The 60,948-nt window shown below is 44.8% G+C and overlaps 2 protein-coding genes and 1 pseudogene across 3 annotated transcripts; 2 read left to right on the forward strand and 1 right to left on the reverse strand.

Moving 5' to 3' along the window:
• Positions 1 to 18,181: 18,181 nt before the first annotated feature.
• On the forward strand, positions 18,182 to 51,865 carry PKD2L1 (polycystin 2 like 1, transient receptor potential cation channel; the record flags this gene model as incomplete). Its single annotated transcript, XM_080911565.1, has 15 exons — positions 18,182 to 18,416; positions 18,882 to 18,995; positions 43,065 to 43,192; positions 43,630 to 43,883; positions 44,864 to 45,088; positions 45,253 to 45,481; positions 46,336 to 46,506; positions 46,668 to 46,849; positions 47,161 to 47,281; positions 48,448 to 48,546; positions 48,749 to 48,870; positions 50,029 to 50,155; positions 50,723 to 50,841; positions 51,089 to 51,212; positions 51,824 to 51,865. The coding sequence occupies 15 exons, from the start codon at positions 18,182 to 18,184 to the stop codon at positions 51,863 to 51,865; spliced, it is 2,292 nt and encodes a 763-aa protein (XP_080767691.1).
• On the reverse strand, positions 24,341 to 24,870 carry LOC308416925 (coiled-coil domain-containing protein 25-like; annotated as a pseudogene). The gene has a single exon. The product of its transcript is annotated as a coiled-coil domain-containing protein 25-like (transcript).
• Positions 51,866 to 53,898: 2,033 nt separating the features above from the next.
• On the forward strand, positions 53,899 to 60,507 carry BLOC1S2 (biogenesis of lysosomal organelles complex 1 subunit 2). Its single transcript, XM_080911090.1, has 5 exons — positions 53,899 to 53,981; positions 54,279 to 54,395; positions 56,880 to 56,999; positions 57,834 to 57,938; positions 60,081 to 60,507. Exons 1-5 carry the CDS (start codon positions 53,927 to 53,929, stop codon positions 60,110 to 60,112), a joined length of 429 nt encoding a protein of 142 aa, XP_080767216.1. The 5' UTR covers positions 53,899 to 53,926; the 3' UTR covers positions 60,113 to 60,507.
• Positions 60,508 to 60,948: the final 441 nt, after the last annotated feature.

Genomic DNA, 60,948 nt, shown 5'->3' on the forward strand with positions numbered 1-60,948 from the left:
TTAACAATCCAATCTTTTATCTCAGCAGTAGAAACTCCAAGACAGAGTGCTTGCTGCTCTTCAGGGGGGTCACAGCTGCCTGATATCAACCTCCAGGGCATCTGACACCCTCTTCTGGCCTTCACCAGCATTTTAATACACATTAATATAACCCACATACAGACACATACATAATATATAAGATTCCCTAAAATATTTTTGAAGATTAATGTGACTAGCCATCTCAGTGGTTCACAACCTTACTTAGGGACCATGAGGATAAAGAAGATAAAAAGATAGCTAATGTTTTGACCTCTGTTCCAGGTCATCTAGTTCCTGTAGGGTGATAAGACACCTCTTTAAGTAAGTCACCCATTCTCTTGATGAGAGACACTATAGAGACTCCAGAGGTTGAAGTCAAGTTGGTGTACATTCCACAGAGGAGGGTCATTGCAGAGAGAAATGTCCTCAGAACTTCTAAGGCAAGCCATACCTGATATAGGACCAGCAAGTCACTAATTCTTCCCAACAGAAGACCCAACTGACAGAAAAAAAAATCTAAAGGAGATATGAAGTTCCTTCCAAGTCCCTAGGGAGCCTCAATTAGCCTTAATAATGTAAAGAAAAGGGGATGTGTGTGTGGGAGGAGGTGTGTGTTTACAGGAGTTATCAATGGTTGCTGTGGGTGGGGAGCTCGTAAAGCCATGCCCCTCCCTGAGGAGCTATTAGCAGTCAATGATTATTGGGCACCATTTTCTTCACTGGTGTAAGCCAATGGTAATTACCCATGTTCTTGTAAATAATCCCTCACCCATGTTCATATAAGCAGCCCTAATTAAACTAATCACACATTCGTGTGTGTGTGCGCGCACACACACACACACACAGACAGAGAGAGACAGGAAGACACAGAGACAGAGAGACAAAAAGATACAGAGACAGAGACAGAAATATACAGTGAGAGACAGAGAGAGATGAAATTAGAATCAGAAGGAGGACTGGTTAGGAAGAATAAGGTAATAGAGCTGTGGATAATAAGAGAGGATAATGGGGATGTCATCAACATATTATTATACACATATATGAAAATGTCAGTAAAGTACTATAGAGAGATAATCTTTTGCATTGTATGGATGCCTAATCTGTCGATTAAAAACGCTGTAGCCTATGGCTTAGGCAGGAAGTAGAGGTATGACATTGGGAGGAGAAAAAATTCTGGGAGAGAAGGAAATGGGGAGAGGAGTCCAAAAAAAAGAGAGGAGACAGACGCATGAACACATGATAGCTGAGTGCAGATTCCCAGTCATGTGAGAAATGTAGGTAAAGTAAATGGGTATCTTTAGTTATGATCTAGTCAGAATAGAGTCTAGCTATGTGGCCAAGGTATATATAAATATAATCTGAGTCTTATTTCTGGGAGCCAGGGGAGACAGAACCAGGACTTAACCTCAACAAAGCACATTATCTACAATTTAATATATGCCAATAAAAAGAAAACAAATGGCTAATATGTTGGGGGATTTGTTCTAATGCTTTGTCTTAATTTGGCTCCCCAAATCATATGGGAATTTATATGTCCAGATGCAGAGGGTTCCTGTCTCCAATTGGTTTTTGATTGATCAATAAAGAGCCAGTGGCCAGGTTTGGCAGGGTGACAGAGGCAGGTCTTTTAGAGTTCCTGGGCAAGAAAAACAGAGAAGGAAGAGTGATTCTGTCATGAGAGGAGCATAGGATGGACCAAGGATAAACCACACCACAAAGAGCAGGAGAGTGAAATGGAGGAAATATAGGTGCAAAGAGAAAACTGCCTCATGGAAGGTGCGGCCCAGAAGGAAACAGGGCAGCAGAGAGAAAATGTAGATTTAGAACGTAGTAACTCAGGAATACTGGTGGGGAGTAGGTGCTAGCTGTGGGAAGGTTTGGAAATGCCCAGCCATTGAGCTAGTAGGGCATATTAAAATTTACTACATGCATATGTGTCTTTCATTCATGAATCCAGAGCTCTTGGGTGGGTGTAGAGCAGTATGCGCACCCACCAGGAGCACAGACCGAATCCTTCTCCAAGGCCCACGGTAGGAGGGAGAATGGATTCCTGCAGGATGTCCACTCTCATTCATGAATGCGTGCACACACACACACACATGCTCACATGGACAAAAAAGCATATTAAAAGAGGAAGAGTAAAGACTAAATTTTGCTACCTACATGGTCTTAGGGTTTGTCTCTGGAGAAATTAATTGATAAAAAACACCAAGCAAAAAAGAACGAAGAATCTGTTTTGTTACTGTTTTCTGAGACATGATCTCTCTGCATTGCTCTGGCTGTTCTGGAACTCACTCTGTAGACTAGGCTGGCCTTGAACTCACAGACATCTGCCTGCCTCTTCTTCTCAAATGCTGGGATTAAAGACATATGCCACTAGGCCTAATCTAGGATAGATTATTAAGAAGGGACAAACACTGGATTCATTATCTACTCGATCCCCTATTAGGGCCAAGGTATTCTAGATAGGAGACCACACTTACCCCAGCCATATGCGTCTGAAGGACTATCATGATTTTCCTAACCACAAACATACACCCAGCATCAATATTCTCATTTTTAAGTAGGGATATTTCAAATAAGAGTAATAAAATATCAGTGACCCCTGCTTAAGCAAAAGCGTATGTGATCTTAACTTATTCTCAGCCACTCATAAATCCATAACTTTCTGAGAATCTTACAAACAAGACTATGAACTTTGTTTACAATAAAACATATTCTAATTCCCATGTGACTTAATACAGCAATGCCACATTTCTTTAACCTTTGACTTGGCTTTGCTTTTTAAAGTTCATCTATACATAACTGTCCAGTGCTCCTCAGAGAGTTCTCTATGATCCCATTTAGTAAAAAAAAAAAAAAAAAAAAAAAAAAAAAAGAGTGCTGTAAAAATTCTATTAGCTGGCATTAAGACACTTAAAAGCAAACTCTCTTGAGAAGCCCCCACTTTTGTCAGATGTACACCGTCCTCTTCTTAAGCATTTCTCCCCACCCCCACCTCTTCCCCCTCCCTTTTTCCATATTGGAACAATTTTTTGTTGTCTTTTGAGACAGATTCTGCCACAAGTCTCACTATAGAACTCACTATGTAGACTAGGCTGGCCTCGTGGTGCTCATCTGACAGTCTCCCAGGTGCTGGGATTACAGATGTGCACCGTGTCTAGCATTAAACCTTTTCTTCACGAGCTCTGACTCACCTGGGCATGGTGGCCCCGCCTTTAGTCCCAGCCCTTGAGAGGCATGTGGGACTTTATGAGATAGAAGCTCACAGAGAGATTCTTTCTCAAAATAAATAAAAATTGAAGTAAAATAAAAATCATCTCCAGCCCTGCTCCATGCAGACTCATTTTGAAATCCTTTTCTGCACAAAGTTGGAAATTCTCGCTTCCCCTGAGTAGGGGGTCTCTCAAAAAACAAACAAACAAACAAAACAAAACAAAACAAAAACCCTCTCAGGCTGCTATAAATTGACAATGTGGAGGTGCTCAGGGCTACTGATGAAAATCATGTACAGTTTCAGTTGATGGGCCAGTCATGGTAGCAAGTGTGCTTACTCACAGCCCTCAGGAGGCTGATGCAGGAGGATCATGGGTTCAGGCCAACCTTAGTGTTGTACCAAGGGCCTATCTCAAAACACACAGATGAGCAACTTTCAAATTGTTTACTTCTAGATGTTTCTATTTAGTATTTTCAGATCGCAGTTGCCATCAGGGAGTTGAACTGAGTAGCCTTGGCTACTATACAGCATGAATGTGCATTTCAGCTTTTAAGTTTTCCCCAGGTGCTGGGTCCTAGGCAAGTTCTCCAGGTTGCATTTGTGTAGTTATCTCTTAGATATATCCTTTACTTAGGTGGGGAGGAGTTGTTGGCTAAGCATGTTAAGGAGATCTCAGAACTAAATCACAGGTCGAACTTGCTTTGAACATTTAAGAGCGTTTAAGACACATGTCAATTAATATTAACTCTGCTTCAGGCAGAAGATACATGGAACATAAACGCCCTTGCAATGAAGGAATCCTCCAAGGTGTTTTTTTCCTTAGAGTCTTATCTCTGAGAGATCTAAGGTTCACTGTAAAAAAGGAATCTTTTAATTTCTAAGAAATGCATTTTCCAGCTTTCAGCTACTTCTATATATTCTATGAATCTCCATATCAGACATTGGAACCTGTAAATACCAGCAAAAGTGGCTTATTGTAGGCCAGGACAGGGGCTCATTTGCAGCCCCTGAGAAGGAAGACTCAAATTAGGTCAGCCAGGGTACCTGTCAATGTTCAGAAGTTTCTGGAACAATGTTAAACAAAAGTTCTTTTGCCTCTTCTTAAGGATCCTTTACAGAACTGCAAAGAAGGCTCAGTGGGGAAATGTGAGAACCTGAGTTCGAATCTGTAGAAATCACTTTAAAAAGCCAGCAATAGTAGCAGAAGTATCTGCAATCCCTGCACTTGTACAGGAAGAGACAGGGGATTCCCAGAAGCTTGCTGGTCAGCTAGCCTGGCATACAAAGTGGAAAAATAGGCTCTATCTCAAAACAACAACAATAACAAACCCACAAAAGGCAGAAGGTAAGGACCAACACCTGAGGGTTTTCTCTTATCTATATGTTCTGTGATATGACACACACACACACACACACACACACACACACACACAGGGAGAGAGACAGACAGACAGACAGAGACAGACAGAGAGAGAGAGAAGCTACATTGGAAAACCAGTTCTTTAAGATAAGTCTTTTTGGCATCTAATTGGTTAGGTGAAGTAGACTTCTGAATTACCTGTAAGTTCAACTGTTTGCTCCTTCATAGAAATTCATTATATTTTATGACCTCTTCTTTCCTTTCCTTCTTTCCTTCCTTCATTCCCCCCCCCCTCTCTCTCCCCCTTTCTTTCTTTTTTCAGGACAAGATTTCTGTCTGTGGCTCTGGTTGTCCTGGAGCTTACCATGTAGACAAGGTTAGCCTCAAACTCACAGAGATCTGCCTGCCTCTGCCTCCAGATAGCTGGGATTAAAGGCATGCATCACCACCTGACTCTTCCTTTTCCTTTTTTAAAATTCTGCATCTATTTGGGTTTCTCATGACCTACCTCAGGAACACTTATAAACTTGAACCTCCTCCTAGTGAGGACTCTCTTAGAGTGTCCATCTTGATGGGCTAACCATAAAGGGCTAGCATGCATAACTTGTCTCTAGAGACAAAGCTCAAAACCAGGCTCCAGCAGATGTGTCAAGTGCATTTTTAAGATTTTCTTCTACATTTTATCTGCTTCATTCTTGCCAAATCCAGGCTTTTTCAGATGCTCAATAGGAACTTTTACCATATTTTGAAGAATGAGATGCTCCCCAATTAGATCTGTAAATTTGTTGCAGTTTTTCTTTTTGACAAACTTAGGACACACAGGTTGGGGGTTGGAGACAGGACTCTGGTTAAAATGCTTGCCGCAGGAGCATGTGGAGTTCAGTTCTTCAGAACTCATGTAAGTTCTGTTGGCCATAGCCGCCAGCCTGCAGATCTGATAGATGGCAAAACTGGCCAGCGAGACTAGCTAGCCACATTAGAGGGCTCAGACTTGACTGAGAACATTTGTTTCAGTGAATCAGAGGAATCATTGGGATGGGGCAGTTAAAAGCATTTGATGTTTTTGCAGAGCAACCAGGTTCAGTTGCCAGCACCCATGCGGAGTTAACAACCGTCCGTATTTCTAGTTCCAGAGCACAGGATGCCCTGTTCTGACCTTTTTGGGTACCAAGCATGTATGCAGGGCTCATACACACAGAAAAACCATCCATATGTATAAAAATGAAAATAAATCTTAAGAATGATTAACAAAAAACATCAGCTGTGGGTCTCTACTCTCATATCCGCATACAAGCAGTTACACACCCCCACACGTATGCCTATAAACATGTAGATACTCTCACAGCACAAACACACATGAGAAAGGAAAAAATGTGGGAGGATAAACTTACAGCTTAGCGTCCCACATCCTCAAACAGTGGACAGCAGCACAGCTTCTAAAGGAATTCTTGAATCTTTCCCACCAGATAATTTACTAGAGACTCAGTTTGTGCTTGCACACACTGAAAGGCATCCACTGTGTGGCTCACCTTTTCTTGCAGCGAGTGCCCTGGCATGCTGGTACTTGGATGCTGAGAAGATCTCCCAAGGACTTAAGATTGTGGCGTCTGGAACTTCAGGGCAGTGGAGGCTTCTCCAGCAGATCCTGTTTCTGCAAAACAAGTTAGGTATTGCCACAAAACCCTCCTCTGGGCCTTCCACAGAGGGTGATTGTCCTAGTTCACACTTGGTGTGTGTGTGTCTTCTCCCCAAAGCAGCAGATTTATAGGCTCCGGCTGGCACTGAGTGACTGGCTTAGATTTCCTCATGTAGTCTTTATCTGCTGCCAATATGGGACAAGGTGTGCAAAGCTAGCTGGCCTAAGTCCAGCCCTGGGTTGAGGTAACTGTAGGGGAGGCTAGGAGGCAATATGGTCAGATGGAGACTAAGCCAGGGTGATGGGATGCCTCAGACACCTGAATCCCAGTGGCCCCGCCCCTGCTCTTTACCATGCCAAAATGCCAATGATGCTTTGTCAACTCTGGCCTTGTCATCAGTCAAAGGGAATTTGGTGCCACCTCAATCCACTGCTGCCATTGGTTGGATGTTATCGGCTGGTCCCTTTTGGGTCATATTCTTGTTCTTCCTTTCCGTCTTATTTTTAATAACCTCCTGGCCTCCACCCATCATCACCCCATGACTTCAGGGGCACATCAGGGACTCTTTTTGTCATCCAATTGTTAGGGTTGGGTTCAAGCCTAGGGTGATTCCACACGTACCACAAACACCGGGGTTCCCACAGTACAAGTGGGAATAGAAAACCGAGGTGCTGCCCATCCATCACCTGTGACTCCACCTTGCTTTCCCATTCCCCTCAGCCTTTGGAAAGGGGTTCCGACCTCAGGCCATGAACCAAAGATGTGTTTGGAAACTGCCTCTCCTTTTACCCTACGGCTGTCTAGAAGTCACATGTCAGTGGCCCAAACAGTCTTCACTGTCTACTAACTCCTGGGCTAGGAGCTGTGGCAACATTGTCAGACAAGCACAGATGTGTGTGTTTGTGTATGAGCCCTCCGTTTGGCCGGTAGGGATGTTCTGCAGGGGACCACCTCCAACAGGAACTATCAGGCAATCCCATTTTTGTGCCCACACTTCCATAATGTGCTAGTGAGCTTCCCCTGCTTGTTGAGTTGGAAGTTAGCTTTGTTTGTCGGTGTTGCTGCTTGAACACTGGGTATTGTACAGATCAAACAGTCTACCACTGAGCTCTACCCCCAGCCCCCAGTTGGAATTTGGGCAGGAAGCATAGACAGGTCTTTTAACCCAAAATAGTCTAAAGGACCAGCATGTGGGAATAGAAATAAGAAGAGAAAGCAGCTATAGAATGGCTCATTCAGACCAATTCACAAGAGACAGTTTGTTGAGCCATTCCGGGCTTCTGGCAGGTGGGTATTCCTGGGATCCGTTGCCTAGAGGAGGAAAGTGATACATGGATAGGTCAGAAAGCTTGCCCCTATTTGGACCAGATACTTGTGGTGAGGTTGAGTCAGCACAGAAATGTATTTCTCAAAGTTCTGGAAGCTGCAGTCTAGATCAAAGCTCCAGAACTCTTGTTCAATTCACACGTTGGATATAATGTTTACATTTTAAAAATTTGTCTATTTTATTTTATGTGTGTGAGTGTTTGCCTGCATATATGCATGTGCACCATATGTGAGCTTGGAACCTGAGGAGATCAGGAGAAGGCATCAAATCCCCTGGAAATGTATAAAGATGGATGTGAGTAACCTGCCACGAAGGTGCTGGGAACTGAACTCTGGTCTTCTGGGAGAGCAACCAATGCTTTAAACTGCTGGGCCATCTTTCTAGCCCAATAGTTTTATGTATTTATGTGATCTCAACAGTGTAACACAGTTTTATAGAAGGAAGATAAGAAATGAAGAGAAACACCAGGCTGAGCTCCTATTTCTGAAACTTGCTGAGATGAGATAGCAGCTTGTGCAATGCACTGTGTTACAATTGCACTGTGATGGGAGTGATACTTTGTTTTGTAAGGTCGTTCTGTTTAGCAGCTTGGTACAATCACACAGTTAATGGCAATTCTTATTACACTAACCTGCAGACTATTTAGGTCTTCAAATTACTCCATGATTCTACCTGGAATATCTTTCTCAGACTTAAATCCACTTTCTGTTTAGCAGAATCTAGGTCATCAAATTCTGCTCTTAGCAGTTCCTCTTCCTTTCTTTCTCCCTTTTCCCTCTTCTTCCCCCATTTCTGCCTTGCTCTGTCTGCTGCTTTGATTACTTTGTCCCTGGGAAAAGATCTTATCATCTAACCCAAGCTCAGGATGACCTTTGGTGCACAGTCGTCCCAATTTAGCCTCTCTAGTCCTAGGATTAGAGGTTGGCACCTCCACACCCAGCTTGCTCACCAATCTCTACCCTTAATCTTAGCCACAGGGGGAAACGTGGTAATAACTCTTGACTTCTAAACACACTCCTTATCTTCCCTCCTGCCTTAGTCAGTGTTTTATTGCTGTGAAGAGACACCACAACCAAGACAAACCTTATTAAAAAAAGCAGTTAACTGGGGCTGGCTTACAGCTCGGAGGTTTAGCTCATTGTCATCATGGTGGGGAGCATGGTGGCATGCAGTCAAACATGGTTGGAAAGTAGCTGAGAGTTCTATATCTGAATCTGCATACAGCAGTTAGGGAGGTTCTGGGGAGGATGGAGAAGAACCACTGGACAAGGCTTGAGTTTCTGAAACCCCAAAGCCCACCCCAAGTGGCACACTTCCTCCAACAAGGCCACACTTCCTCCAACAATATGCCCCAAATCCTGTCAAAGAGCTCCACTCCCTACAGCCATTTTCATTCAAACCACTCTACTCTCTTCTATAAAAATATTGTTCATATTCTTCAAGTTTTAGTCATAGGTATATAGTCTATAGAAATACAAACAGATGTACATGTGTGTGCATGTGTGTATGCACACACAAAGTCAATGAATTCCAGAACATCCAAAATGGAAGCAACACAACCCTTCATCCGCTGAGAAAAGGATAGTAAAAATGATCAGGTATTTATTTGGCCATAATATGGAATATAGGTTAAAACATGAGCCTTGAAAGCCAAATGATGAGTGAAGGAAGCCAGGCGTAGAGCAGCACTTGCTACGTGACTGTGTTCATAGGAAATGTTCAGAAAGGCAACTTTATAGAGACAAAAGTTTGAAGTGGAAACCTAAGGGTTCTTTGGAGAGTCAGTTGTATTGGATGGGGTTTTTCTGGGGGCAAACGCATGAAGAAATGTTTTCCTGATGTGGACACAGGTGAAAGGCTAAGGCAGGCTTGTGAAGGAATGTTTCACTGAAGCAGACACAGGAGAAAGCACAGAAAGGACTCGTGAGGAAGGATTCTCTGCTAGGACATTGGTCCGCCTTACGTTGCATGGTTGAGCTCCATTTGTCAGGACTCTGCAGACTCTCGTAGACTGGATGCACATGCTGAGGCAAGGCACATGGAGGACACGTGATGTCACGTGATGTCACGTGATGTCCGGAGGGTATAAATAGGACTTGACGGACAGTGACGGAGGCTGAGCTAGGCTTGCTTACGGAGCTAGCTGTGCAGAGCTCGTGGGTCTCCTGTCTTTGCTGATCTTTGCTTCCCTGAGAGAAGCACAGCTGAGAATTGCCCCTGGTCTCTCTTGCTGACTCGTGGCGAGGCTGAGGCCGCTGTTTCTAACCTGACTCTACTGGACTGCTTGTGTATCTGAGAGGTGTTTTCGAATGGATCGAGCTGCCATTGCCTGCTGACCTGTGAACTGAACTGCTGATTCCCAGACAACACAGATGGGAACTACTCCAAGGAACCTTTCTAAACAGGCCCACCCGTGCCCACCCCCCGCCCTGCCAACCCCCTCCCTACTTCTGGTGGTGGTGGGCTACAAGAGAGGTTAAAGCATTTAAGAACCATCATTAAAATGAGGTTTGAAAAAACTTAAAGTGACAGAAATTAGCTAAGAGGTTGCTGGGAACTTGGAAGGAAGATGGAGGCATTGTGGGCTATGGGGATGGCTAAGGGATGCAGGGTTTCTTGAGGGCGTGGGGCCTAATCTAAGAATAAGCTAAATGTCCTTACATTGTTGTATTTGAATAGGTGAACCCTATAATATAGAGATTATATCTCCAAAAATAAATAAATAAACACCAAAACCCTTCTGCTACCGGCACCGCCGCTGCAGATGCTGAGACTGTCAATTTGCTTAAATAAACAAGCACACTAGTCAGGCAGGCAACTCCACAGACTTCCATTCACAAGGAGCATGGTTCATGGCATTGGGACAATAGATCAGAGCTGCAGGAACAGCCCTCGTCACCTTGTGGCAGAGAACAGTGGGGAAGGAGGAATGAAAGCCAACGCTGCTCCTGTCCCAGGTCAGTCCCAGACAGTTCTCTGGATAAGAAGAGACAAGAGACATGGACCCTTGGGCCTGTGAGCTTTTTCCTATCCAGTGACCCAAGCTAAGTCCCAGGCAGCTGACGGCCAGGAGAGATGGTGCAAGTGGACTGTGCCCTCTCGGTCCAGGCAAGCGTCCAGGCTGGTCTCCCTTCTGCAGCCTGTCTGGGTACCACTGGCTTCTTCTGGAGAAGATGTAGTAGAAATGCTAACAGGTCCTTTAAATTAATTATACTTCATTCAGGTCTGTGTGCACGTGTGCACGTGTGCATGTGTGCATGTGTGCGTTCGTAAAGTGGATATATTGAGAATGAGGATTTGGAAGCCACAGAGTCCAATGGAGGTCAGAGGACAACATTCAGGAATTGGTTTTCTTTTTCTCCCACGTGGGTCCTAGGGATCAAACTTCAGTCATTTAGATTAGCACCAAGTGTCTTTCCCCTCTGAGCCATCCTGCCAGCCTTAGAAATATTGCTGAACACTCAAAAATATTTCTGCCAAAGAGCTCTAACTCCTCATATTGGTCCATAAGGTTAAAAAACAAAACCAGAAAACAGTATAAACACTTTCGCTTTTGAACCTGTCCAGCCGAGTTAGACACCTGCTTTACTCTATGTAAGCCTTCAAGGAGTCTCTATAACCCAGCCATATTTAGACCTTTCAAGGCCAAAGGCACAGGGGTAGGAGAAACAAAGGTATTCCAATAGTCAGCTTCCTTCCCCAGATCCCTGCAAAGGCTCTAGTTATTGCCCCAAACCTACAGCCACCTTGGATCTCAGGAACAGCAGAGACTACCCCCAAGTAGAAACAGTCACCTCTTGGAAACTAGGTTGCCCTCTCAGGGGGACAGGGATTTATCCATGACTGTCGTTCAGAACGAGAACTGATGTTTGGAACCACATCATCAGAACCAAGGCTGCCTTACGTATACTTGCCTCTCCCTCCTCAATCTTCCTCTATTTAAATGTCAACATCAGTACCCCAAAGATGGGCTGCAATGCTTCAATTCTGTCATTCCAAATTGGCCACTTGGACTAAAACAATTCCTCATCCACTATTACCTTTGTTTCCTTGGGGTGAATGGGCAAAGCTGATAGGTTACAACTCACAGAGCTGGGGTTCTGGCTTAAGCCTGCTGTTGCCACCCAGGAACTTGTCACAGGCCTTGTTTGGAGGAAACCTCCATATCTTCTGCTGAGGGAGCTGAGTCCGGATGTCCTCACCTCCAGGAGAAAGGAAGAAGTCAGGCCAGCAGGGGAAAAGCAAGAAGACAGCATGAATGAGCAGGTAGCATGAAATCATAAGAAGCCATTGGTCTGCACCATGCACAGAATGGTCCACAATCCCTCTCCTGTCCGTCTCTCCCTACTTCTTCCCAATTCATTCAGGAGTGTGGCAGATAAAGTGTGGGGCTGGGGAATGATCTCTGCTGGTCTGTGACTACTGGTCTCTGAGCCCTGGTACAGCTCTGCAGACCAGAGAGAGTGTGACTGAGAGATGTCCTAATGTTTCAGGAGAAGAATGTACCAGCTGAGATCAGGGACCAAGGTCTCAGGATAGGGTCATTGGTGGCCTGACCCCTCTTCCCAGGGGCCAGGCTACTTCCTCTCTCCTGTGTAGACAGACCTGCAGGAGATTTCCCCCAGCTTGCAGAATCAGCATATGTTGTGTGCAAACTTTCTGTTTATGAATGCATGCTAACACAGGGCCTGGGTCTCCAGTGACCTCCTCTTATTGGCTTCCTACACTGGTTCCAAGAGCCCAGAAGGAGGTATCAGATGTTCTTGGAATCCTGAAGTAGTATCCCTCTTTCTCTCTTGGATGCAAGAAACAGATTCTGGTTACTGCTTTCCCTTAGGGGTCCAATCTTGCCCCCTCCTCAATCTTTCCCCTTCCCTGCTTTCTCTCCATGTTCTCAGAATCCACAGGAGCAGGGGCAGACACTACCACTATCCTTACCTTCCTTCGCCCTCTAGTAACCTCATTATTCAGATGCCATTCTTGCTTTGTCCTGACCCAGGGAAGATCACAGAGAGTAGCTAGCCATGACCTGATCTGACCTGACCTGGCCTCTCCCCGCTTTGTGTACACGCTTGGGTGCATGTCCCAGCTGGGAGTTCCTACTTCTCCATTCCATACTTCTGCACCAAGATAACCACCCGCCTATGGATTGAATGCTGACTGAGACTCCCATGTGCCCAGCAAAAAGTCGTGTTGGGCAACTAAGCCAAGTTCACTGCCACTCCTGGGAGCTCACAGAATTCTATTGCTTCCTTTGCTTTGTGTTGTTGTTGTTGTTTGAGGCAGGCTGTCCTGCAACTCACTTTGTAGACCAGGCTGTCCTTGAACTCAGAGATCTGACAGTCTCTGCCTCCTACTGGGATTAAAGGTCTACTATGTCTGACTTTTTTTTTTTTTCTTTTTTTTTTTGGAGAGGGTCTCATGTATTCCAGGCTGGATTTGAAGTCTCTATGTAGCTGAGGCTGGTCTTGAACTCCCAGTTCTCCTGTTTCCACTTCCTAAGTACTGGTATTGCAAGCATGTGGCACCACACCCAGCCTGAGCACACAAACTACTAAGATAAAGTGGACAAAACCCCAAAGCAACTTGTACATGCCAGCATGTGATAGCACAGAACATGGCCGTGATGTATTAAATGGGGAAGTGGGAAAGGGACTGTATCAGTAGAGTAACTCAGAATCAGGCATGACATGGGAACAGGCTTGAGGTGAAGGAATGGGGCAGCATTTAAAAATTTCTTGTGTGCACCGGGCTGGGAGGTCTGAGAGTCTGTGTATGGTTAGCTACACATTAGCTGTTTGCAAATATAAGTTCCTGGCACTGGGAATGCCACAGAAGGTTCCAGAGCTGGACATGTAGATATTGCTAACCAGAACGTTTGAAGTGTATTCATCAAGCCTTCCTTCTCTTGGTCCCACCATCCACCCCTGTCCCATGGACCCACTCCAGGATGCAGACACCCTGGAAACTGTTGGCAAGAGACAGTTTGAAATTCCCCTTAAGCAGACTGCAGGCAGGGGTCTTCTGCCCTGCTCTCTGACCTTGTTAACCCTCTTATCTCTTCCTCCTCACGAGGAGAAGGGAAAATCCACCATGCCCTCAGCTTTGCCTTTGGCATCCAAAGTACACATGATTACAACCTGGTGAATTTCCAGGCCCAACAGCTTCCTTGCTTCGCTTCCATGTCTGGAGAATTTCCCTTCAAAGTTCAGGGTTAATTGACTCTAGATTTGCAATACTCTCTGGTCCAGATGTGAGCATGGGCGTCCCAGCTTCTCCATGTCCTCTGTTAAAGCAGCAGACAGTTGGCTGCATTTATCCCCTTTTAGCTGAGGACCAGCAGTTGGAGAGGAGCTAAGCCCACAACCCATGTTCAGAAGCAACCAGCAGAAGCCCAGCATGAGCTTGGGACCCTCACTGTGGCCTCCCTAGGACAAGCCAGGAAGCCAGCATCTCATCCCCCGGTTACTCTGCCGACAACTTTTTCCTCACCGTCAAATATTAGCACCTGCATATCTGTGGTGTCAGCCTCCAGACCCTCTGGGCCACCTGACAAAGCTGTGGCTGACTTGTCACCTACTTGTCTTTGCTCAGGTGTCCCAGGTATTTTATCATTGCTGTGATAAGATTGACTTGGGAGGAAACAGTTTGTACTTCCACATTGACGTCTATTACCGAAGAAAGCCAAGACAGGAGCAAAGCATGAACCTGAAGGTCCATGGAGGGGTGCTGCTTATTCCGCATGGCTTGTTCAGCCTGCTTCCTTATAGAACTCAGGACCACCAGTGGGGATTGCCCAACCAATAGACTGGGCCCTCCCACATCAATCCCTAATTAAGAAAGTGCCCTTCAGATTTGCCTGTGGCCCAATCTTATGAAGACATTTTCCCAATTGAGGATCTTATCTCTCAGAGGACTCTAGCTGTGACAGGTTAACTGGGGTAGAGTGACCTGAGAAACTGGGCATCCAGAAAGGTCATTGACCTGATGTTGTTCAATTGGAGTCTTGCCAGGACAGACTGTTGTCTGAGCCTGGGTGGGGGCTGCTGAGGCTAACAGGCATCCACAGTTAAGGACTATAAGCAAGAAGGTGTCTAAGGCAGATGTAGGAAGAGCTAGGGTGGACTTAGTAAGTGTGTCTGGGTGTCCAGAAAAAGGCAAGGGTGGAAGGAGCCTCTGCTTAGATTGCTGGGGGTGGTGGTGGAGAGGCTGACAATGGGGCGTGAATTGTCCTCTCAGAGGTGGGCAGGCATGGTATCTGGTAGACACTTCAAGAACCAAGTCTGCCTCCTATCTGAGAGCATGAAGGGTACAAGGAAGAGACAGACATCAACTACAAGTAAAGGGAGAGCCACTGACCAACACTGTTTACCTGAGGCGATGTTGTCCCTGAGAGCTTTTAGCTCAGAAGCAGAGTCGCCAGTCAGGGAGGGGAGCAAACCCAATCCTCAGGGATACAGGTTTCGTTTGGTGGTCTATTTCTTTTTAAAGAAATTTTGTTTGGAGAGGAGAACGAAGTGAGAGACCAGGACAGGATTTTTTTCAGGACAGCCTCAGCTGTACAGAGGGGGTAACTGCACCCCCATCATGCCGCCACCTGGTGGTCACAGCGGACAAAACACTTAATGTAGTACCATTCTGCTGAAGGACATAATTCATTGGGTCGCTTCCCCGAAGCCTAATTCTAGAAAGGTTCTCTTTAGGATCCTCAGGTATCTTTATCTCGCAACAAAAACTTACACCATGTGAGTTAGCTGAGATAACATGGCGGAATGAGGTATGGTCACCCTGCTCCTCTCAAGCACTGGGAGCTGCCATCCCTCTCAATGTGGCTCTTGTCCCACACAGCACACCCCAGCTTGTCAGAGTCTGGTGAACCCAGAAAGCTCTGAAGAAGTTTTTCCGAGGTGGTCATGGCAAGAAACTGGAACGTGCTAGTGGCAAACATGGGTGGCCATCCTGCCACTCCACACCGGGATGGCATCAGACCAAATTCTCATGCCAATGGAACAAGGAGACCAACTTACTGAGGGGATTCACTTCCTGAATAAGTGTGATTTTGGTACTGATGGGCCACATGGCCTGTCTGTAGTCCCCTCGGGAGCTCTCTCATTCAACAGCTTTCAGATCCCTCCAGTCCATAGGCATCCCCCCTATGGAGCTGTGTGCATACGGCCGTGTCACTCGGAGATGATGTCACACAGTCCTGGCTGAAAGTGTCCACCTTAGAATGAGCTGTGTGAGTGGGCTGCTCAGAGCTGGACGCTACCAGAAGACGTGAAGTTTGACCTGGGCTTTAAGAACATAGCTTCTATAAAGCCTTATAAAATTTGATAGTTTAGCCCTGAAATAGCTCTCCAAATCTAGGGGAGCTATTCAAAACTCTGCAGACAGAGTTTCCACAGCTTCTTGTTTCAAGATATACCACTGGCGAGGCAGCGTCAGACCCAGGGGTTTTGCTCAAATTCACTTTCAAGAGCCTGAGGTCACAGGCAGCCTGAGCCCGAGTTTCCCTCCCCATACTGATTGCCTTCCTTTAACAGAAACCCATGGGGCTTGAGAACTTGGAGAAATATCAAACAAAAACCATCATGAAATTTTGATTTGATTTGTGACTTCTTCTTCCGGCATTTCTCAACCCTCGCTGCACCCCTGCCCCCTAGGGCGGCACAGTCTGATCCACACAGGAGGGAAAGAACTCAGTACTGAGCAGGAAGTGACTGGATGGGTTCCAGGGGGTGACCATGAATAGAGCAATGGATTGTGGTCTGGAGCTCTGTCATATCAGGAGACTTGTCACACGAGGAATGTCCTCAAGTTCACTCAGACCTCTGCTGATCTCAGGCCTCCTCCGGAATTCAGGATTGCCCAAGGGAATGGGAAACCATCTCATGTTCCCTTTCTCTTGGGGACCACGCTGTTGTCATCCCATTCCTGACCCTTGTCAGGAGTCCTTGTGCAATTGCTTAAAAGGCTCTTGGCTCCCTCCTTGCTCAGCTGATCTAATGTAAGCTTCTCCCCTCTGGCCCAGCTTCTTACCCTTTTCTCCAAGGAAAACTGGCACCTCAGTGCATCTCACTGTCTGCAATAGCGGAGAGATGGACACTTGTCCTTCAAAAGAGGGTCAGACGGCCTTCAGATGCAGATTGTGGAGAGAGCCACTCCTTTCCAGTGTCTGAGTTTTGGCCAAGAAATTCATGTCACCGGTTCAGGGGCATGACAACTACTGTTTCTTCCCTGTCTTAGATCTTAGGAAACATGGCTTAATCAGGGGGTGGGGCCTAAACCTGGTCCAGCTCTCCTTCTGGGAATATGCAAGGCTTGAGATCACCTGCAGGCTGCTCTGCTTTGCTGACCTTGAAGGTAGGCTTCAAGCCAACATGGCTAAACAGTAACTGTAGGCAAAGAACCTTGGTTAGAAGACTCCCCTGCAGCACCTTGGATGAGGGCATGTAGAATAACTACCAACATTACATCAGAAGCACTGTTCTTGGCCAAGGCTCTTGCTTTGGACAAGTGATCAAAGGCCAGAGCTGGGTACAAACAGGGCTGTGGTTAGCGCTCCATGCTAAGTCTCCATTTGGGAAACTGAGCAAGAGGGGGATGCAGCCAGTCCCAACAGCTCTCATACTCAGCTCATGCTGAAGCTTACAGCTCTGATCCGAGTGCTAAGTCAAGTCCCAGGAAACGATGACAGAGAGATGTCACCTCAACCCTTGGCCTAGGCCTTCCCTACCAGACTGTTGCCCACATTCTCAAGAGGCCCACCTCTAAGGGTATGTGTCACCATTGAGTCATGAAGCCAAACGTCAGGAAAATAAACCTAACCTGGAACTCTGTATTCCTTTTCTTGTCACTGTCACTGGCAGAGACTTTGCCTCTTACAATCTAACACTGAGATTCCTTTCACCTATGTCTTTCACTGAACTATAAGGAAGTTCACCAGGGGACAGCTGAAGGAGTCACTCTGAGGAGCCTGGGAGACTACTGATTGAGCTGTCAAGAAGCACTCCCGCCCTGCCCATCTCTGGCCTTGGTCCTCACTCTAATCCATGGTAGTCCTTTCAAGCATTTTTAGAAAAAAGTGGTATCAACTTATGTCCACCACATAGCTCTAAAGTCCTTTTATCTCCTAGCTCCCCCTTCTCCCCACCCTCTTCCCCCGTGTCTGCCCTTTGACCAACTCAATAGCTGGAAGTTTGGACATCCCATTCTGGGTTCTATCTGTTCCTAGCACTCCCTCTGTCTCCCCCCCCCCCTCTTTCTAGTCTGTCTGCAGAACATTCTCAGGCCCCTTTCTCTTCTCACTTTAATTTCCAATTCCAGTTCCCCTATAGTTTCTTTCCTTTTGTGTCCTGGAGGGAGGCAGGGAGGGATTGAGGGAGAGCGGGAGGGAGGGAAAGATCGGAAAGGATTGATGACCATTAGTGTCCTTTCTGCGTCCTCTCCTGCATGAGCTCAGCTCCCCCACCCAGACGGGAGGCAGAGGCTAAAAGGGAGCAGCTGCTCTTAGACACCACTCCCTGGGCTCTCTGCTGCCAGCATCAGTCTGGGTCTTTGTCCCCGAATTTCCTGTGACAGTGGACACCTGTGGCTTCAGGTTTCCATCTCTTGTCCCCATGGATATTATGGAAAGTCCCAAGGAGCAGGAGCTGCAAACACTGGGGAGCAGAGCCTGGGATAACCCTGCCTACAGCAACCCCCCTTCCCCAAATGGGACCCTGAGAATCTGCACTGTCTCCAGCGTGGCTCTCCCTGAGCCTAAACCCCAAAAGCCAGAAGTCGGGCGTCAGGAGAAGACGCAGAGAAGCCTGGTGTCCAGTTGCTGTCTCCATATCTGTCATGGCATCAGAGGTACGGGACGCGAGGAGAGGTTTTCCTGGGCTGTTAGAGTCAGAAAAGGGACCACCTTAGCTTTGAGAGGGGGACAAAGGTGACCCAAAGAAGAAATCCTGGTGTCTGAGATTTTCTTGTGTTAGAGTTGCTTGCCCCAGGACAAAAGGCCTGGCTCCTGGGCTGTCAGGAAGCCCATTTCCCAGGCATAACTTGGGGACCCAGAGGATAGGGAGAATAGTGCATGGACCACTGAGGTGAGGAGGCTCTAGACCACCTGAAACAGATGCCCACCCCGTTCACAGCCTCACTCTGACCCAGTATCCTCACCCCACCTCCCACAGGGACTTTGTAGGAGGCAGGCAGGGGTTTAGTGCTACAGTCAGGTCCCCGGGGTTACTGGATGGGTGAGGTAGGAGACAGGTAGGAGTAGAGAAGTAAAAGGATGTGCTGTTGGGGACTCTGGGCTTCTCTCTATGCCCGTAGGACTGTGGGGGACAACGCTGACGGAGAACACAGCCGAGGACAGAGAGCTTTATGTCAAGACCACCCTGAGAGAGCTTGTGGTGTACGTCGTGTTTCTCGTGGACGTCTGTCTGTGTGAGTAGCCACTGTCCTGAGTATCTGCCTGGGAGAGGCACCAGTGTGTGATATGTCTGTGCGGGGCAAGTGGATCCTGGGGATTTTGTGTATACACCAATATGCAACTCTTGCAGCTTCTTACACTGAGTTCAGTGGAGGAGATCCAGTAGGTAGAAATATCATTAATAAAAGGAGATTCCTGTCAAATTACTAGGTAACCTGATTTTTCAAGTTCAAGTGTCTACTGCTGAGCCGGCAGCCACAGTGTTGTGTCGACAGGTAGAAATGCTTAACCCTTAGTAAAGGGTAGAAGGTCCTCCTTTCTATTTAATGGGTTTTGTGTGGTTGGTTATTGTGTGACCAATCACACAAATATGATCCATGTCTCTTGAGGCCAGGAAGAAAACGACTCAGGCTTTAGAGTTCCTGAGAAGACAGTTGGGGTTCAATAATATGGCCCACTCCACACAGGCAGGCAGTCTCTGTGGGACACTAGCTGGGTAACTTTGGTGTCCAGGTTCGGAGAAGTAGAAAGACCACAATGGATGCTATGAGAGAGCTGGAGCACACGGATGCTATTTGGTCTGCAGGTGGGGAACCCGCGCCGTGTTCAGTTAAGAGCTGTGGAGTAGCTGATGTTTGTAACCAAAGCGCAGCTTGCCACCCCAACTGCAGCATCTGTCTTTGCAGGCTCTCTGCTTTTCAGGATGTGTGCACACATCACGGGCTGGTGAATGTGAAGGTCTGATAAAAGAGGTGTGGCTGGAAGCTTCATCTGGGCCTGCCACCATTGTTGTTAGAAGATGACATCCTGGTTTTCGGCACCAATGTTAGGAAAAAGATGAAGAGATTGTAGGGCGGGCAGATATTGTCCATGGAGGTGTGGTGAGGCCTGGGGGCAAGGGAAATGCCTCTGGGAGGCCCATGTTGGGAATCCCTTCCCCCAAGGGACCAGCCACAGGATGGTATAGTACAGAATAGAGTTTATTCAGGTCATGGGGGAGTTAAGAGGGTAATAGAGGCAGAGAGAGAGGAGAGGAATAGAGAAGTAGAGGAGTAGAGGTCAGCCATGAGCACGTGGAAAGAGAGGGAAGAAGGGAAGGGGGAGAGGAGAGGAAAGAGGGGAGAGCAAGAGAGGAAGGCAAGAGAGAGAGGAGGAGGCAACCAGCCCCTTTTATAGTGTCAGGTCACTGGGACAGAGCATACCTGGCTATTGCCAGGTAACTGAGGGGTGGGGTATACCTGGCTGTTGCTAGGTAATTGAGGGGTGGGGTTTACAGAATCCCAACATTCCCCCATTTTTATTTAATTAAAAAAGAAAAATTAGAAGTGATAGTGAACCAGAAATAGGGTCGTGTGATCTCTGACTGCTTCACGCTTGTTTTGGGGCGATATTTCTAGAGAGTCTATTTCTAGTGGGAATGTCCAGTCTTAGAGTTGGCTGTTTCCTTGTTGTCCAAGGTCTATGGAACCATCTGAGGATAGGTCAGAAGGAACAGATCCAACAGAAGCATCTGTGTCTGCGAGAGAAGGCTGAAGCATCTGTAGGTTGCTTCTCTGGAGCTGCTCTAGATGTCATGAGTGCCTAGACTTGCTGGAACACACACATGTATACATTATAGGTAGAGATTAAGTAAGTATGTTTGGGGAAAAAATTGCAGGAGTGGTCCTAATGCTGCCATTCCTCCCCTTCTCTTATCATAAAAAAAGCAGAAAAGGGGAGGGGGAGGCCGATTTGAGTTATCTCAAACCTGCGTCCCAGTGGTTAAACTCAGTAGAGAAAATTCTGCCAATGCCCAGGGGTCCAGAGTTGTCTCTTGGACTCCTGGTGGCTGAGTCAGGTCACAGACCTGACAGAGAACACCCCACCAGGCCTGGACTTTGGCGAGAAAACCAGCTGCAAGAGCCCTGAGGGAGGAGGGTGAGCTGAGAGAGGTTCCCGAGGGGATCTTCCCAATGGTCAATGCCTGTCTTGGACCTTTAGCTACAGAGAACTAACCCTCCTTGCCCACAAAGGCTGGCCAAACCTTGTTTGGGAAATCAGGGGTTCTCTTTTCCAACTGGAGTGGTAATCCCTATTAAACTGCCAGTGTTTGTGTGGGAACCTTAGGCACAATCTGGTAACAGGAAAAAGTGGAGCTGTGTGGCATGTGACTGATCTATTTCAGTGGCCCACGCAGCAGGAGCTATTATTATAAAAAATTTTTAAAAAAGAAAGAAAATTTCTTAGATGTACATTTGAAACCCACATTTGAAATCTAGAGGAATCCCACCCTTTAGAATAAGTAGTGAGCTTTAGGCAGATGCAGTTATCTGGGTGGAGTCTTATTTGGTCCATGAGAGATAGATCTGGGTGGGTTTCCTGTAGCTTATAAGTTTATAAAAGAGATAACAACATGAGTTAACAACATACACATTTTTTAAGATAAGCTTTTGTGGAACAGAAGGAGTAAGAATTATATATTTGGATCATGCAGTGGAAAAGAAAGTTTAGCAAGAGGAAACATGAAGCATTAATGGAACCTGAGCTTAGGTAAGAAAGTAACCAGTCGTGTCTGTAAGAGCTTATATCTAAACTAGTTGTTAGAAAATGGAAGTCTGGTTTTTTTGTTGTTGTTTGTTTTTGTTTTTGTTTTTTTAGTTGTTAGACTGTAGTTACCTTAGCTGTCAATGTAGTCAGAAATCTGGCTTAGAATAAATAAAACTTTAATCTAGCAGGCATATCGATTAAAAAATGACAGAGTCTATCAGCCAACAGTTCCCCAGGTCTCTATTGTCTTCACAGCAGCTTGGGCACATTGGTCTGGTTTTCGAGCCCAGAAGACACAGGGCCTTTTTTTGTGGAGTGGATACATAACATGAGAAATGACCCACCTTGCTATAGATGAATGAATCATTTGACTCTGAAGTATCCAGGTTTGTCTACTCTGTTTCTCAGTGATTATCACACCATAAGCTAGGAAGCCTCTTGAGTCAGCATTCATATCTTCTGAGACCTTGTGGGGGGTCAACTGTCAATGGCTTTGGGAGATTCTGTCAGTCATAACTTAAATATTAATGATTGACAGATTTCTGACAAAATTGAGGGCTTTGTCTGTTACGGCACATTATAACTTAATGGTAGTACTAAAAATATTATAAAGACAGAATAAGATTGAAAATAGTAAAGATGAATAAAAATATCATGTTGTGTTGGAGACGGGAGCTAGTGCACACAACAACCATAGTTGTGCATTCCTCTGATGGTTGATCAGATGTACTTGCTGGGCCTACCCTGTGCTTCTTGGAGTCTTTCCCTCCTAAAGCAAGCAGTGCAGCTTGAATCAGAGATGATGAGAGAAGGGCTCTGGGCCTCATTCAAGCCCTTTGAGCACATGACTACCAGAGGGACTGGTTTGTGGATTGTCTGTGGTCACCATCTGTCAGGGCAGGATGATCCTCCCCTCTTTACACCCTGTCACAATAGCCAAAGCTCAGAAACAAAGCCCCTCTGAACAAGTAACTGCCATTCAGCTATGTAAGCTTTGGAACAGGGTTGGTAGTTTTCCAGTTCTCCAGAGTTGATCACTGTTGACCATCCCAGACTCCTGGCTATGGGGAGGGGAGCTGGGGGAGGTGAAAGCTTGAGCCTTGTCTGCCTGTTATTTCTAATTCTTGTGACCTCACTGCTCTGATCAGGGCCAGTGGTCTAGCTTGAGTTTGCATCCTAAGCCAAGATCACTTACTATTAGAGAATCTTAGAGGATGATTTAGATGGTGGTCCAGGTCAGGGATCTAGATGATGCAGAATCATTTCACCATGACACTTCCCATGGGGTTCTCTCTGCTATCTCACCAGCCCAGCCCTGGGGATACCCAAGAGGATTTTGTTGTTTTATAGGAAGCCAATTTCACTGTGGAAAACTCTACTTTTTCCCATGTATGGAGCCCCCATCTCTGTGCCAGACACTGGACAGGAGGCATGTTTGCGACTTTCTGCTCCAAACACTTATATCACTTCTAGACCCTTCTATTTTTTCTGATAAAAATACTTTATTATAATTTTTTTTTAAATCACAGAACTCCAGTCTCAATGCACACACGCATGCACACACACACACACACACGCATGCACACACCCGCACTGATCTCTGGTGCTGACCTTCATACCCTTCAAGTTGGCTAGCAAGTTATGTCTCAGGGAATTTTCCAGTTCAACTCATACTCAACTTGGAATACCAGGGGTCATCGGTCTGGTTTTGCCCATATGTCAGTGATGACAGGTGGCATATTTGCTGAAGAAATTATTTCTGCTGGCTCAGCACCCCAGTGCTGGGGGCACTGTGAGGTGCTCTAGAATATGGATCTGCAGGTGGCTCAGACCAGTACCTATGCCACATGTGAAGTCACTAAGTCTACAACTGAATAAAAGTCGAGACTGACACAGACATAGCACAAAAGAAGAAAGGTCTGCCTGGAGACCGGGTTACAGTTCCACATCAATACTATTCCAAAGAAAAGGAACAAATGCCTTGGCCTAGGGAAAATACTCGATTATTTCTACAGCTTGCAATCCACAGAGGACTTTTGTTTCATGATACAGTCAAGACAATCATGAGGCAATCTGTGTCCCTCTCACTAGTAGAGCATCCTTTCCTATCTCCCTCCACACACAGAAATGGCTTCAGAGTCTAGTTTTCACATCTGTGGCTTGGGTCACTTGTGATTTCCGGTGATGAGTTCTCAAGCTCGGTTAAGATCAACTGTGTACCAGCGATGCTGAGATGGGGCCCTCACCTCAGAGGAGTGAGAACCTTAGAAGGAGCTAAGAGCTGGGCCGGCTACTCTGCTGGCAGCAAGAGAGAACTTGCCAGTACTGAAATCCAAGTTAAGTAAGCACTGCTGATGCCTTCAAACCCACATGGCTTCTCTTTAATCAGGAAACTGACGTCAGGAGGGCCTGGCCCGAGCAACCCAACAGTCTTTCTTATACAGGTCAGTGTTTTAGAGATGGGAAACGCATTGCACGACGTCTGTTTCCAGGACAGACCCCAGCCATAGAAACACTTTGCAGAGTCCAGTGTCTATCTCAAAAAACAAAGGCAGCCAGTCTTCATGAGGTGCTGGCAGATGTTCTGGCCAAAAATATTCTCCTTTCCCTAAACTGAAGTTGTCTTCAAATTCAATTATATTTATGAATCTGTTCTTTTCGTCAGCAAAAAGATGACTTTATTTTTTAACTCCAAAAACCAATAACCAATGATGTCTATGTAGGACGAGGGTAGAATTTTGGATGGTTGGTTTCTGTAATTCAGAACCTCGATGAAATCAGAAGCTCTGTAATGGTTTGCACATTCATGTCTTCCCGGGGTCCTTTGCTCAACTCACGTGAACTCATCAGAATCGTTACCATCTTGATTTGAGAACATATTCTCCACTTTCATTAGTGACAAGTAGCTCCTAAGTTCATCCATTTCCCTTTTCTTCATTTCTTCTTTCTCTTTCCTTTTCATTTCCTGAATCTGGGCTTTCTTCTCATTCCTCTCTTCACGATCTTTGCCTTCTTTCTCTGCTGCTAGGTCTGCCCCACATCCATGTCAGCTGTTTTCTTCAGGCATGAAGTTAGACCATGGCCATGTAAACCACATTAACGTTGTTCATCTTGCAGCCTTGAATGCTATTGGCCTTCACAGGGTGGACACAGTCCATCAGAACCTCCTTGGGAATGTCTTCTGTCTTCGCTCCCTTTTGTAATCGTAGGTATACATGAGACGAAGAGAGTTTGTCCCCGTGAAACCAAACATCTTCAGTCCAGCCGTACTTTATCAGGTCTTCATTTTCATAGTTACCCATTCCCATGTAAATAGTGTTAAGTAGATGAGTTCACACTGCTGCTGGTGAAGTAGAACATCATGATCCTGGTAGAAGAGTGAGTGGTGAGTCCTGCTCAAAGCTTGAAGCTCGAGAGACCACCGGCGCCAGGGGGACCCGGCTTCCGGGCAGACCCTTCTTCTTTTGTGCTGTGTCTGTGTCACTCTCTGAAGTCACTGCCTTCAAGTGTTGGAATGAATGTGTAGTGCTCATCTTTGCTCTTAGGCAGCCTGTTCTCCAACCTCAGGAATTTCTTTTCTTGTTTTCTCACGAAAGGAGTCACTGCCCCAGAGTGCTAATGGTGGCTTATGTGGAGGCCGAAGTCTGGGCTGTGAGTTTGAAGATTTAGGGTCAAACATTTCACTCTTGTCATTTTCCACCTGGAGAACCTTGTACTTTTTCCCCCCATAACCTTTTCTCCTTCTCTACCTTCCTGATCCAATAGGGGCATCTGACTGGCACAGTTTGCTGTGGTATCAGTACTTCTGTTGTAAGCAGGCATGCTACAACTTGGTAGCTCTCATAGATCTGACTGAATTCTCTCTCCCTCTATGTGTTTTCCAATTTGCCCTGCTCCTTACCGCCCAAACATAAGGCAACCTTGAATTATGACCTCTTATCGTCACAGAGGCCATATGATATGGAATTTAAACATACACGTCCATGAAAACCTATTAGCTTTCTCTAAACAGAAGGATCTGCCTCTCTTACCTCTCCCTTTCCTCATGAAGTGCTTCATTAGACCCAGACCCTTGTTCTCCCACTTCAGCCCCTGCTTCTGTGAGTCTCCTGACAAAGTTTATCTGAATGGTAATACATCTCATCATCCTTTCTACAAAGCTACAAATTTTCGATACATTGTAACAAAATTACTTGCGAGGCTATCATGCAGGAAGAGCATCACACAGTCTCTGAAAATAATCATCCTCGTGTTCTTATTCAATAGTGGAATTACAACCCTTCCACGTGGTCTGGTAGCCTAGTGTTAAAAATAAACCCAGAAATCTTTTAAGAAAGAAGTCTGTGAAAACATTTCACACTCCACGGTTCCGATTGCATGGTGATCTGGGCAAGACTAAAAGCTGGCAGGGGTTACCTGGGGTTGAACTGAAGGCAGAGAGAGAGAAACAGATAAGGAGGATTTAAAAAGTACCCTGGGTGAACCAGAGTATCTTTCTGGTTAGGATTTTCATACAGAAAGTGGCTTTTTACATGGGAGCAGAGGAATATGGGAAATCTCTGAACCTTTGATTCAACTTCACAGTGAACCTAAAACTGCTGCTTAAAAAATAAATAAATAAAACAAGCTGGGCATGGTTGCACACACCTTTCATCCCAACACTCGGGAGGCAGAGGCAGGAGAATTTCTGTGAGTTTGAGGCCAGCCTGGTCTGCACAGGGAATTCTAGAACAGCCAGGACTATAGAGAGATCCTGTCCCAAAACAAACAAACAAAACCACACCCTACCATCATCAGTTAGGTTGTTGTTCTTAGTTTGTAGAGAGAGGCAGTTCAGGTTAGCCTTTCTCTTCTGAGTTCTGAGATCAGCCTGAGACACTATGCTCATATTTTTGTGTTGCTGCTTTACTTACTGAGTCCTAAGCTCAGGAGGGCCTCATACATGTTAGGCAAATTTCCCATTGCTGGTCTATCCCGCTGGTCTGTACTTTTAAAATGTATTAAACGTAACCTTCATTAGGACAGGAGAACTGTCTTTAAGTCAAGAGGCAGAGGCAGGCAGATCACTTGAGTTTGAGGCTAGCCTGGACTACATGGCCAGTTCCAGGCCAGCCAGAGCTACATAGTAAAATCTCTTCAAACAACAAACAAACTCAAACAACAAAAATAACTGCAACGTTAGTTTAAAAGCACTATAAACGTTGAAATACCCATTAAAAAGTTTTAAGCATTTTTAAAACACACACACACACACACACACAATCCTGACAAGTAATGGATGTAATGGGTATTTTACATAGCATAGATAGGTAAGGAAACATCACATTGCCCCATCTATTCTTGTGAGAATTATCTGTCAGTTTAAAAATAAAGAAGGGGGCTGGAGAGATGGCTCAGCGGTTAAGGACCAGGTTGCTCTTGCAGAGGATCAGGTCTGAGTCCCAGCACCCACAGAGCAGCTCACAGATGTCTGTAACCCCAGCCAGGGGGATCTGATTCCCTTTTCAGGCTTCCAAAAAGTATGCACATGTTTCATTTACATGCCTGTAGGTAAAGTACTGAAATAAAGTAAAAATAAAGAGATAATGCATATAAAATGCCTTTAAAATTGTATTTGGTTCTATCTAGAGACAGTATTATTTGAGGATTCTTCTAGAGACTCCAGCCCTTCCTTTAGGTCAGCAATTTCTGTCTCAGTCTGCCACCTCCTTTGGTGAGAAAAGAAGCAGTGGGGCCTCACTGATCGGTTTCAGGAGCAACTGTGTCACAAACTGTTCTCAGGGTGTCTGCAAAACTAGTTTAATTTGTACTCCATTTTACAAATAAGGGTAAATTTCAGGGTGACAAAGAGCTTCCCTGGGGACAAGAAGTGAGAAGAAGAAGAAGAAGAAACAAGAAACCAACTGGACAGCCATTGCCCACCTCCTAGGTTGAGGGTTTTAGTGAGCACAGTGGGTTCTGCATGTAAAATTACCTTATTGTCACCTAGCAAATTGTAGCTAAGTGATATGGAAGAAGTGCTGTTTGTCATCATCCCATCCCCATCTTTATCCCATCTTCATCCTCATCAGCATCCCATCCTCATCCCCAGCATCCCTTCCTCACCAGCATCAGCATCCCATCCTCAACCCATCCTCATTAGCATCCCATCCTCATCCCCAGCATCCCTTCCCATCTCATCCTCATTAGCATCCCATCCTCATCCCCAGCATCCCTTCCTCATCACTATCAGCATCCCATCCTCTTCCTCATCAGCTGTTCCCACTCTTATCTAGTTGACAACAATTTCCTTCCCTATCCTAACAGAAGTAGAATCATAATAAAATGCTGCTATGCTGCTACTTACATTCTTCTTTCTAATTTAATATTTATTACAATATTTATTTACTTATTACATATTTATTTATATCATATTTATTACAGTATTTAAAACACAAGAACTTTTGTCTTGTTTTGGTTTTAAGAATGTGTTTCTCTATGAAGCCTTGGCTGTCCTGGAACTCACATTGTAGACCAGCCTGGACTTGAACTCCCAGACATTCACCTGCCTCTGCTTCATGATTGCTGTGATTAAAAGCCTGTATCACATCAGGCTAAAGAACATTTTTATTTATAATTCATCTCCACCCTGTCCAAAGGCATCTAATTTTTTTATTAACATTTATCCATATGTATATACTTTCTACCCTTTCACATATAATTACATCAGCCATACTCTATTATGTTTCTGAGTAGTTGATATATTTTAATTTGATGATCACCAGCGACATTAAGTTAAAATTAAAAGTTATTAATTAAAATTTTCTCTTACTACTTCAGTATTTAATATGGGTAAATATGTCCAGACCTGTTGCTTTCTCTTGCTTTGCTAAATTTGTTCCCAGGGCATATCTAAGGAGATTAAGCCCAAAGATGAGTATATCTTCTTAGTGCTGTGTGGGGCCATTTGCTTCGGTTGAGCATCACACATATTTATTACAGTGCTATGCCTATATGACCACAGCAGAATAAGACTCTATGTAGATTAGATATTCTCGTTCCTAATTATTAGTATTAAGTATAAAATGATGCACTAATCTGCCTTAATTTTCTTGTTTTGATTCATAGTAGGGCTAGACTGTTTTCTTGTGCCTCCTTTGTTATTTATACTCATTTTGTATAAAATGCCCAAGACAGACACTGTCAGGGGAAGAGGGAGTTTAGGAATGAAGAATGTCAGGCCATAGTAGGAATTACCCATGAGGGCCTTCATTTCAGAAACTGGAATCCTGGGAGTGGGGAAAATAATGGATGAAACTGGACATCACCTGCATTGCAATTGGACTTAGGATGAGCCCAGAGAACTGTTGCAGACAGCGATGGTGACCCAATACCTTCTCCCTTGTGTTTTGCTCTAGCAACTCAATGACTATTTGGTAATTCTGTTGGCTAACACAGAGCTATCTTCTTTAGCCATACAACATGGGAGAGTCATTAATCGCCTCACAATGTTACAGTGCATCCCTGAAGCCCACAAAGAGCACTCACACCTATGACCTCACTTTACCAGGACTGTATTGCTGTGAGGAGTAGATATCATCATTTCCATGGCAAAGATCAGGAAAATGCCATCCTTTATGAATAGTACAGGGATGATCCACTGTTTAGAAAGACCCACATTAATGGAACCCATCCATCTCCACCATTGTCCAGCCGAGGCGTACAGGGGAGTGAATAAAGGTCAAATTCCTCCCCCCCCACCTCCCTGCCTCCCATCATGATATTTATAAAAGAGCCTCCAGCCCTTTGTGCTCTTGGAGGGGTGGTTGTGGCCTTTTGTTGATGGAGGAAACACTGAAGTCTTTGTGTGAAAACAATGGCTGTTTGTTTTAAGAAAGCATTTTTGTTATCTCAAAGGTGCACCTGGCACTGTCCCTATATAGGATAGGCTCTGAGCCATGACCTAGGCTGGGTCTGGTTACCATGGAGCTGGAAAGGAGCATAAAGACCCTCAGCCTTTTATGATAGCACTTTGTCATTGCTGGCTCTGGAGAAGCTTATCTGCCTTTCCTTACTCTGTCTTGTTTTGTTTCCCTTTTAACATATATTTGGGGGTACCCGTGGAGGAGATAGGCCAGCTTGTTAGAGTCAGTTCCCTCTTTCCACCATGTGAGTTCTAGGGAGGCAAGCTCAGGTCGTGAGACTCGGCAGCAGTTGCCTTTACTGGCTGAGCCATCTCACCAAACCGCCCCTCTGCTTTCTTTCAGTGGGACTCAAGGTTCAGATAGAGTTTTTAACCTCATCAGGATACCAGAAAAAATAGTCTTTTAAAATATAATTGGCAAGGAAAGAAACAGAATGTTTGTAGGAGCTTCAGTGAGGGTCTGTAGGTGAGCCCCTATGTGGCTGTTAGGATAGTATAAGTTAACTGGTCACAAGAGGCCATGCCATCAGTGACTGGAGGAAGCATGGCTTGAGTAAGGCCACCTGACTCAGGGAATGGTGCTTCCAGTTATTAGCCATAGAGACTGGGAGACTTAAACTTCTTTGAGCCTTGATCTCCTACTCAAGAGAAGCTGACATCTCCCTAGCTGCAGTTGGTAGAAGCGAAGAGGGTACTCAGTGCCTACATTAGACCCTTAACAGATACCATTATTCTACATTAAAGTGCCTGCAGGAAGGTAGGTACTGAAGTCCTCAGAGTCTGGCTTGCTGTAGGTGAGATGGGGCTCTGGTCGTGCTGGCATGAATGCCCAGAGAACAAAGGGAGGTTTCTGGTATCATACAGCACTAGTCTGAGTGCTTGCCCCGTCTCTACCCTGCTGAGTGACCGTGAGCAAAGCACAGAAACTGAGCCACGCAATTCACAGAGAACTTAGCTTATGAGTTCAAAGGTCTTTGGTGTAATGCTCAAGAGAGACACCGAGGCAGATTATATTTTGGAGTAAAAAGAGAAAATGTATTAGTATTGGAGAGGTGGTTCAGTGGTTAAGAGCACTGGCTGCTCTTCCACAGGACCCAGGTTCAAGTCCTAGAATTCATGTGGCAGCTCACAACCATCTGTAACTCCAGTCCCAGATCTGACACCTCCTCTTGTCTCCTTGGGCACTGAATGCATACATGCAGACAAAACATCCATTCACATAAGATAAAAAAATAAATAAAATGTCAAAACATTATAAAAACAACAAAGAGGCTTATTAGAATTATTAACACTATGGGCGAACAAACAGACAGACAGGCTCTGAGGAGAGTTCAGGTCACAGCACCATAAATAGATTGCATGGCAAGGTGAATTCAGGCCCATGAGGCAGAGTAGGGATAGCCTTTTAGAGATCTTGAAGGAGTCCACAGCCAGGCTGTCTCTGATTTCCCAGCAGGCAACAGGGAAATGGGTAAGAAGTGGTAGCATCGGTAAGGCGATAAGGTGGTGTATTGGATATCTTATATCAGCTCAACACAATCCAACATCATTTGGGAAGCAGGAAGAGCAACTAAGAAAATGCCCCAGGTAGATTGTCCTGTGGGAAAGCCTGTGGTACATATATTGATGATCGATCAACTGATGTAGAAAAACTTAGCTCATTTTTGGTGGTACAATCCCAGGGTTGGTGGTCCTGGGTGCTACAATAAAGCAGGTTAAGCAAGCCCTGGGAATCAAGTTAGTAAGTGGTCACAGGATATTTGATCACACTGTGAAGCCCAAGGTTATGTTATTTAGTGAAAATACCTGTTTTTTGTTGTGGTGTGGCTCAGCCCTTAGCATACACCTTTAGTACTTTTTGCTAGAATACAGACATGCCCTTAACACAGACCTCTAATCCAAAACAATGAAGATATAAAGTTAGTTTGTAGAAGGAAGCACCCGTGTTTGAAAGTGATGTCTAATTGAGTGGCAGACAAGTGAAAAATTTGACAAAGTAGGATATTCTCAACTCTCACAAGAGGAGAGAGGAGAGGGAAGCTACTTAAGTACAGAGAGAATACAAAGAGAGGGGGCAGGTTTACCAGATGAATTTACAGATAGGTTGAAGAGAGAACAAGCTAGACACAGGTAAAGATAGAAGGAGCCAGTGAATGAGAAGGGGCCAGAAGATTAGAACAGATTGTCAGAGTTAATTTGAGGTCAAACAAAGTAAATGAGGAGAAACTGAGAAGTCAGACTGAATCACTCATCTTGGAGAGGAGGTTTGAACCAGAACAGCTGAGTTGAACCAGCCAGAGCCAGAAAGAACTAGGAAGGGTGAGCTTCTTCAGCAGTAAGTCTCAGAGGCTGCAAACATTTTAGGCCTACATAAGATTGGACAGAGGCTAGAAGCTTCCAGGACTAGGCCTAGATTAGCAGACAGAGTCAGTGAGCTTCCAAGAGGACAATTACCATAGGCGTATAAAAGATCTTTTAACAGGAAGCTGCATCCCTCCATGACCTTACATATGTCCCTACCTTGATTGCTGCCCTGGCTTCCCTGGATAATGGGCTACAAGCTGTGGAATGTAATAAACCCTTTCCTCCCCAAGCTGCTTTTGGTTTATTGTGTTTTATCACACCAACAGAAACCCTATCAAGGACAGGTAGTCACTGGTGGCCCTTTGATGTCGGGAGTCTGGCAACCTCATTCCAGAAAGAATCATAGCCACAGGCTCTTGATTGGGACCTTACCCAGAACTGGAATGCTAGGGGCAGTGAGGAAGGCTGCTGCAGGCATCTTGGTCTAAGCAGCAGTCTTGGCTGGATTCTAGCAATGGGTAAGATGGAATCATCAGCTATGTCTGGAAGGCTGTTGAGAGTCAGTTTGCAGAAAACTCTTAGAGACTATGAAATAAGGTACACAGGAAAGGGGTTCTTAGGACACTAATAACAAAGTCTGTGCTCTGGATGGTGGTAGTAGGTGAGAGGTTATGATGATGCCTCAGGCCTGGCTGGAGGTTCTAGTCCCAGAACTAAGAGACAGGGCAATGTTTCTCAAAGGTGTGCTTGGCAGAACCTGGGGCTTCCTATGAGCATTTCAGGGATGTTGTAAGGGCCTCTCTTACCCAATGGCACAATTGTGTAAGGTCCTATTCTCTCCTTTTTCAGCCAAAAAAACAGATTGCAACATGTTGCCTGCAGAAGCCAATATGAGAACTGAGCTATCTTCTGTTAAGTGGAATACGATGGGATAGGCCAATTCAGTTTTTAGAAAGTGGTTCTTATTTTTAGAGAATACAGTGGTTTTGAGTGCAATATTATTTATGTATACATGCACTGTTAATTATCATTTTTAAAAAAAAATTATTTATTTTATATATAGCTATCTTCAGACACACGAGAAGAAGTCATTGGATCCCATTACAGGTGGTTGTGAGCCACCATACAGTTTCTGGGAATTGAACTCAGGACCTCTGGAAGAGCAGAGCTTACTGCTCTTAACTGCTGAGCCATCGCTCCAGCCAAGTTATCATCTTTTTTTTTTTTTTTTTTTTTTTTTTAAGCTAAGGATTGACCTTGCTTAGTATATGCTCTGCCACCAAGCTCCATCCTCAGACCATCAAATGAGATTACCGGACAGTCTGGAGGGAAAAGCAAGAGAGACATGAATGAGATCCTGGCCATTCATACACTTATCTAATCAAGCATTTAGGAAGTTTTAAGCCCTTTGACTACTAAGGGCTGTGAAATATACTAGACAAGGCTGCCTTTATAGAACAGGGACTCTGACATGTGATCAACAGTGACAATGGTTGTTTTCTTAACTGGGGTTTCCATTGTTGTGAGCAGATACCATGACCAAGGCAACTTTTATAAAGGGCAACATGTAATTGGGACTGGCTTACAGTTTCAGAGGTTTAGTCTACCACCATCATGGTGGGAAGCATGGTAGCATCCAGGAAGACAAGGTGTTGGAGGAGCCACGAGTTATACATCTTGATTTGAAGGCAGCCAGGAGGAGACTCTGATTCCATATTGGGTGGAGCTTGAACATTAGGAGACTTTAAAGCCCGCTCCAACAGTGATGCACTTCCTCCAACAAGGCCACATCTCCTAATAGTGCCACTCCCTATAACCAAGCATTCAAATACATAAATCTATGAGGGCCAAACCTATTCAAAGCACCACAGTCCACTTTCTGGCCTCCATGGGCATGTGGCCAGACCATAATACAAAACGTACGTAGTCCAACTTCAGAAATCCTCATTGTCTATCATAGTCTCCACAATGTTTTACAGTTCAAATTCTCTGTAATCACCTATAAAATCAAAATAAAGAAGCCTATCACTTAATTCCCATATCACAAGATATACATAACCATTCCAAAACACCATTGTGAGGAACTACTGGACCAAAGTTAGACCAAAAATACAGCTGGGCAAACTCCAAATTCTGCATCTCCATGTCTGATGTCCAACTTCTTTCAATCTTGTTGACAGCAGCACAGTTATTTGTCTTGGGTTTGTTAACAGCTTTCCTTGGCAGGTATCCCATGGCTCTGGCATTTCTAACATCCTGGGGTCACCAAGGCAACTTCAACTCCACAGCTTCTTGTTCCAATGATCCACACATGATCTGGGCTCTTCCAAAGGGCATGGGGGTCACTTCTCCAGCTCTGCCCTCTGTAATAGTCTAAGCTCTGGCTGACTCTACCCCACTGCTGTTGCTGTTCTTGGTGGTCATCCCATGGTACTGGCATCTCTAATACACCGAAGTCTTCTACTGCAGCTAGGCTGGACTTTCACCAATAGCTTCTCATAGGCTGTTTTCATAGTGCCAAGCCTTAACTCCTTTGCATGATTCCTGTCCTAGGCCTTCAACTGCCACTGAGGTTGCACCTTTACCAGTGAGCTTTCCTGGCTCTCATAGTGCCAAGCCCTACTTGGGTAATTTTAACACATTACCAAGTCTGTCTGTGAGCACAAGGTCTATCTCTGCAACATAGATTCTTTGTGCTCCCAGACAATGCTTCCCAGAAGATTTCACCTCAGTGATGCTGGTCTCTTCTTAATCAGCACTAATTTCTCAGCATCAGCTAACCAGCATCAGTTGTTTCGGTATTCCCTTCTATTCTTGACCATAAAGTCAGAGCTACTAGCCAAAGTGTCAGATTCTGTTGCTTGCTGGGACCAGAGCATAGCCCCCTTGTTTTATTACATCTTCCTCGGAGATTTGCATGCCTCTGTCTCCTGAATGCTGGGATTAAAAGCATATAACACCACGATTGGACCTAAGCTTTCTAAAAATTACTTTTCATAAGGTCTTTATAAGCATCAACAGTATGTCTCAGGATCCAGATCAAAGCTTCTGTCATCCCATGTCAACATCCATATCAAAAGCCTGTGTCACCCAGCTTCAAGATCTGGATCACTGGTGTGTCCTCATTTCTAAACTGTAGTTCATTCCAGATATAGTCAACTTGACAACTGAAGATAGCCATCAGAATCAATCCCTTGTCAATTTGACAATCATATCTCCTTGTGTCAAAATGAAAATAATAGTCAAGTCATAATAATGCCTAACATGATATAACTATCTCTTGTTCAACTGCAAGTGCATAAACAATAAGCTTAGCTGGGTGGGATCTTATCCTGAGGCCACCACTCCCTTAATTCCATTTAATATTCTTGAATACAGAATTTAGCTCCATCCCCCTTCCTGGTATCCCTTTATGGCTCAAATACATTTTGTAATTTTCATTTCTCAACATTCTATGTCTGATTTAAAGGCTTTTCATAAGAATGAATCACAACACATATCTATGCTAGGCTGTTTTGAGATTTCCCCTGTCAGTGCAATAAACCTCTTCACTTTAGCTTCAGGCAAACTCTTTCAACAGGGGTACAAAGCAGCTGTACTCTTCGCCAAAATATCACAAGAACAGTCTCTAGGCCACATACTAAAATTCTTCTCTTCTGAAACCCCTTGAGGGAGTCCCTCCCCCCCCCCCCCGTTCAAATCACCCTCAGCACCACTGTTTTTCATGCTTCTACTAGTATGCTCCATTAAGCCCATTTAAAGCATTCCACTGTTTTCCAGAGTCCCATAATTCACATTCCTCCAAACAAAAGCTTGGTCAGACCTATCACAGCAATACCCCACTCCTGGTACCAACTTCTAGCTTAGTTAGGGTCTCCAGTTCTGTGAAGAGACACTGTGACCAAGGCAACTTTTATAAAGGATAACATCTAATTGGGTCTGGCTTACAGTTTAAGAGGTTTAGTCCATTATCCCCATCATGGCAGGAAGCATGGCAGCATCCAAGCAGACATGGTGCTAGAGGAGCAAAGAGTTCTACATCCTTATTTGAAGTCAACTAGGAAGAGACTCTGATTCCATGCTGGGCAGAGTGTTAGGGAACTTCAAAGCCCACACTTATAGTGACACACTTCTTCTAACAAGGTCACACTTCTAATAGTACTACTTCCTATGGCCAAGCATTCATAATACATGAATCTATGGGGGTCAAATGTATTCAAAGCACCACAGTTGTGATGGGTGCAGAAATGGAAAACTGCTCCAGAACCATGTCAAGATGTGGGAGACTAAGTAACCAGGAGAGAATCAGGAAATCTTGCAGGTCCTAGGGACGAATATTCATGTAAATCTTAGGAAGCATTGTCAGGGTGGCTCAATGTCCCTGCCATCTGCTTATTTGTTTGTTCTAATAGAGTGGACTCTTTGGCTGGATATACTATTTGTTGGAGGATGACGTACTAACCACTAAAGCTACAGGCTATAAATATGCAAGACCTTTGCTATATACTGAAGCTTACAGGAAGTAGGAAATTAGAGAGGGAGGTATGTCCTTCACTTCTATGACATGAAACGAGTTGTAAGTGGAAGTCTGCCCCTCCACTCCCATCCTGGTTCCTAAAACTTAGTTAAATGTTTATCATACTTAGGTACAATGAAAGCTTTGAGATGTGGCATTTGATTGGACAGAAAATTAAACCCCACATAAAATTATATTATGATAAAGAACAGCAGGGACAACATTTGGAAATCACCATCTGTCTGCGCCAGATAAAACAAGAAGAAAAACTGTCTGTATCACAGCACTAAGAGGAAGCAATGGTAAACAGAACTGGAGAAATTGGAGTACTGCCCAAAATAAACCTAAGATAACAGTCGCTGGGGAGATAGATGAAAACTTTTTTTCTGACTATGAATGCTAGACTGGTCAGGGAAGGTATTGTGAAAGAGGAAGGTAGGGAAGACCTAAGGAAAGGTAACTCTGGACAATAGACAACAATTACAAGAAATAGAAACTAGAAATAGTCACCTTCCTCTCTCCACCAACCTAATTATGTATCTGATAAAAGCTAACCTGAGTCCAGTTTGCCCAGAAACAGGCAACCTCTTCTGAGATCGTCTCGATAAGCTGAGCACCAAGAGGGCGTCAAGAAGATGCACTGAGGGGTGCTGTAGAATATATGGAAATGTCAACTCTTTGGACACTAGTTCAGTGGTTTTCAACCTTCCTAATGCTGCAACCCCATAATAAAGTTCTTCATGTTGTGGTGACCCCAACCATAAAATTATTTCACTGCTACTTCATAACTGTAATTTTGCCACTGTTATGAATCGTAATGTAAATATTTTATATGCAGTTGGTCTTAGGTGACCCCTGTGAAAGAGTCATTCAACCCCCCAAAGAGGTCACAACCCACAGGTTAAGAACCCCTGCTATGGCAAATGGTGGGACAGTGGAGACTGTATATACAACAGGGTGGCTGTTAGGGTCAGGGCAGAAGAGACCAGACAGCCAGAGAAGCTGTGATGTAGTCATTCTCTTCAACGTAGGAAAGCACAAGGGGCTTTGGGGTCTCAAAATGGGAAAACATTTTAGTTCCCTTCAATTTAATTTCTGCAATTCTTTGAGACTTCTGGATATGAGCCCTTTGTCTGAAGTACGAAAGGTGTCCTCACCCTCTGCAGGCTGTCTCTTAACTCCCCTGGGTTGCTTCCTTTGCTATACAAAAACCATATGTTTTCATGTGATCTCATCTGTTAGTTTCTAGACTGTTGGTGTTCTGTCTTAAAACTTTGTGTGGGTTCTGGTTTTGGGTTTTTGTTGTTGTTGTTCTGTTTTGTTTTCTGGGACTGGAGTGATAACTCAGCAGTGAAGAACATTTCTTGCTCTCCCAGAAGACCTGAGTTTGATTCCCAACACCCACATTAGGTGGCTCACAGGCCTTACATCTCCAGTTCCAGGAGGATTCAACATCTCTGGCTCCCACAGGCAAAACACACAGACATGCACATACCCATCTTCTTCCTCAGCAACACATCCATGCACATAGCTAAAAAGAATAAAAATATATTTTATTTTGAAGAACCACATAGTGCACAAGGGGTCATTTTTACAGAAAAGTAAAAACATTCACTTTCTTTTTTTAAAAAAAAATTATATGTATTGTTACTATAGTGTGTGTGTGTGTGTGTGTGTGTGTGTGTGTGTGTGTGTGTGTGTGCCAACTGTACATGTGAAGGGCAAAAGACAACTGTCAGGAGTCAGTTCTCTCCTTCTAGCTGGCTTCAGGGGACGGGACTCCCCCCCATCAGGCTTTTCCAGCAAGCACTTTAACCCTCCAAACCTGCTTGCCAGCTCTTCCGAGGTCTTGCCGATTCGTGCAGGTAATGGATCCTGATCCTGCCCAGGGAGAGGCTGGCTGGCACAGCACAGCTGTGTTCTGTTCAGTGGTAACTGGAGGCAGAAAGGCGCTCTGCAGCACCAGGTGACCTGGGTTGCAGTTCCTGGGAAAGTAAAGCCCAAAGCACTGTGCTGACTGCTTGTTGCTCTGAGCTGGGCTTCTCTCCCAGCAGTTCAAAAGGGAGGACTAGACTCCAAGCACAGGAGAGAATAAAATCATGCTGTTACTCAAGTTCATGATGACAATGATAAATAAAAATTTCAACACTCAGGCTTCTTTAATAACAGTGTATTTTTATGCCCTGCCCATGTCGAAAAGGGACACAGGTGCAGAAGAACATTAAAAAAACACAGCCGTAATAAGTCATAACCCACCAGAACTATAATAAAAGACATAGCACAAGAACTAGAAAAAAATAAGAGTGGAAGAAAACTTGTACCAGAAAACTTGCAATAAATACGGTTGAGGGCAGTCAAAGTAAGGAAGGAAATACAAGTAATTTACATAGTTTCCATTGTTGGATACAGAAATGAAAAAGAAAAGCACATCAATTAATAACAAGACATAAATAAACTTCAGGAGAATTGGTGTTGATCATTTTCATATACAGCACATGGACTGTAAAATTGATTTTAAAGTATTATACATTAAAGCTGCTTTTACAATTGCCTTTCATAATACATGTTTAGTATTTACACAGTAAACTTATTTATATATACTTATATATAAAAATATAAATCTTTATAAGGATCTGGCTTTACCTATAAAAACAGCTCAGGATGAACACAGCAGGCACGCACAAAAGATTTTGCTAACAGTTTGTTTGGCCAGAGGGTCCCGTTAGTAGACCCTCTGTCAATCAATGTCTCGATTGATCTGACATTCCTTTTAAGGTAGTGAAGTTTTGAATTTACCGTCTTGTTGCAACTCACTTTCTGACCCAGACATTAAACTCTGGAGTTAGCTCATGAGGAATCTTATACATTTGCATAACCTTGAGTGTTTGGATTAATTCTTCTGATGAGTTTTTTAAGAATTTCAGGTATCACGTTTTGACCATTTTTTTTTTTTTACTGCCTCCTTCAACTCCTCCCAGATCTATCCCTTCTCTAAGAATTGATTTTTAGAAGTCAGAGTATTCTGTCAGAAGGATTTAGTGTGATAGTGATCCACTCATATAGTACAGTATGGTGGTTAAAAAAAATTCTGGTCTTTGGGTTATGAATGAAAGGAGTCTGAATGCCTAATCTTTGAAGAACTGATGGTATCTATCGGTCTGTCCATCTGTTGGTCTGTCTGTCTGTCCATTTGTTCATCTGTCTGTCCACCCCTACCTACCTACCTACCTATCTACCTACCTATCTATCTATCTATCTATCTATCTATCTATCTATCTATCTATCTATCTACCCATCATTTATCTATCTTGAGACATAGTCCCTCTATGTAGCTCTGACTGTCATTCTTGACCTCAGTTGATCTGCATAAAGTCGAGACAGTAGGTCTTACTTTCCCAGGCTTTTGCAAGCACTGTGGTAGATAACATATACTAAGCCTGGGGGACAGCAACATCAATCACGGCTATGGTATCATTGCTCTGTTGTGCAATTGTGAATTTGACCTGAGGTCATGAGTATAAAGTATGGTTTAGCATGCATAGGTTTGGCAGAGGATTTCATCTCTACCAAGAAGAGGAAGAAGAGGAGGAGAAGGAGAAAAGGAGAAGAAAGGGGGAAGATGCCATCTACTCTTGGTGTTGAACTGTAAATGCTTTGGATCACTGAATCTCCTCCACAGCATCTCATGATGTCATTATCTAGTCCCTAAATTCTGCCTGGAATTATGCCCTAGAATAATTATGCCCTGGAATAATGTCCCTAGAAAGGGACATACTGGCATTCACCTTTCTGACTCTAACTCTGACTGCTTCCATTCCCTGATCCAGTGTTACCATTTGAAAGACAGAGAACAATGCACTCCCTGATGGTTTGAATATACCTGGCCATTGGGAAGTGGCACTCTTGGGCCTTGTTAATATGGCCTTATTAGAGAAAGTGTTTCACTGTGGGGGTGGACTTTGAGGTCTCCTATTCTCAAGCTCTGCCCAGTGTAGAAGACAGTCTCCTTCTGCTGCCTAGGGATCAGGATGTAGACCTCTTAGCTCTTCCAGCACCAACTCTGCCTACATGATGCCATGCTTCCCACCATCATGACAATGGACTGAACCTCTGGAACTGTAAGCCAGCCCCAATTAAAAGTTTGCCTTTAAATGAGTTGCCTTGGTCAAGGTGTCTCTTCCCAGCAATGAAACCCTAACTATGACACTCCTTCACCAGATCTTGAAGGATCAGGAAGGGCAGCTTTACCCAGAGCAGCAGACTGTCCCATATTGAAGGTCCCAGTAGTAAAAGGAGTGATGACAGTGATTTCATATCAGAAAACATCCATGGCCCTGGAGCCCTGTCTGATACAGAACCAAAGTTTTTGCCCCATGAATTCATTCTTGAATGTCATTCTGTCCTCAGAGCAGTTCACAATCAGTTGCAAGAGCTCCAGGACAGCTCCAATTGATTCCTTACCACCCCAACCTTAAGCATCACTGAAATCGACAAGGAAACCTATGGAGGACATGTAGGGCTGACCATCTGAATGCAACAGGGCACAGCAATGGTCCTCCCAATCGCTGGTGCAGGGGCACACACACATTGAGCCTCGCCCAGTACTACAGCAATATGTCTTTTAACAAGCTTTCCAGATGTCACATGCTGTTGGTGTGTGTGTGTGTGTGTGTGTGTGTGTGTGTGTGTGTGTGTGTGTGTATGCATGCCTGTGTGTTTGTGTTTGTGTAAAATCAAGCTTGGATCCACGTGTGAGAGAAAATATTTGGTATTTTTCTTTCTGGGTCTAATTGTTTAATATAATGAATTATATTAAAATATATACAAATCCCTACAGATTTGTAGGGAAAGTGATGATATAATTTCATTCCTTTTACCACTGACTTTATAGTATATGTGCTGTATTTCCTTTCATCTGTTGATGGACACACAGGCTGATTGTGCAGTTTGGCTGTGAATACTGCTGTAGGGAGCAAGGGCCTGAAGGTGACTCCATTGCACTAACTTGGATTCTTTTAGAGACATTCCTAGGCATGGTGCAGCCAGAACATACTGTAGTTCTAGTTTTGACTTTGTGAGGGCCTCCACACCGATTTCCACAGTGGATGGTCGAGTTTATGTTCCTACTTGCAGAATATGAGGGTTGCACTTCCATCCTTGTCGGCATTTATTGTTGTTATTTCCTTAATGATGGCCATTCAGATTAGAGTGTGAGGGAATCCCAGTGTACTTTTGATTGGCAGTTCTCTGGTGCTAAACACGTAGGATAGTTTCATATAATTAGCTACTTGTACTTCATCTTTCAAAACCTGTTCATTTCACTTGCGTGTGTTTTGTTATTTAATTTAAAAAACTCTTATATATTCTGGGTATTAGCACTCTGTTAAATATGCAGCTAGTAAAGACACCTCCTGTGCTATGGGTTGTTTCTTCAGTCATTTAATCATTAATTGTTGCTTCTCACCATACACTTTTATTGTGTTGAGGCCAATCTATGCTTTTATATATAGTAGTGTTTGTTTCATGAAATTGGGTGCAAAAGTGTTTGGTACATACATGTTTGCATTTGTTATAGCCTCTTAATGAACTATTTCCTTAATCAATATGAATTAAACTTATCTCTTCTGATTAATTTTGGTTTAAAGATGACTTTGTCAGATATTAGTATCTGAGTCCCATTGAAGAAAAAAAATGTTTAAAGGAATTGCATAGAAGAGGCTGAGAAATCCTATTTTAAATTTGAACAGGATTATAAACATATAGGAAATTATAATAAAATATGAAGAATTCATAGATTCACTTAAATACTCAAATATAAAAATGCTGCTTAGCTTTTCCCCCACTGTCTTTTGAAAGCAAATTTAAAGACATGATGATATAAAGCCTCATTATTCCAAAATACTTTAATGTATATATTCCTAAGATGAAGAATAGTCTATTGTTAAAATTAGGATATTGCCATTGATCTAGTACTGCCATTTTGTTGCACGTAGCTTTTGCTACTCTGCCTAAGCTCTAGGAACAGACCACTACCAGCCCCTGCCCCGACCCCCGAGAATATTGGATCTGAGAACGAAAAACACAGGCACACACTGTTGCTCATTTTCAACTTGCCTTTTTGGCACAATTGCTGGATGCTACTTATCTCCCACCTGGAGAATTGTGCCCTTTTCAACACCATGAAACAACTGGTGTATACATTTTAAACCCTGCCTTTAAGCACAGAAACTTAGAGTTTCTCTATTTTTGCCACCCAGGGCTGGGTCTGTGGGTGTCAGAGTGGCTGAGTGAGGTGACACTATTCAGAGCAGAGGCCAGATGTTTTATTTATTTATCTTTTGATCTGCAATGCAATGGACCATGTTCCCAGGAGATGCTGGCACCACTATGGTACTCACTATCCCTATTCTAACTCCCATGACTTTAGGATCAGTGACACTAGAAGTCAGGAGGTTTTTGTCTCCATTGCAAGACATTTTGCCTGAGTCTTACTCTAGAATTTAGAAGTGAAAATTAAGAACAAATGAAGGGAAGCTTTGACCAGTACAGACATCGTTTAGCTCTGGCATGGAAGAACTAAGCAGTTAAGCTGAGTCTAGGAAAAACAGTGAGATTTTAGAAGGATGATGCCAACAGAATTACCAAGAGGGGTGCAGCTATTCTAGACAACCTTGCAGTCACACCCTTTTCTAAGGCATCCCCTGAAACCCGTAGTGGTACCACTACCCTCCCCAGACCTTCAGGAGAGGTCTGCTGGGCTCCTACCCCATCTGACTCCAGGGAAGTAGGCTTTTCTGACTCCTTTGAGAACATGCTCCTTGGGTTTTGTTCTAGTGACCTATGGAATGACAAGTTCTAGTGCCTATTACTACACCAAAGTGATGTCTGAGCTGTTTCTACATACCCCATCAGACTCTGGAGTCTCCTTCCAGACCATCAGCAGCATGGCAGACTTCTGGGATGTGAGTAACTCCAGCGCATTTACCCTACCTCACTCCCCACATCATACCCCCATCCTCCATCCTCCCCACCCCTAGTTTTTCCTCTTAATGGTCTGAGACAGAGGGCAGAGTCGAGGGAGGTCGGTCTATAACCAGGAAAAATTAAAGGATAAAGGTGAATTAACAGATTGGGCAGAGTGTGGGTAGAGGTTGGAGAGAGATGAGGGTATCTAATGGGGTTTACCAGCAGGAGCCAGACAAGCATTTGAGTAAGAATGGAAGCTGAAATCTCAAAATACAATATTTTAAACTGTATTTTGGAAAAGTCAGGAAGGTCAAATGTGGGGGGTCCAAAAATAGAGGCTAGAGGCAAATTGAGGGCCCAGGGAACGAGGGCAAAGATCGTGCATTAGGGTCAGCAGGAGGCTGGACCAGACCCAACCCAGCTGCTGGTCCAGTTTGCTCAGGGCCCACTCCTGGACAGTTTGTACTGGACAAAGTGGTACAACAACCAGAGCCTGGGGCGTGGCTCCCACTCTTTCATCTACTATGAGAACCTGCTACTGGGGGTCCCGAGGTTGCGGCAGCTGCGGGTACGCAACGATTCCTGTGTGGTTCATGAAGACTTCCGGGAGGACATTTTGAACTGTTATGATGTCTACTCTCCGGACAAAGAAGATCAGCTCCCCTTCGGACCGCTCAACGGCACAGCGTGAGTGAGTCCCTGCAGAAAGCACAGGGCCACCCCCTTTGAGCTTGCCTGTCACTCCAGGTTGTGGAAAACACTTCTACTGAACTTAGAAAAACCTTAAGGGTGGGCACCTCAGGAGACCTGGGGACCTCTCTCTAAGTGTCAACAATGGCTCGTTGATGGCACACTTCGGTGTGTGTCATTCAGGTGTAGATAGGGCAGATTAGCAGAAGAGACACTGCCTCTGGCCTTGTTCCCATACACAAGGTAACAGTTCCATCATTTTTTGAGGGCAGAGTCCCTCGGACGGGGGAGTGTCCATGAGAGAAGTCCACGGTTGGAGAGTTTGACTCCTGGGACTTGAGGGAGAGTTTGACTCCTGGGACTCAAGGGATGGGAAATGGATGAAGAGGGTAGACAGGATAGGGGAGAAGAAGGTGTAGGCAGGAAAAAAAAATCGGGGAAGGACTGATGGGGGCGCTAGAACAAAGAATCCTGGGGCAGAACCATAGGAACTAGAAAGATCCTGTCTGGATTTATGGCCCAAGTGTTTCCTTCACATAAATACACAGCCTGGCACCAAGAGTGCATTCACATAGTGAAAAACAAACTTAGGTTTGAGTTTCAGGACTATCACCAAATGGTCGACTGTCTTGGAACTCTCCAATCTTCATTTCCTCTGCTGCTAAATATGGACAGTGTTTTCCCTCTCTTCCCAAATGAGATTTAGTAAGAAATAAAATGACACATGTAATATTATATGTGATATTATGTGCATTCTATGTGATATCACCTTTAGGGTGTATATGATATGTTTCTCCCAAAATTATGATTGGACCACATATAATATATGCACACACATACTATATAGCACAGTAAATATCTATAGATACTCAATTCACATGGAACTGTAAAGCCAGGCAATTCATAATTGCCTTACAGGGTGAGCATTTAGCATGGTTCTGACCTCTTTGCTCAAATGGCCTTTTTCCTTCTGGCAGGTGGACATACCATTCACAGAGTGAGCTAGGGGGCTCCTCCCACTGGGGCAGTCTCACAAGCTACAGTGGAGGTGGTTACTACTTAGATCTTCCAGGATCCCGACAAGCCAGTGCAGAGGCCCTCCAAGGACTCCAGGAGGGACTGTGGCTAGACAGGGGCACTCGGGTGGTCTTTATCGACTTCTCTGTCTACAATGCCAACATCAATCTTTTCTGTATTCTGAGGTAAGCACCCTTTCCACACTGTACTCTCTGACCATGGTTCCTGGCTCATCTGATGTGCTTGAGATCTTTCCCTACCAGGTACCCTATGCAGGGTGTGAGGAAGCAGGGAAGCAGCAGGAGCTGTCTCAGCCTGGTCTTCACTAGCCTTCTCACCTTCCTCACAGACTGGTGGCAGAGTTCCCAGCCACAGGAGGGACCATCCCGTCCTGGCAGATCCGCACGGTTAAGCTGATCCGCTACGTGAATAACTGGGACTTCTTCATTGTGGGCTGTGAAGTCATCTTCTGTGTCTTCATCTTCTACTATGTGGTGGAGGAAATCCTGGAAATCCACAAGCATCGGCTTCACTACCTCAGCGGTGTCTGGAACATTGTGGACCTGGTGGTTATCTTGGTGAGGGACGTGGGATACACTGGAGGGTGGGGAGACTGCTTTGATAGGGGGTCTAAGTTCTTCCTTTTGGAGGCTGAAGCCCCCCCTTTGACTTACTACAAGCACTGTGCCAAGTCTCCCAGAGAGAAAGGTTGATGCCTCCTGGCTCAGACCTTGGGAAATCTTGCTTTATACACCTTTCTTTCTCACCTGTGAATGGGCCCTCCTTTTTCCTTCAGTATCAGAATAGATATGAACCTATTCTAAGCCTCTTCTGCGTTTTGTTTTCTGACCTGACCTCTTGAGAACCCTGCCATTCTCCTCTCTGTCTGAATACTCTGTTCCTTTCATTGTTATCTCCTTCTACTAACAAGATACATTCATTTTGCTGTTTAATTTTTACATGTATTTGTGTGAAGGCATGTGTGTGTGCACTTGTGCACCTGTGCACGTGCAACACTGTGCTTACGGAGGTCAGAGGACACCTTCGGGAGTTGGTTCTCTCTCTCTACCACGTGGGTACCAGAGAGAGATCTAACAAATCCAGGTGGCCAGGCTTGGCAGCAAGGATCTTTACCTGCTGAGCCATTTTGCTGGCCCATACATGTATTTTTTTTTTCCACAAAGGCTTAGGAGTGGTAGAGATGGGGCAGGTATCATGTTCTTTACCACCTCCATATTGCCAGTGGCCCCAAAACCTTCTTTTGGGTTTTCAGACATGAGGGTGGCTCCCTGGTTATCTGTTCTGGACCTCAGCTAGTGAACACCCAACAGATTATTTCTCCTGCCCTGGCTTTCCTCTGGGAGCTCATCTCTGAACATCCCTTAAGATCCCCTTGACTTCTCTGACCCTCTCCATGACTCCCCCGTGGCAGCTCTCCATCGTGGCTGTGGGGTTCCACATATTCCGAACCCTGGAAGTGAACCGACTGATGGGAAAGCTCCTGCAGCAGCCGGACACGTACGCAGACTTTGAGTTCCTGGCCTTCTGGCAGACTCAGTACAATAACATGAACGCGGTCAACCTTTTCTTTGCTTGGATCAAGGTACCCGGGCCTTGTCTCCCAGCTCTGCCCTCAAGGCTCTCCCCATACGTGGATCTCTTTTCCCCACTCCATTTGTTACCGCCCGTGGCTTCCATCCATTCCTGGAGCATTCTATGCTTTTCACCGTTTTCCCTTCACTTGTTTCACCATGGCCCTTGCAGATATTCAAGTACATCAGCTTCAACAAGACCATGACCCAGCTCTCTTCCACCCTGGCTCGCTGTGCCAAGGACATCCTGGGCTTTGCCATCATGTTCTTCATTGTCTTCTTCGCTTATGCCCAGCTTGGATACCTGCTTTTCGGGACCCAAGTGGAAAATTTTAGCACTTTCGTCAAGTGCATGTGTGTGTCCTGCCCCCACCCTTGGGTCCCTCACCCTCCAGCTCCCAGGGTGGGTGTTGACCTTGGGGAAGAAGGGAAGGTGTATGGGCCAGTCAGTGCTTAAAAGTATCTAAAGTTTGGGTGTGCTCTCAATTTTTCCATCTGCTGTGTCTATTTTGTTGGGTGTGTTGTATGAGGTTGATGATGGGTCTGTTGTGTGTATTGTATAAGGTACAATGAGGGGTCCATTTATGGTTAGAAAAGTGGGGTGGGGTATGGATTGGGACAAATGTTGGCTAGGGTCTGGGTGAAGCCCAGGTCTGGTGTTTCAGTTTCACTCAGTTCCGGATAATCCTTGGGGATTTTGACTACAATGCAATCAACAATGCCAACCGAATCCTGGGCCCCGTGTACTTCGTCACCTATGTCTTCTTCGTCTTCTTCGTGCTCCTGGTGAGGGTCCCTCTGTGGGCTGACGTCATAGAGGGTCTTCAAGGTGGGGTTTTGACCCCACGTGTCTCCCATTTAGAATTATAACTAGTTTCTCAGAGAATAGGGGAAAGTACATATGTGTGGTATTTTGGCTTTTCTCAGAGCTGGTTAATGGAGCAGTGATACCAGCTGGCCAGGCGGTGTGTATACAGGAAATTTCACAGTCTTTAAGGAAAACCAACTCCTCATCTTCCAAGGATAGGAAGGGGAGGGTGCCTTATGAGGAGAAGTAGAGACCTCTGGAGGCTCCTTTCCTCTGGGGAGTTCCTAAGGGCTTGCACTGCCAACATTTGGTGGTAATTCTCTCTTCTTGTCAACTGGGAAATATCAGGGGTTCATTTCTTTTTAATTTTTAAGATTTTTTTTTTATTTTATGTGTATGTGTTTTGCTTACATGTATGTACAGGCACCATGTGTGTACCTGGCAACTGCAAAGGTCAGAAGAGGGAGTTGGATCCCCCAGATCTGGAGCCACAGATGGTTGTGAGCAATGGTGTGGGTACTGGGAACTGAACTCTGGTCATATGCAAGAGCAACAAGTGCTCTTAAGTGCCAACTTATCTCTCCAAGGCCCCCGAGTCTGATTTTTATTATCAGAAGGTGTCCTTATTTGGTTAACTGAAGGAGACAAAGGCATGGAATTGGGGTTGATGTAAAGAAGAGAACACATTTGTATCTTCACATTGAAAAACTAATAACTTCAGTGATGGGTGGGCCCTTTAATAGGTTAGGTCCATGGCCACATGCTGTCATAGCTTAATGTTTAGAAAGGTTACGGTAGTGTCTGGGAATGAGAATCCTCAGGCCAACGAGCAAACATGGTCTGTCCCTAACAGATACACACCCAAAGGACTTTCAGGCTCTTGAGAGGCAGGTATGGGTGGACTTGACTACTGAGGTTGGAAGCATATGTGTGGGACTTGTGGTAGGAGGGCTTAGTGCTTTTAGTGGGTTTGAATATGAAAACCTAGGTCACAAGCAGGGCATGGTGGCGTACCCTCCCAGCAGGGGAGGCTGAGGCAGGTTGATCTCTGTGAGTCTGAGGCCAGTCTGAGGATAGTTGAGGATATATAGAAAGATCCTGTGTCAAAAAACAAAAGCAACCATGTCCCTACTTTATCCTTTAGAACATGTTCCTGGCCATCATCAATGACACATACTCGGAGGTCAAGGAGGAGCTGGCTGGCCAGAAGGAGCAGTTGCAGCTTTCTGACCTCCTGAAGCAGGTGACTACACAGTCTCCGCATGGCACCTGGGTTTGGTTCTAAGGAGCTGTGTCATGGTGGACTGTTCTTGATTGGTGCAGACGCCTGTGCTCTTGAATGCCTTTGACTTGTACCGGGGGCTTGAGATCTTCAGCTGGAAGTGGGGGGGGCAATGGTGCCAAGAACCCTGTTGGCACTTCTGCCTGCTTCCTCTCCCTTTCAGAGCTACAACAAGACCCTACAGAGGCTGCACCTGAGGAAAGAGAGGATTTCGGGCGTGCAGAAGGGCCTGAAGGGTGGGAAACAGAAGATCCAGTTTGAAGATTTCACCAACACGCTGAAGGAGTGAGCAAATGGAGATCAAATCTTCTTTGAAATTGGTCTAAAAGTTTGTGATCCTCAACCTTGCTGATAAGCCTTGGTCTATGGACCTGTGATCTTGGCGTAGGGACTCCTGATTTTCAGAAGTCTCCTTGTTTTACAGATCTCTGACCATAGTCTATACAAACTGTGGGCCTTGTTGAACAACTCTTACACTTACAACAAACAGTATAATTATCCTATTATTATAAATATTGGGTAGCCAAAATATTGGGTAAATATATAGTGAGGACCATCTGTGGACCTGTCATGAATAGGGAGTGACATAATTAAATGAGACAAAATTCTTTGTCTCCTAGAAGCCCAAAGGCATGTACGCAAAATAAGCCAAGACACAGACTAAGTTCAAGAACACAAGTGAGTTGAAGAGAGAGGCATGGTCCAAAGAGAGTTATCAGTCCTTTTTGAGATTAAAGGAAGGCTTCCAGGAAGAGGTGTTGACTGGAAAGGGGTTTGAAGAATACCTAGCTTAGAGGTGGACAAGCAGAGGAAGACCACTGTGATAACTGATCATTGTCAAGCTATCAAGTGAAGGTATAGGAGGTATAGAAGGAATTGACAGGGCCATGCTGGGAAAGGCCTTGAACATCCCCACTAGATCCCAGGAACAGGATTTTTAATGGGTCTTTAAAGCAGGGAATCTTGGAATGTGTACTTTGCGTTACATTTTACTCGTTTTAAGCTGGGTCTCACTTTAGTACCGAGGTTCACCTCAAACCTGATTAGATTCTTCCTCTACCCTCAGTTTCTCATAGACGTCCTCCACCATGCTCAGGTATTATTAACTCAAAATGTTGATTAGTCTCTTTATGGAGAATAAATTTCAGGTGTGGGGAATGACAAGAGCGCCTAGAGCCATGGTGGCAGCAGCTGGTTATCCAGGGACAAAGAAATAGAATAATCTCTGTGTCCTAACCTAGCCAGTAAGAGCCTGAACAGGAAGGATAAATGAAAGAACTTGTTGGACAGTAGAATCACAAGACCCTGAAGGTCCTGGCTTTTCTATGTGATCCTCTTCTTTTCCAGAAAGCAACACTCAGAGACCCAGACGAGAGTCTGGGGAAGGGGCTGGGAGGTCACGTTTCAGTGGTTACAGTTGCTTCAACTCCTTGTTCTTCTTAGACTGGGACCCGAGGAACATGAGATCTCTGAGCTCACAACTGCCTTCACCAGGTTTGATCGGGATGGAGATCGCATCCTGGATGAGAAGGAGCAGGAACAGATGCAAAAAGGGCTTGAAGAGGAGAGGGTAAGCAGGACTGTTTGGTGGGGAAGAAGTACACATCACTCACGTGTCCTCCCTGCCACCACACCCAAGCCAAATCCAAGGTGAATGTCCTCCCACGAATGAGTGAGAAAGAACTCTCTAGAATAATGGTTCTCAAACTGCTGCACATTAAATATTCAGGAGAGCGTTTAAACACCCTCATTCTCAGTCCCCATGTCCTAGATCAATCAGATCAGAAAGCTCCAGGTGATAGGGCTAACACATTAGAACTTTCTAAAATTTCTAAGGTGATTCCAGCATGCAGTCAAGGTTCAGAGCCATTGCTTTGCAAAGAGGGACCAGTTCCCGAGATAATCCTTGATAATCCTCTATGAGGATTTGTTTTCTTGGCATTTTGACAACGATCCTACTGTGCCTGTTCCATCCCTGTTAAGTGGAGGTCAGAAAATTCAAGGGCAGTGTTACCAGACATAAGGAGGATGAACAGAAGCCCAAGCCTGGGAGTGCAATCCACAGAAGAGGCTGGATCAAAAGCAGGTGACTCTGCAGACCCATCGTCTCCCCTCTAACATCTGACTTCCCAATCAGGTGACCCTTAGTGCTGAGATTGAGAACCTAGGACAGCCTGTTGGATACAGCCCACCAGATCAACTGGGCACAGAGGCTGCCAGAGGAGGAAGCTGGGTTTCTGGAGAAGAATTCAACATGTATGTGGAGGCATGGGCCCAGGGATGGCTGGCTATGACATCTTTTGAGACTCTTTCCAAAGTTTCCAGTTCCCTTTGGGTCCAGTGGGAGGGGGTTTCTGTTCCCCTCTGACCCTCCCTGTAAACTTGAGTCTTGCCTTCCTCACTCCCACCCAGCCAAACACCATCGTGGTGCCTCTAATACAATACCCCTGTGCACACCCAGACCCCACTTCCGCTTCCTTGGTCTCTCTCAAATCCTAATCAGGCTCACAAGGAGAGTTCTGCAGCTTCAGCGTGTTCTAGAAGGAGTTGTGTCCCAGGTTGATGCTGTGAGCTCAAAGCTGAAGATGCTGGAAAGGAAAAGGGAGCTGGCTCCCTCCCCAGGAATGGCAAGTGCCCTCCAGTTGGGTCTTCTGGGTTCTTTACAGCTGGAATCTATCTTATTTTCTAGACAGTTAGGAGGGATGTTCTAGAAAGACCTGGGAGTGATGCCCACACTGGTCATTTCCCCATGGAGGTAGGGGTGGAGGACAGGTCCAGAAGTTACTTATGTCAGCCTATAGATTACCTTGACCTTTTAGGAGGGTCTTTTGAGTTGTTATAATTAGCTGTGAAACTATGAAAGAATAGACTGCTTATCAACATCTGAAGTTTATTTTTCACAGTTTGGGAGGCTGAGAGGTCTCCCATATCAAGCTAGTAGCAGATTCGGGATCTGGTAAAAGCCAGTTTCTTGCTTCATGGACCATTTAGCTGATGTATTCTCGTGTTGTGGGAGGAAAAGGGAACATTAATCCCATTTATAAGGGCTCCACACTCACAACCTTATCAACCCTCAAGAGCTTCACTTCTTAGTACTGTCACATAGGGGATTTGGATATCAGCAGAAGACTTTGGGGAGACACAAACGTCAGTCTATAGCAATCTAGGTTCTTTGTTACTAAGTTTCAGAGAAAAAGAAATTCTCCTTTGAACGAGCTATTCCTTTTTCTTCCAACAGGAGGAGCCAGCTGTTTGGGAGAACCAATATAATCCATCCTAGGTGTCCCTTCAGTTCCTTTGGAAGTTCAGGGTGGGCAGAAGGACTAAAGCAACAGACAGCAAGTTTCTCTCTCTCTGCCTTCCCATAAGCCTCTTCTCTACCCACCCACCCCTACACCTCTAGGGTAGCATGTCTCGAGAGAGCTGCTAAAGGGTTCCACCCTGTATCTGACCTTTTAAGCCAAGGTTTTTGTGTGTAGCTGGGCAGCATGCTTAGGCTTGTCCCCTGGTGTTTCTATATCTAGTTGCACAACTCTGTAAAGTAGCATTTCCACCTTGGCCTCTCCCTGGGCATTTACTTCTGCTATCATGATTGACATCAATAATTAATAAGAAAAAGCAGGAGACAGCAATGACTCTCATGAGGATCTCAGACAGCCATGATTAGTCAAAAGGTAGAAGTCCATAGAGCAAAGAGTAGGCAATGCATATGTCTTCCTACATCCCAGTAACTCTTACCCTTCCCCAGTGTGTGTCATGGCATCTGCCATTGGCATGCATAGCTGTGTGTGGGGGGGAGGGTCTTCTCTTTCCCAAGGAGTTTCCCTGTAAAAAAGAAAAGGAAGCTGTAGAAGAAAGAAGATTCTTGTGTGGTGAGATTTCAACAGAGGAGTAAGAGTGATCCTCTCCAGGGTGAAGTCAATGAAGGCTCTTCTGGAGTACCTGCCTTCTGATTCTGATTTCCACTGAATACCTGGAACCAAGAGGACTTCAAGCCGGGAATCAAGCAGAGATGGTGTCAGGACTTATTGATCTTTGAACTAATATGTGGTGGTCTCTGGCTCTGTTCATCATAGGATAATGTGAGGTTCCAAGGTGACTGTCAATAAAACTCTTTAGAAAACCAGGTCTTTGCATTTCCTTCTGGGGTTATTGAGAGAAGACAGAAGGATAAGAATATAAGACATTCATATATCCTCTCTGGAATGTACAGCGTGGGAGTCATGTCAGCGTCAGGGGGCTTGGTTCTCCCAGGATCTTGATATAGGAAGTCCTGGCTCATAGGAATGTTCGAAATGGTAGATACTATGATTATGCTATAGAAAAAGAGTGGAGACAAGGCACCTAAGAGAATCAGTCTTCAGAGAGGAGATAGGTTAGGAAGGCTTAGTGGGTATGGACAGCTGGTGTGTGTGTGTGTGTGTGTGTGTGTGTGTGTGTGTGTGTGTGTGAAAGTATGGGAGTTCGTGTAAGTGTGTGTGTGCACTCGAGTGTGTAAGCATGAAAGCACAAGTGGCTGGAGGATAACCAAGACTAAGTCAAACTCTTACACCAAGATTTTGGATGCTCAGGAGCCTGCATCCTGAAAACTCTTACACATCTCTTTCCCCCTCCCAGTGACTTTCATTCCCTCACAGTCTACACCTTCATTGGTCTCAGTACATTTTTCTCATTCGTTCCTGTCACTCCCGCCTGTTCTCACCCCCAAAGCATTCTATAAACCTATGAGATTTGTGCAACCACTAAGTACAAATCAACAGAACCTTTGAGTCAACAACGTTGGAAGCTTCCTTCAAGAAAGATCCTTTCAATGAAATATTAGGGGCTAGCTTGCACTTCAAGAGGTATGAGTCAGAGAGTTGATATTAGTCCAAGACCTATGGGAAAGTAAGGGAGAGAACATTTAGGATCAAGAATCAAGGCCGAAATCTTGTGGAAGACAGCCTTCAAAAGCATGGAATCCCTGAACAATTCTTTGGTGAACAAAACATGTCAGGGTCCTGGTGTCTGGGGAGGAGGTCACCTCTCTCTCTAATAACTTCAGCTGACACGCTATGGGTCCACTCTAGGGCCACAACCCAAAGCATGAGGTGCCTGGTACAAGGGACAGTTCTAGAGTGTGGCTGCAGAGACGAACACACTGCTAACACCAGGTCCTGGGATCTCAGCAACCGGCTAATTCGCCATAGTCTTAGCTTCAGTTTCGGCTTCATGCTTGGACTTTGATAAAAGGTCATTATTTGAAGAGTGACTAGGAAAGCTGCGAGCAAGCGGCAGGGCGGGGCACCCGCGGGGCGCACGCGCAGATGCTCCTAGAACCGGAAGCAGCCTTGGGTCGGGCATGGCGGCGGCTGCGGAGGGCGTCCCGGCGACGCGACGGGAGGAGCCGTCTCGAGGTACTACCAGGAATGGATGGAGATGCGGGGGGTGGTGGCGAGGCTGAGTCCGGATGCGGGAACCGGTGTACCTGTCTGCCGCGTCAGGGCACTGAGCTGAAAGTCTAGCTCCTGAGCAAGGGAACAGTGTTGGGTTTCAGGTGGGCGGGTGCGAGGGGAGGTTGTTGGGATGATGGCAGGAGGAGAACGAAGGTGGCGGGAACACCAGTCCGGAGGGACATAGGAACAGTCCCCTTCGGCTGGATTAGGTCTGGGTGTAGGACATTCCCTCCTCAACCCCCACCCCCGCCTTGCCAGATGATGCTGCGGTGGAGACGGCTGAGGAAGCAAAGGAGCCTGCCGAAGCTGACATCAATGAACTTTGCCGGGACATGTTCTCCAAAATGGCCACATATTTGACTGGGGAACTGACAGGTGAGACGCAGTCCCTTCTGGCAGATCCCGGTTGTGTAATTGCATTTGGCTTTGCAGAAACCTGAGAAGTGCTTCGGCAGCCTCTTGTCAGTCAGTGGTTGAATGCTAGGAAAGGAGCCGCCCCCTACCCACCCTGCTTCTTCCCCTAGGGAAGCACACCAACCGCTTTTGAAACACAAATCTGCAGGCTTCTTGTAATAAGGACTAACAACTAGGGTTCCACACTATTAGTCAAGAAGTGCCTCTCCGGGGGAAGGTGTAATTTAAGCACAATTGTGAAGGAAATGGAAAATGGGGAAAAGGTTCACTTAGTAGAAGAGCTGGAATAAGCAAGCATTTGGTTAGACCAGGTTAGTCTGAAGACTTGGTGACCCACTCTTGGGACGCAGTTAGATTTTAGTTCAGTGTCCCTGCACCTGTGTCTGAGGTAGAGTTAGAGAGGAGGGGCTGGACCTTGTGGGGGTGTCATAAGAACTTACATCGTTTCACTGCTCCGAGAAAAAAATTACACTTTGTGTGTGCAGAGGTTGTGTGTGTGTGTATAAGGTTTACAACAACTTGTGAGATCTGGTTCTCCTACACCGTGCAGGTCACTAGGACCACACTCTAGATCTGTAGGCTTGGTAGCAAGTGCCTTCTCACAGGCCCTACCCCCAGGAATTTTTCTGTGAGCTCAATTTGTGAACCAGGATATATGAGGAAAGGCTTAGTAGAGAAGTTGGGGGGTTGCAAGTCACCAATTTCTCAGCCTGATTGTTCTTTTATTTTTGAGCAAGGGAGACTTAAAACTAGTAGAGTCCCTGAGAAGGGGACTGGTTTTCTTGTGCGTTTATTATAGAAACTCTTGTGTTACTCCGCCCATACACATTCCTTTGCTGGCTTCCAAGTATGTGGTCCTTGTTTTAGAGAGAGATTGTTATTTGATAGCCCCGAGAACACATGTGGAGGAGAGAGACCAGGGACAGAGGAGCAGTTGTCCAGAAAGTATTGGGAATCTGAGGCAAAGCGAAGATAAGAATGGAACAGAGGGTTTGGGAGAGAGCCCATTACAGACGTAGACTTTATCCGGAATTGAGCAGGCTAAGATACTTGTTAGGTTTTAAGTGCGGGTAGGACCGACAACCAAAATAGGGAAGCTAACAAGAGGAACCGTGTTTCTGTGGGAAACTCAGCTCTGGTTCAGCCGTTTGTAGCCATTACTGAGACACCCAGGTGGATACCTGGTACATTTGTGTCCAGAGCTGAGACTGGTATTTGCACAGGAGGAACCTGCATGGTGGTATGGGTGGAGACTACAGAGAAAGACTGCTAAGGAACGGCTTATAGGTGGACCTCTTCTGGACCCAGATTGACATCTCGGGAAATGGAGCGGTTCATTTTAAATAGTTGGGGATTGAACCCAGGGCTTTGTATAGGCAAAGCGATTGCTTTGCCCAGTGAACTCCATTTGCAGCCCCCAATAATTTCTTTTTAGATAATTACTTAAAATTCTAAAGTTTCTAGGTGGTTACCAGACAAAGTTAAGCCAGTGTTATTTCTCCACTCTTGTCCTGCTTATCTGTACAAACACATTTTGAAAAGAGAAACTGTAATTTACTAATCGGGCACGTATGCAGTGTGTAGTTAATGCGTGGAACTGGAAGACAGCTTTGGGGAGTCAGTTCTCTCCTCTCACCCTATGGGTTCTGGGGATTGATTGTACAACCATGACGACCTGAATTCTGGGCAGGTAGAGGTAGGAGGATTCCTGGAACTTGTTGGCCAATCTAGGTAAATTGGTAAAGTCCACTTTCAATGAGAAATCTTCTCTGAAAAAAATAAGGTAGATAGCAGTTGAGAAAGACCCTTTGACCTCTAGTCTGCACACATCTTCATGTGCACACACACATACTAGTTAATACTATACACACACACACACATATCTACATACAGGGTTTATATCTCTAGTTAGTGCTATATATTATGATGAGATGCTCCAAATTACATTATATATATTTAATCTTTTTGAGGCAGGGTTTCTTTGTGTAGCCCTGGCTGTTGAGGAACTCACTCTGTAGACCAGGCTGGCTTCAAACTCACTGAGATCCACTTGCTTTTGCCTCTTGGGTGCTGGGATTAAAGTTGTGTGCTGTCACTGCTTGGCTTTTTTTTTTTTTTTTTTTTTTCCATACTACAGAAATACCAAGATGATTTCACCTCCTTTTCTAAGAAATGAGTTTACCGTTTTCTTTTCTAACCATGACACAAACTCTTTCTAAACCTTGCTTAGTTGAGTTTGCTGATTGCTGCCTCAGTTTCTACTCAGACATTCAGGGCGTAGGCTAAGTATAAATCTCATAGATTGAAAGCAGCCTGCTCTTCGACATTTCCTGGGGTCCTTCCTTGAGCTTCTGCATTCCCTTCCTAAACTCCTTTGACCTGAAATTCTGAATTCCAGTAACTGCAGACAAACTAAAAGTCTCCTCTCTTCTGTTTGTTTTAAAGCCACCAGTGAAGACTACAAACTCCTGGAAAATATGAATAAACTAACAAGCTTGAAGTATCTTGAAATGAAAGATATTGCTATAAACATCAGCAGAAACCTGAAGGACTTAAACCAGAAATGTGAGTACTCAGATGCATCTCTCCGCAGGCACTGCTGGTCTTTCCTGTTCTTTAGTGCTTGGAGCCCAAGAGCAGGGCACAGGGTCTCGCTGCCTCCAGGGAGCTCATGTTGCAGAAAGTATGAGCTAGGGGAATTTATCCCATCCTGACAGTGGGTTATTTCTGCTTCTAAACCTTGCTCTTAGTCCGTATATTCCTAAGAGAGTGGACAGAGGAGAGTCTAGTGAATTTGATTTAACAATGAAATCCACAAAGGACTATTTTATAAGCCCCAAATCTACAAAGTGAAAATGCTGTTTTAAGGCCAGGTGTGGCAGCATGGGTTTTTAATCTCAGCACTCAGGAGACAGAGGCAGGTGGATATCTATGAGTTTGAGGCTGGCCTGGTCTACAAAATGGGTTTCAGAACAGCTAGGGCAAGACACAGTGAAACCCTGTCTTGAAAAATAAAAAAAAAAAAAAAAAGAGAGAGAGAGAGGGAGAGAGAAATAAAGAAAGAAAAAGGAAGAAAGAAGGAAAGAAAATGGGAAAGAAAATGCTAATTTAGAGTGGCCTTTGACACTAGGACATCCTGTGCATGGCCCAGATGCAGACTCAGTAGCAGAAGGATTGCTTAAGGAATAAGATCTTTGCTGGGAAGGAAAACCAGAAGAGGAAATGACTTGCTTTGCCTGGGTCACTAATGTATCCCATAAACCAGCTGTGTCTTCCCAGGGCGATCGTCTGCCATCTGCCCAGGTCTTCGTTAGGCTTAGAAGAAACTCTAGCTGGCTAACTTTCTTCTCTTTCTCTACATTTGCTGACCGTATTTGGACATGCGGTCTGTGTTTCAAGATGCTGAACTGCAGCCATATCTGGATCAGATCAACATGATTGAGGAGCAGGTGGCAGCTCTGGAGCAAGCAGCCTACAAGCTGGATGCTTACTCAAAAAAACTGGGTAATCATTTTTACCGTACCTGATCATTTACGGGTTGTTTTATAAATGTTTTGCCATTATGTATGTTTGTGTACCACGAGAGTGTGCAATGCTTGTAGAGGTTAGAAGGGGGTGTTGGATCCCCTGTGGGTCTGAGCTGTCATGTGAGTGCTGGGCATTGAACCTGGGCCCTCTGGAAGAACATCGAGTGCTTTTAACCATTGAGCAGTCTCTCTAGCCCCTTTGTTTGATTTGATGAAGAACACTTAGCTAAATATGGTGACGCACATCTCTAAGCCCAGTACTCTTGAAGCTGATGAAGGAGGACTATAAATTTGTATTCAGGTCAGGTTATACAATGAACATATCTCAAAAAACCAAAACCAAATAAAACTTGAGGAATTAAATATGTACTAAATAGTATTTTTCTGTAGTTGCTGATTTAAAAGCAATCTTCTGAGTGATTTGCATATATTGTATACTTTATTTCCTACGAGGTGATTTTTGTTTTGTTTTTTTTTTTTTTGATTTTTCGAGACAGGTTTCTCTGTGTATCCCCGGCTATCCTGGAACTGACTGTGTAGACCAGGCTGGGCTCAAATTCACAGATAAACCACCTGCTTCTGTATTCCTAGCACTGAGATTTAAAGCCCTTCATCGATATGCCAGACAACTTTCAACATTTTTTTAAAAATTCCCACTCTAGGGACGGTAACTGTGCTTTAATAGGCAAAATAACTTGTTTAATGATACAAAGATGGTAAACACATGTAAGAGCCGTAGGCCAACTATCTTTACAGGGCCGAGCTCTTTGCTATGGTTGAACACGGTGAATGATGAAGCATCACTTTTCTCTAAAGTGCTCTTAGTGTTGTTTGCCGGCTCTGGCTGTAATCTCCTTGATGAGACACGATGAATGTATTCTTTCCTAGAAGCTTTTACAGGTTCTTTTATTTTTACTATTGTTCCTGGTTGGCTGCTTTGAGAGTGGTTTGCAAGTCGCCAGTTAGCAGGGTAGTAGCCAACAGTCAGTTTCACTATTTACAGTGACATCTGTGAACCTCACCATGTAGAGGGCATCACACCAAGGGCTTTTTTTTAAGGCCAAAAAAAAAAAAAAAAAAAGACTTGGGAGGCAGAGGCAGGAAGACCAGGAGTTCAAGATTAGCCAGCTCATGAAAATTTGTTACCAAATAAATAAATATAAATAAATAAATAAATCATAGCACTAGTCTTACTTGATGACATTTTAAACCTCTTTAGGTTTTTGTATCTTTCCAAGCTGCTTTCCTGAAGTGAGAGATAACAATAAGAACTTAAGGGGCTGGAGAGATGGCTCAGCGGTTAAGAGCAGTAACTGCCCTTCCAGGGGTCCTGAGTTCAATTCCCAGCAACCACATGGTGGCGCACAACCATCTGTAATGGGATCTGATGCCCTCTTCTGGTGTGTCTGAAATGAGTGATAGTGTACTCACATACATAAAATAAATAAATCTTGAAAAGAGAGAGAAAGTGAATAATGATATAGAAAGACCAGGAATGCAGCTCAGTTATTGGGAGTACCTACTTGCCATTCGTGGTGTCCTAGGATTAAGAACCCAAATCCTAATCACCAGGACACTAAGGATGCCAAGTCCTGCATGCCTGTAATTCCAGCACTGAGGATGTAAAAGCAGGAAAATTAGAAGGCCAGGTCATTCTTGGCTGCAGAGTGAATTTGAAGTTTGTTGAGACCTATGTAGGCTTCATGGACGTGGGGTAGGGGTAGGGAGAAGAGAGGTGAGAAGGACATAAAAACAGAAACATATTTATACTTCTCGAGTGTTTGGTCTGCTTCAAGAAGCTACCTGGGATTGTTCTGGAAGGTTAGCTTCTAAAATGCAGTAAGGCTGTCAGTGGATCCTGGGACATTCTGTCTGAGCTACCTGAACCTGTGCTATTGATACAATTAGAACTTTGTGTGGTCTGGGCTCCAGTCAGTGTTTATGTTTGACCCCTTGAAGTTTTGCAGATCTGTGATCTCTGTATTTGTGCAGATGATGAGGTTGAAGCTGCTACCTTAAGAATATAATGGCTATGTTTGACCTTGCTTGAAAAGTAATGAAAAGATATCTTTGTGAATGCTAGCGTTTAACAATACAATTCCTGTTCTTCCCCAAACAGAAGCCAAGTACAAGAAGTTGGAGAAGCGGTGAAAATCGTGTTCTTGTGGCTCAAGTGTTTTTTAATATGGAAGTTGTTTTATAACCACTAAGTCCTGAGGCTGATGAATCATCACAGTTCCTCAGAAGAAAACTGCTGGTTAATCCCAAGACCATGCGATACTGGATGAACTGGAGGGCTGTGACTGCTCTGGAGTCTCCTCTGAGGCGGTACCTCTCAGAAACTCACACCCAGAACTCCTCACTGTTTACTTGAATGCTTCATCATCCATCCAAGATGGAGACTCTAGAGTTAAGGGCATACCTGGGCTTGCCAGTAGAGTCCAGCGAGGGAACCTACTTCCCTGGTATTGGGCAATTAGCACCTTATTTTCTAAAATGGCTGTTTTGTTTGTTTTGTTTTCTACTGATAATATAATGTATTGTTAACAAGATTCTAAATTAAAAAGGAAAGCAAAACAAATGTGGGTTTATTTTTTGTTTGTTTTGTTTTGTTTTTTTGCAATTTATACTATCTATGTGGTGGTAATTTGCCTTTCAATAACACTGCAAATAACAGAAAGTCCTAAAACAATTTCAAGCCAAGTCTTAAAGACTGAGCAGAAGAAGTGAAGGGGGCATTTTAATAACTTAGCATATGAGAGTTCCCTCCACCTGACTCTTCCTCTAATCAGGGACTGATCCTCGGCCTTGACTATGCAAGGGCTTTACCAGGTAGCTATTTCCCTGGCCCTTTCACCTTTGATTCTGAAGCTAGGGCTCCAATGCCCTCAACCTGTGGGTCAATAACTTGCATATCAAATTATAATTCTTAACAGTATCAGAATTACAGTAATGAAGTAGCAATGAAATAATTATATGGTTGAGGG

Source organism: Micromys minutus (genome assembly GCF_963924665.1).
Source record: "Micromys minutus genome assembly, chromosome: 2".
Classification (NCBI taxonomy): Eukaryota; Metazoa; Chordata; class Mammalia; order Rodentia; family Muridae; genus Micromys; species Micromys minutus.

What these genes read in the sequence shown, in the direction of transcription:
- BLOC1S2 (XM_080911090.1), top strand. Translation starts at nt 53,927, where the DNA reads ATGGCGGCGGCTGCGGAGGGCGTCCCGGCGACGCGACGGGAGGAGCCG. An exon ending in ACGGGAGGAGCCGTCTCGAG is followed by an intron (nt 53,982 to 54,278) that starts GTACTACCAGGA and finishes CCGCCTTGCCAG; the next exon opens with ATGATGCTGCGGTGGAGACG. An exon ending in TTTGACTGGGGAACTGACAG is followed by an intron (nt 54,396 to 56,879) that starts GTGAGACGCAGT and finishes TTTGTTTTAAAG; the next exon opens with CCACCAGTGAAGACTACAAA.